The sequence below is a fragment of the Mustela putorius genome, unplaced genomic scaffold (genome assembly GCF_011764305.1).
Source record: "Mustela putorius furo isolate JIRA1106 unplaced genomic scaffold, ASM1176430v1.1 tig00003909_pilon_pilon_pilon, whole genome shotgun sequence".
NCBI classification, from domain to species: Eukaryota; Metazoa; Chordata; class Mammalia; order Carnivora; family Mustelidae; genus Mustela; species Mustela putorius.
The window spans coordinates 12,366,052-12,438,140 of NW_025422057.1; the positions used below are offsets into that span (position 1 = coordinate 12,366,052).

At 39.7% G+C, this 72,089-nt stretch overlaps 1 protein-coding gene across 2 annotated transcripts; it reads left to right on the top strand.

Moving 5' to 3' along the window:
- The first annotated feature begins 25,764 nt into the window (after nucleotides 1-25,764).
- On the top strand, nucleotides 25,765-57,525 carry FAM204A (family with sequence similarity 204 member A). 2 transcript variants are annotated; one of them, XM_004751845.2, is made up of 8 exons: nucleotides 25,765-25,877; nucleotides 30,974-31,215; nucleotides 31,743-31,830; nucleotides 31,964-31,994; nucleotides 32,180-32,279; nucleotides 42,880-42,969; nucleotides 56,907-57,013; nucleotides 57,293-57,525. In XM_004751845.2, exons 1-8 carry the CDS (start codon nucleotides 25,805-25,807, stop codon nucleotides 57,342-57,344), a joined length of 783 nt encoding a protein of 260 aa, XP_004751902.1. In that variant the 5' UTR covers nucleotides 25,765-25,804; the 3' UTR covers nucleotides 57,345-57,525. The 2 variants fall into 2 exon arrangements, with proteins under 2 accessions (XP_004751902.1, XP_004751904.1); XM_004751847.3 differs by lacking the exon at nucleotides 25,765-25,877 and adding an exon at nucleotides 25,943-26,401.
- The last annotated feature ends 14,564 nt before the right edge of the window (nucleotides 57,526-72,089 follow it).

Consider the following 72,089-nt stretch of genomic DNA (forward strand, 5'->3'; position numbering starts at 1 on the left):
CTAATTCCCTGTATGTTTCTTATATTCCCTATATTTTCTTCTTTAATCTATGAATTACGTACTGTGTTACTTAATTCTGAAATAGCAGATGGAAGTGATCTAGATGTATTTTTGCTATTGATTTCTAGTTTAATTTCATTGTGGTCAGAATACATGCTCTACCTTCAAATTTTTTTATATTGATTTGGACTTGCATAATCCACATATGGTCTGCTTACTGAATTTTGTATACACACTTGAAAAATTGTGCATTCTGCTAATATTGGGGATAATATTCTGTAATCATCAATTAGGTCAAGATGGTTGATAATGTTATTTTAGTTACCTATGTTTTTATTAATTTTTAAAAAGATTTTATTTATTTGAGAGGGAGAGAGAGAGAGAATGAGACGAGAGAGGTCAGTGGGAGAAGCAGACTCCCTGCTGATCAGGGAGCCTGATGTGGGACTCCATCCTGGGAATCCAGGATCATGTCCTGAGTCAAAGGCAGCCACTTAACCACCTGAGCCACCCAGGTGTCCTATTTTCATTAATGATTTTTTTAAATCAGTTTTTAAAAATGAATTATTGAGAAAAGAGGGTTAAAATTTCCAACTATGATTGTGGATTTGTCTATTTTTGCCTTTAACTTGTTAATTTTTTAAAAAATATATTTTGAAACTTTATTTTAAGACACACATATGTTGACAATGATTAGGTCTTCCTTACTTAATATACATATGTATAATCTATAATTTAATAAATACATTCATATGTAATATATATGATATCTAAAATTATATTTTAGAATATGCCCATATTCCCATGGCATTTGTCATATATATTACATCTATATATACCAAATTTCCTTTAAATTTTTCTTTTTTTTTTAAGATTTATTTTTTTTTTTTAGGAGAAGGGGGTGAGGGGCAGAGGGAGAGGGAGAGAATCTCAAGCAAGTACCGCACTGAGTGCAGAACCTGATGCAGGGCTTGATTTCACAATCCTGAGATCATGACCTGAGCTGAAATGTTTTGGATGATATCCAAGAAACTAAGAATGATACATTGCAGAGCCTCTGGATTCTGTTGTGTTCCTCTGACGAGCACTGATTTTTTTTTTTTTAAAGGAATCGACTATCTTAACTGACCTCACATGCCAAATTGTCTCCCTTGTATTTAGCAGCAACAGAAATCTCTGTTCCTTTAGCCTTAGCAGGGCTGGCTGCTTGCACTCATGGTTGGGGTGTCAGCACTGATTTGTGTAGAGTTTATACTCAGAACACATTGTCTCCCTTCTTTGGATCTCTTCTTTGCACTATTCCCCCTCACTTTCCAGTTACTAGAATTACCTTGAACTTTATCTCCTGGCTGTTAATGCCAGTGAGACAACGGGGTTTCTATCCAAATTTTAGTCACTTCTATTTGGCACAGTTTGAGTCCTGCTTTCTGGTAAAAACAAACAAAAAACAGACAAACAAAAAAAGTAACAATGGGAAACTTGCCCATTGTCTTGCCATCTTCGAAATGCAGACTATACTCCTGTATTTGCATGCTTGGTTGCTCTCTAGTGCCTTTAGACAGCTGCTTTTATATTTTCTCCATATTTATAGCTGTTATGTGCAGGAGGATTACCAGAAACCAGAAGCCCATTCCATTTCTTTGAGTTTGCTTGTATCTCATGGGTTATTTCTTTTTATTATTATTTATCACTTTTCCCTCTGGGACCCAGGGGAGCTCTTCTGGTGCCCAAAGTCTCACAGTCTTTCCTGAAACAGTTCCAAAAGGCCTCATCTTTTGAGTTCCAGAGGCTCAAATCCAATTCAAGGGCCAGGCAGGGGATGAGGATAAGCTATCAATGACCTTGTCTTAGACCATACTTCAGCATAGACTATAAACCTAGAGCTGTTTATTCAACTCAGCAAATATTTACTGAGTGTCTATAAGGTGCAGGGTTCTGTTTTTGACCTTTTGGATACATTGATAAACAAAACTGTCAAATAACCTTACCCTTGGGGGAGTAAGATTATGAACAGGGACACAGACAATAAGCAATATAGATGTAATAAATAAGCAGGATAGTATGTTAGCAGGTGGTAAGTGGCCACCCTACTTCTCATCCTTAAGCAGTTTTGGCTCTTGGGAATCACAATCATTTCAACATCTTCATTTCCCTTAACTTTATGGACTTGTTCGAGCTGTTTGCCCAGAACTCAGAATTAGGCGGTGAGCCCTGAAGGGAAAGCACTGGGAGCCGGCTCTTGCAATGATTCCCTTTCACCACTGGGTGGGAAAAAAGGAAAGGAGCCAGGGAGTGATTGCAAAGAGACAGATGGCAAAGGAAGAACAATTGTTCAATAATTGCTAAATTCCACCTAATCTCACTCTCCATGAGATGGCTCTTCTACCTTTAGGGCAAAGGTCATACAATCAGGTGAAACAGTTTTATCAGAGGGTGGTTGGTTGGTGTCTAAAAACTGAGAAAGAGTTGGGTTTTTTGGCACTGGATTTTATATGTGTGTGTATGTGTATGTATGTATATGTATTTTATTTTATTTTTACATATGTTATATGTAATATATACATGTGTATGTGCATATGTGTTCTACTTGCACTAGTACCTAAATGTATATATTTTATATATTCATCATATGTGTGTACATTTTATACATATATAATCTATATATTATATATAATGTATAATAGTATATATAGTATATAATATATATATTACATCATATTATATCATAGGCCTTCAATAAGCCACTTTTAAAGTCTTTTTGGGACATCATGTTCCATGAATGGTGATTTTACCCATATATTCACCATCACCATCATCGTTGCTCACATTTAATAAGCTTACCATGTTACAGGTCCTACATTATATTTGGATATGTAATACAATAACCCTATAAAGTAGATGCTTTCATTATTCCCATTTTATAGATAAGGAAGCTGAGTGTAAAGAGGTTAACTCACCCAAGTTGGGAATAGGATTTTTTTTTAAAGATTTATTTATTTATTTGAGAAAGTGCGTGCACATGTGTTCATGAAGCTGGGGGAGAGGGAGAGAGAGTGAGAAGCCCAAGCAGACTCCTTGCTGAGCACGGAGCCCAACGTGGGGATCGATCTCCCAAGCCTGAGATCATGACTTAAGTGGAAACCAAGAATCAGACACTTAACTGACTGAGCCACCCAGTTGTCCCAGGAATAAGGATTTTGTCAGTTTTGACTGACAAAGCCATTTTTTTCTAACCAGAATCATTAAACTTTCTCTGAAAAGGGCCACATAACAAATATTTTAGGCTTTGTGGGCCATACAGCCTGTGTTGCTACTGCTCAACTCTTCTATTGCAGTGTGAAAGCGGAGACAAGAAATAAATATATGGGTTTGACTCTCTTCTGATAAACTTAATAAAATTGGGATTTGGGCAGGATTTGGCCTACAAGCCATAGTTGACCTGTCCCTACTCTTAATCACCAGGCTTCGCTGCCTTTGTGATGGCAAAGATTTAGATGAAAACCGGAAGTTCTTCCTCTCTCCTTCTTCACTATGGTGTTCATCAAAGTCATATTGCTTGACGACTCTGGGCCTCAATCCCTTGGTTCTTTGCAGGAAAAGAAAAATTTGACTGAGGATGTGGCTCTGAAATCTATATTCTGGGTTTTCAAGAACTGAGCACAGCTACAAGGAGTGGCTAGAACCACCCAGAGCCAATGGGTGGAGAAGTCAGAAATTCTGACGTTTGGGGAATTCTAAATGTTAGTGTGTCTAGGTGCGATGTTAGGCACTTGGCAAGGCTTCTTTCACTAACAATACCCATTTGTGGGTAAGTGTGGTATTCTGGGATGGAGGAGGAGAACACTTGGTTGTTAAAACACAGATGGTTACAGGCAAGGGTCTCTCAGGACAATACCTTGCCTGGGAACCTGGAAGGTCTAGAAACACAATATCATTAGTACGACCTGGGACGACAAAGTCAGCCACTAAATGAATAGGCCATTTGCCTGATGCATAGGCTGAGCTGTCAGTTTATTCATTTATCTGGGAGTATCCGTACCCAATGGGGAGAAAAGTTGATTCAACAATCACTTCTTGAATACCCAACATGGTCAAAGCCTCAGAAGCAGAGGTAGCAAAGAGGACCTGGCCTTTACCTAAATGAATTTTCTGAGTGGTCACACATGCTTCTCAAGGATGTGAGGATTGTGGGGTGGAGATGGGTCAAGGGCCATCTGAAAGTGGGTTGGACCCAATATGGACCTACCCTTTGAAGAACACTCATCTAGAGTCTATGTATAGGATGGAAAGGACACTAAACTGATTATCTAGGAGACCATCAACCCCTGCTCAGCCATAGTTCCTTTGGAGACCTTGGATGATAATAATAGCAGCTCATATATACTGAGCACTCACAATGCACCTGGTACTGTGTGCTAAGTACCTTACACACATGACCTTACAACCAAATCTGAATTCCCAAGTGTCTGGTAGAGGCTTCTCATGATGCAGCCCCAACATAAGGTTCCATTTTTTTTTCTCCTCTCCATGTGCCCTTATCTGAAGCCATAACACATTACTTTATATCATTTTTATTTCCAGCTTTACCTTGCATAATATTTTCCATCTGGATTGCCTTTTCCAACTCAGTCTATCAGAATGCTGGCCATCCTTCCAGGCCTAGCTTTCATGTTAACCCTTCCTTGAAAATTTTCTTTGGGAAGGATCTCTCTTATAAACACCAATGAAACTTTGTCCTCATTCGATAGCATTTAAATGCCTTTAAAAACCCCATATTAATGTTCTCAGTTCTGATTACAAAAATAAGACATAGCTCATTGTAAATACTCAAAGAATAATGGCAAATTTTTTTATAAACATATTACAATCTTCTTATGGTTTTAAGTTCCCTAGGGACAAGGACTATGTTTTAGTCTTCTTTATATTTCCCCAGAATCTTTCAGAATGCCTACCCCAGGCTTGATTCATAGTAAGAACAAAGTACATGTTTATTTGAGCTATTACTCCTATGCTTAGGACTTTAATAGCTAAACTAAGAGCTGATTTTCAAAACTTAGGTGAGATTTATGGTCAATGATGTTATTAACATGTCTTTATTCCTAATATTACAATACTTCTTCAAAATTTGCTAATAAAATCATTTTGTTGCTAGATTCGTGATATATCTTTGCTTTCTTGGAGCTTGGGCTGAATCCATCTCTGATCATCTGTTATTGCTAGAAATTCTATTGCCTCTATCTTCAGACCACTTTTGAGATGAATTATTTAATTCATGCTGAGAACATTTCAGTACTTTGGGTTGTTCACCTTTCAAAGTTCCTCAGGTATCTGTGAGAATTTGTGAGTGAAAATATTCTTGGGTTATAGGTCTTAACTTCATTGAAAATTGACTGCACATTTTTATCATTAAATCATGAGCATCACAGATGACTTTCACATTTCTGCTGAAGGCATGTTTCTTATTAGGCTAAAGCTTTTCAGTCTGTACAATTAATGGTTCATAGCACACTAGGGAACATTTATTAATTTTCATTTTCCTCGTTTTTTGAAGGTTATGGGGGTTACAGGTTCTAAGTTAGAGTTACTGAAATTTTAAAAGGTATAAATAGGTAAATATTATGGTTGCTGGAAAAGTGAGACTTTTTTCTTTTAAGCATGTGATTAATATGACTAATAAAAATGTCATCAACTTTCCCTGCCAGGGTCACACAGTTAGAAAGATATTTTGTATAGATGAGTGTGGTTTGGTTTCCATATCTAACAGGATATTTTAAGAGAATGCTTAAGATAAGAAAATTACTTTTAAAAGTAGGTCCTTGATGCTTTGTTGGTCTTATACAATAATTCTAAATGTCATATAGCATCTCCCTATGCGTTTACTAAAGATTTTTCCTGACTCCATTCGGCGGCTTATGTCAGCATGTGAGATGCAGGGAATATTTCCCTCCGGTCAGATGACTTGACATAAATACCATTCTTGTTGAAGGCTACAGATCTGAAAGGCAGACCTCTCTCCCACACTTTTGTGGATAGATTACCGATTTTATGTTTCCATTTAGTTTCATGTGTGAGCAACTCTCCTAAGTAGATACTTCCTCTTACTTATAGTTCATGATGTTGTTTATATATGGTAAAATATTTATTTTGGGCATATGTCAAACAGTAGTTTTTAAATACTTTTAGTGAAATTTGATTTATATGCCACACAGTTTGCCCATCTAAAGTGCACAACCTAGTGGTTTTTAGTCAATTCACAGATCTGTGCAATTTTAAAACATTTTCCTCTCCCCAAAAACAAATCCTGTGTTCACTGCCAGTCACTCTTTCTTTCCCCCACCTCACCTGAACCCTAGGCAACCACTAATCTATTTTCTCTCTCCGTAGATTATGTAGCCCTTTTTAGAACAACTTGTAATTATCTAAAAATGTTGGTGATTTTGAGACATTATTAAAGCTTGTACAGTCAATGCTATCCTTAGCTAATGCCATTTTTCTTTGCCTTCTTATCATCTTTATCTTTAAAATGAAGCATCTGTCTGGTTTGAGGTGATTTCAGATCTACTGGTATTTTACCTGCACTGCCCTTCCTCTTGGCTGGTGCTGTAGAACTCCATGTCTCTGTCTACACCAACGTAGAAATGTCAAGTTAGAAAAAAATGGTAAATAGTTAAATGGTCAGCATGAAGCACAATCAGAGAAGAATATCTCAAACTACTGTATTTTTCTTCCTTTCCATTCTTCAGTCCCTCCCCAACACACACACACACACACACACACACAGCACACACACACGCGAGTAGCCATGGTCACATATGGTGGAAAACGCTAGTGACTTTATTCAGTGACAACCCAAAGTAGTAATACACATCCAGTATTGATATATTCTTACGCATGCTATAAAAATAACATGTGTATTTTGACTGCATATACATATGGTCTATTTCCAAATCATAGTGGGAGTCACATTCTCTAGAGGTTGGAAGTGTTAACAAAGAAAGCAGAAATGTATAAAATACAATTCTAGGTCGATGCTTGTTTCTACTGATATTATTCATGGCATTATCAGAAAACCTGGAGGGTATTCATCTACTCACTCATTCTTGCAACACATATTCATTGACTAAAGACAATGTAAAGTATGTAGGCAGGGCCCCAGGTAATAAGGGATGCCTAAAAATCAGCTTTCTTGGGAAGTGTTGCCCAACCTCAGCACATAAAAGGGGGAGCTGTCTTCTGAGAAGGAAATAGCTCAAAGAATCATGCGTCTCTTCCTTTTTTCTTGAAAAACCACGGCCTATATTTTTCAGGAAAATTCAACATAATTGGTGTATACCCATCTTTTTAGGTGAATTAGGCCTTAACTGACAGAAAACCCATTTTGTTCTAAAATTCAACAAACTCTTGGAAAATCTTATTCCATACAATCTTTTGAATATGTCATTTGCCTTTTATATTTGATGGCCTTAAGCAAAAAAAAAGTTATAAAAAGGTATTAATGCAAGGAGATAATAAAGCTGCATTCTATAAATCTGTAGCAGCTTACAGTAATCATTAAAGCATGCAAAAGTCTTTCATCTATTCAAAAATATGCAGTGCACAGAATGTCTGCTAAGGTGCATGACAAGTCAGAGTTAAATATATATTAATAAATGAATTAGCTTCATAAATAATAGCCATAATGACATTTTAGGAGACAATAAGTCTGAGGATTGTCAGAAAACGGTTGATGTATGAGCTTCACGTCTCAGTGATTCTTCAAAATGAATAGGCTTTGCGAGATAGTTCAGACCCGCGACCAGCCTATTTCCTTGAATAATTTACTTGTTGTCAATTTGTACAGCCACATTACACATGCAAATTGTGCTGCCTGTGCAAACAGCACTTGGAGATGATAAAAACAAATTTACGAAGGCTATAGAAGAAGGATTTATTTCACTTTCTCACCCAGGTCAAGCAATACATGTATCTGACGATTGTGTGTACCCAATTTTGTTGTAATTATATCAGCAAATTATTCCTTATAATCTTATTATTTTTAGCAGTCTCCTTGTGCTTGGGATAATTAGCTTTCTTCACTCAGTGTAAAAACAATTCAACTTGCCAGCCAGGCAGGGCATAGCTCCATTATCTGTTTTGGGTTTAAATTTATTCCCTATATTCTTGGACACTTTGTGTAAATTAAAAATTTCATAGTCCCTAATACTGTACACGCTGTTCATTCAGTGATGAATTAAGGCCCCTAAACCTCTCCGTTTGCTATTAGATATCTCACCCACTTTATATGTTAATCTGTGCTAATGAATTCCACAACCCCTAGCCACAGCGAGATGACTAAAATTATTACCACTTACAGAGATATGCCTTTTTCATTTAAAGTTCAATTCAAATTGCTCCCATAAACAGTCTGCCACACAAAGATACCTCCTATAAAGGAGAGTTACTTACCTATAAGTAGAGTTCTCTGAAGGTAGTATTATCTTGGGATGCACATTCCTAGGTCACGTGCCCTCAGGTCTCTGGCCTTGGTGGGAGGGGGAGAGAATTCATAGCTGATAGGTAAGACTTTCTTTCCTGGGGCACTTCATTAGCTCTGAGGCCTATATTCCTGAGGGCTCTTTGTGCCACACCCCTCCACACAACCAATCCCTTCTTAGCAGAAACGCCCCAAGTGAAGCAGTAGGGCCATCGAACTACCAAAATAGAGTCAAGGCGCTGGTTGCCTACGATCAACAGTTGCTGATGGTCACGAAGCACATTTCCTGGGTTCACAGATGACACTTACAAACTCCTGCATCCGGTAATCAGGGGAAAAAATCTCATTTTTCTGGACAAATAATATGAAGTTTAAAATCTATATTTCCTTTTTTATATCAACAACATTTTTGTTGCAGAAATAACACATTTTTATTATGGAAGAATTAGAAAGTGTAAACCACAAGAATAAAAATCGCCCATGCGCCTACCCATGGTCCCACCACTTGGTGCCAACCACAGCTAGCGTCCGTGTCTATTTTTATAGACGAATTTAATACTTATGTACCCTCAAGTTGGCAACAAAACCACTAGTCTCTTCGCATTTTCTCTTCAACCCATTCCAATCAGAGGTTCTAGGCCATTTGCCTCCGTCTCTGACTTAACCCATTTTAAGAATGTTATTTGCTGTCTTCCTGTGAAGTTGAGTGCTTCCTAGAGTTTCAGGTGCTGAGCCCTCTGCCTCCCCTACCCCTATTCCCTCAAAAAACCTTCAAGCAAGTTCTCATCCGCCTTTAGCTCTCAGGTGCGGTTGGGGATTACCACTTTCCAAAAGAGCCGTCCGTGAGCAGTACAACAAGGCACAGGGTGTCAGGCACCGTCTGAAGTTGGTTCTTGTGCCAGATGGCGCCATATTTTGTAGGCATGAGTGTCCTATTGGTATGGGTACGGTCCCTCATTCATGGCTGCCTTTGCGCTTGAGCCTCATGGCAGTTGAGGAAACTGGTACTGTTATTCCTGTTTCACAGATGAGAGTATCTAAGGTCCAAGAGGTGAAGCCACCTGTCTGTGAGAAAACAATTAGTGCCCAGGTCTATGTGACTTCAGAGCAAAGCATGCTGCCTTTCCATTCTTGCCCTTAATTGTCCCTGGGACTTAGGGTGCCTGGTGTGTTTGCAGTATCTCTCCCTAAAGACAGAGTATTTCCAAAGGTAAGTCTTTGGAAGTCTTTTTGGTTAGAAATTCAGAGCTTCATACATTACTTTATTTTGAGCTTCCTTAATTATTGATTACCTCGAGAGGACTATTTACATAAAGCAAATACAGTGTTTTGCTTCAGGGGAGTTTATGAGTCTCCCTTTTATGGTATCCTCTGCTTAAAAGTCAAAACAACTGCCTGAGGATGAGATTTTTTTAGTCCATGGTCAAGAAAATACTCACAGTTTAACTTAATTCAATATCACACCTGGATGTAGCATAGTTAGATCTGAACCTTCCTCATTCTGTTTTCTCTTCTCTTTTTGCCACTGGGTCACACACAGCATCATGTACCCAAGCAGTTAAGATGGCGAATCACACATGACGTTCGGTGTGGGAGGAGCATCCACCTAAAAGAACGATGTGACGTGTCACTTAAAATTGTGAAACCATCTCATGAATGCTAGATTGGGCAGCCTGCTGCTGACTGAGTTAGTGTTTGGCCGAACCAGGTGGACTGATCCTAACATCTCATCTCACACTAAGCGTCATATGTTCTTTAGTTAATAAAACACAAATGCACTAAAAAACAAAACAAAACAAAACAAAACCCCCAAAAACCAAAACCCCCCCCAAAAAAAAAACCCAAAACCCCAAATGCATTTTAACTTTGGAACAGTGTATTCTTTGGAACAGTGTATTCACCTGATTGTCTCATCCCATTTGTGAATCATAAAGGTGAGTCTGGCTTTCGCAAGACCAAGCCCGGGAAAACATGAAGTAGGCAAGGTTGGTGTCCTGTGCCTCCACCTTCCCCAGGAGCGTCTTCTCCCATCCCCGTCCCCCTGGCCCTACCCTTTCCTCCTGTGGCCTACTGGTCTCCTTTTCCCTACCGAAGCCACCTGTCCTGACACCAGCTCGTCCTTCAGTCACAAAGCAGTGCGGTTAATTAATAAAACTTCCTGTATTTTCACTTCCAAGATTATCTTCATCTTGAGGGGGACAAATCCTGGCAAAAATATTTAGAGACCAGGTAAACATTCCCAAGGACCATCAAATAATGTGACTTAGCTCAACGCTCTTGGTGACTAGGGATATTTTACTCATAGACTTGTTGAATGCCACATGGAAGATCTGCTTCCTTTCCGGGTCCAAGTGACAACTTACTCTCTTTTGGGGAATAGTGTACTCATACACAAAACCAGGGTAACAAATCTCTCTCATACGATCGCTGTGATGACTTAATTAGTTGGTATGAGTAAAAGTGGATGGCATGGCACCAGCATTTAGGAAGTACTCTATTCATTTTGTGTGGATACTCTTCACCCCTTTCTCTTCCTCCTCCTCATCTTCCTGGTGGAGGCAATGTGGCAGAAAAGAAAACACAGAGAAGAGGTTGGAAATGAGACGATCCTGGGCTCAGATCTGGATTCTGCTATGTGATAGTGGGCCCATTACGTTTCAGAAGCTAAATTTCCTTTTGTATAAAATAGGGATTATACAAGTATCTCATCTTGTTATATTAAGTGAGAGAATGCATATGTGGTGCTTAACAAGGTGTTCTGTTGACATGCATTAATGAATTATTGTTGTTGATGCTAATAAAGGCAAAAGACATCCCTATATATGAAGTCAACAGCACAGTTTTCTAAGTACTAAATTGCCTCTTATAGTCTCTTCAGTAAATATGGTGGCAGCTTGTTTGCACTTAAATAGTAAGAGTTTCCAGGTTTATGAACCATAAATACCATCTCCTTTATGTGAATATTTTCCCACTATCCAAAACAAATAAACAACAGCAAAAAAAACCCAAAAAACAAAAACCTCACTAGTATTATTTGGGGAAAGCATTCCAATGAAATACTAAGAAGGTGCTAAGTGAGTAGGTTGTTATTATGAAGAAAGCTTTAATATATTGGAAAGTATGAAGTCTATGTTAACAAGACTTCAACAAGCAAAAAAGTAGAAAAAAGAAAATATAGAAATTTTGTTTGAAGCAAAATTGTGGAGAAAGTTTCTTGAGTTACTTCTTAACTAAAACATTAGAAAACTTTGCATCCAATGTCACTTCTAAGCAGCTGATATCACTTGCCGAAAGTCCTGCCAAAGAAAGGCCCACTACTTACCCTGTGAGGGAATTCCTGCCTCCTATAACTTGTTATGCCAGTTTTTCTATGACTCTCAGGACACATTCTTCAAACAATCAAAGGGATACTGAAACAGCTATATTTAAAGGAAAATTAATTTAAATTTTATATGACAAATTTTCACAAAGCTACATATAATTGCAGTGCGAGGATAAAAATATAAAAGTAGTGACAGGATCAGAATAAAACAATTAGAAGGAACAGAGAGAGGGCTTCTCTCTTGAGCATCTAGTACAAGTGTAAGGAGGAAAAGGTCCCAGGTTGAAATTGACCAGTTTATAACTGCTTGCTTTCATATAAATTCTAAAAAGCCTCACTCAACCAATTCCCACATATATAAGAATAATAGTAGATCAATCAATCAATCAATCAATCAATAAATTTAAAAGATTATTTTATTTCCCCCGTTGGGGGAAAAATTAGAAGACTTAAAAAATTGTTTTTTGTCTGGGCATCTTTAAAGTTCCATTATCACTTATAATTATGTTAAAATATAATATGTCAGATAATTGCTTTTATATCAGCAACAAGGAACCCAAGGCATGTACCGTACTGACATAATAACCGTCATCTACAATCTGGTTCTGGCTGTTTCCATTAAACTCCCTGAGTTTCACTTCTTTCTTGCATAAAATCTGTTGCCAAATCCTGTATGCTTGTAATGTCTTTTTCATATTTTTCCTAAAACAGAAAACATGGTTTTTTGTTTCCAGGTTCAGCTGTTGTCAGTACTTGTCACCTAGATCATTGTGCAGCCTGGTCACTGGCTTCCCCATGACAGCCTGAACACCTCCACCAGCCCATCTCCACGGTTTGATCTTTACTCAGCTTTCCCATTTTTTTTCCAGTGATGATGAAACAGGCTGAGGTTTAAGAACTTTAAGACATTCAAACTAGTCACTTGTATCTTTGTGACTGCAAAATCCCAAGTCTTACTCTTTTTTTTTTTTAAAGATTTTATTTATTTATTTGACAGAGAGAAATCACAAGTAGATGGAGAGGCAGGCAGAGAGAGAGAGAGAGGGAAGCAGGCTCTCCGCTGAGCAGAGAGCCTGATGCGGGATTTGATCCTAGGACTCTGAGATCATGACCCGAGCCGAAGGCAGCGGCCTAACCCACTGAGCCACCCAGGCGCCCCCCAAGTCTTACTCTTAAATCATGTTACTCTTCCCTGAGCATAACCCACATTTCCCTAAAGTTAATTTCCCTATGAGATACACCTATTAAATTTTTTACTCCCTCCTAAGATGAGCTGGTGGTAGCTTCCTTTACCAAGAAACTCACCTGCCCTCCCTATCTGATTTCAATGTCTCCTACTTATTGCAATAGAACACTTTGTTCTAATCTCAAAATAGCACTTACCATTGTCTGCTTTATATTAAGGTTATTTAACATCTGTCTGTCTCCCCACTAGCTTTTGGATTCTTGGATGGCAGGGACCATGTCTTATCTGTCTTATGCAATTATCCTTCCCTTTTATCCTAAAACAGTCAGTATTTCCCACATTGCTTTGCATCTAATAGATATTAAATCAGTGTTGGATAAATTAAATTAAAACTCCATTTTAAAATAGAAGAAAGTGGTGTTCTGTGTTTTTGAAAGAAATTTCAATGTTTTCTTTCAGATCCAATGGCAATTTTTATGAAAAAATAGCTATTATTAACTAAGTGTTCCTCTAGAGAAGAATTTTTCTCAACAAGAATATATTTTGTATACATTTTGAATGTATTCTGTATAGGTAGGGAAAAACTTACACTATGTTTACTCATTATTCATCTTCTAAATATTTACCAAGGACCCAGGGTATAGAACTGTAAGGCATGCAATAGTTGAGTTGTGCCAGGTAAATAGTATTAGTCCTTGATCTTAAAGACTATAACCTGAAATGAATAAACTCTTACAACAACAGGAAGAGTCCATGAAAAAGGCAAGGATGTTTAAGAACACTTGCACTTATCTGAATCAGAAATGCTTCCACATCCAGTCATGGCCAAGTAAGCTCTGTCGGACCAATCTATCCACTGATAATAACTTGAGACTCTGGAAGAAGCAAGGTAACTTCTTGAAGACATAGAGAGTGAATGAAAGCAGTCATACTGCAGAGGTTGATTACTTGGAAGAAAAAGATTTCAGGAAAAGTTTAAGTTTGTTTTACAGCTCTTATCCTGAGGGCAAGCCATAGTCAACACTGTGTAGAAAGTTTAGATATTGAACAGAAGTCTGATCTTACTGAGGAAAGGATTTGGGCTGATGACAACTACTAGAAAGTAAAAGGGAATCTTGAAAAGAGATAGAGAAGGTGAGCCTAAATTCTACTTATAAGCTATACCAAAATCTCTGGATGACCTTGAACTATGCAAGTGAAAGTTCAGACTCTAAGCATCCCAGCTAACCTAAAATAAGTGAGCTTGTATTTGGGCTTCCACCTAGCACAGGGAGACAGAGCTTTTACTCTGAGCTCACCCAGGAAACTGCCTGTTTAAAAAAAAATGGTGTTCTTTGGAGACACATAATATAATCTAGAGTTACTACAAAGTTTCTATCATTCATAATTTCCACAATGAAATCTGAAATTCTGTATTATAAAAAGAAACAGGAAAACATGAGCCATTTCAAGAGAAAAGAAAATCAGTGGAAACTAATCCTGGGATGACCCATGTTTGAATAAAGATATAAGAATTTTAAAATAGTTATGCTGAAGGTTGAAAAGGAAAATATAGTGAATTAAAACATGGGAAGCATCAGTCAAGAGATAAATAAAAATTTTGGAACTGAAAAATAAAATACACAAAATAAAAAATGTGCTGTGTCTTAACAACAGCATGGATATAACTTACAAGAGAATCAAATGACCTGAAGATACACCATTACAAACAATATAATCTGAAGAACAAGGAAAAAAATTGTAATAAGTGATCAGAGATTCAGTGCCCTGTAAACCAGTAAAAAAAAAAGGAGGAGTGGAATGAGAGAATGGATGAGAAAAAGACTATTTGAAGAAATAATGGCTCAAGACTCTCCAAATTTGGTTAAAGATATAAATTTTCTGGTTCAAGAAGTTCAGACAGCTCCAAGCAAAATATGCAAACTATAAACTGCAGGTCTGGAAATATTATAGTCAAACTGTTGAAAACCAAAGATAAAGAGACAATCTTGCAAGCAGCTGAGAAGAGTGACACATTTCATATGGGGTAAGTTTATGGAAACAACAGAAACTAGGGCGCCTGGGTGGCTCAGTGGGCTAAGCCTCTGCCTTTGGCTCAGGTCATGATCTCAGGGTCCTGGGATTGAGCCCCACATTGGGCTGTCTGCTCAGTGGGGAGTCTGCTTCTTCCTCTCTCTCTGCCTACTTGAGATCTCTCTTTGTGTGTCAAATAAGATCTTTAAAAAAAAAAAGAAGCTAAAAGCAGTTAAATAACATTTTTTTTTAAATAATGAAAAAAAACCAGCAAAAAGTATCCTTTAAAACTGAAAATGAATTCTACCTCCACCTAGCATGTATGAAACTTTGGAAAGAGCATCATTCATACCATAAAAAAAAGAAAGTGCTCAGGAGACTAAGTTTTCAGGATAAATAAATAGCTGGAGATCCAAGGAATGACAGAACCCATTAAGGAGAGGTGAGCACAAGCTCACTTGAATAAGGAACAGAGAAAAGCACTGATGTAAGGGACAAAGGAAATGTGGAACAGATAGAACATAACGAAAAAGATAGTAGATTTTAATCTGACCATGTGGATAATTACATTAAATATAAATACTCCAGTTGCAGTGAAAAGAAAGATTGTAGGATAAATATAAAAGACCCAAGTATATATTGTCTACAAGAAGAAGACTTTAAATGTAAATGTCTCAATGTTTTAAGAATAAAATAATGGTAAAGATGCCATGAAAATACTACTAAAAAAAAGAGGGGTTGTATAAATAACAAAGTAGTCTTCATAATGAAGAATTTTGCCAAGAATAAGGATAGCTGTTACATAATGACAAAGAGATCAAGTGACAAAGAAGTCAGAAAAACTTAAATATATATACATCTAAAACTAGCTTCAAATACTATAAGCAAATTGATATAAATGAAAGGAGATATAGACATATGCAAATTAATAGCTGGAGAAGTCAGCATTCCTCTTTGATAATCAATTGAACAAGTAGACAGAAAATCAGTAAAGAAGCAGAAAACCTAAATATCACTATCTACTAACTTGATCTAATTAACATTTATGGAACAGTCCACACAATGGTAAAATCCACATTCTTTTCAAGTGTATGATCAAAATTTAAAATTGCATTTCTATTTAATAGAAATTAACAGTTGGAAATTGCAATTAGAAACAGCACCATGTACAATATAGCACAAACACTGTGACATATTTGGGCAAAATCAGAAATATGTACATGACTTACAGGCTGAAAATAACAAAATATGAGAGAAATTTAAGAAAATGTAAAGAAGTCGGAGATAAATTACTCATGAGTTTGAAGACTCAGTAATGTTAGGGTGTCAGTTCTCTAAAAATTGATCTAGAGATTCAATGCATTCCTGATCAAAACCTCAGCAGTATATATATATTTTTAATAGCAACTGAAAAACTAATTCTAAGATGTTTATGAAAAAGCAAGGGACTAGAATAGCCAAAACAATTTTGGGGAAAAAAAAAGAATATGGTTGGAAGACTCATATTACCCAATTTCAAAACTCGCGTAAAACTACTGTTATTAAGAGAGTATGTTATTAGAAAAAGTATATACACATAGACCAAAGGGACAGAATTGAGGGCCCAGAACATAGATGTACATAAAGGTGGTCAATCTGATTTTCAAAAAAAGTGAAAAGAGAATTCAGTGGATGAAGTAGTTTCAGCGAATTGCCCCGACATCAACTTTGATTTATAATTTGGACCATACACATAATTAACTTAAAATGGATCGCAGGTCTAAAATCTAAAACTACAAGTCCATAGAATAAAACAGAGGGAAAATATCTTTGTGACCTTGGGTAAGGCAAATATTTCTTAGACATAACACAAAAAGCACAAACCATGAAAGAAAATATCAACAAAATGAACTATATTAAAATTGAAAACTTTTGCTCTTTAAAAGACACTATTAGGAAAATAAAAAGTCACAGACATCACTATTATTAGGAAAATTAAAATTAATACCACAATGAGAATCCACTATACACCTATTAGAGTGGCTAAATTCTGTTCACTGTCCCTGATAAGAATGTGGAAGAGCTGGAACTTCCATATGTCACTGATGGGAATGAGCAATGGTACAACCACTATGGAAAACAACTGGCCATTTCTTGTATAGTTAAACTTAATCTTGCAGTACAACCCAGCAATCCCACTCCCAGATATTGACTCATGAAAAACAAAAAGCTTTGTTGGGGCACCTGGGTGGCTCAGTGGGTTAAAGCCTCTGCCTTAGGCTCAGGTCATGATCCCAGGGTCCCACATTGGACTCTCTGCTCAGCAGGGAGCCTGCTTCCCTCTCTCTCTCTCTCTCTGCCTACTTGTGATCACTCTCTCTCTCTCTATCAAGTAAATAAATAAAACCTTAAAAAACATATATTAAAAAAATATGGTGGGTGGGGTGCCTGGGTGGCTCAGTGGGTTAAAGCCTCTGCCTTCGGCTCAGGTCATGATCCCGGGGTCCTGGGATCGAGCCTGCTTCCTCCTCTCTCTCTGCCTGCCTCTCTGCCTACTTGTGATCTCTGTCAAATAAATAAATAAATAAATCTTTAAAAAGCTTTGTTCACACAAGAACCTATATGCAAATGTTTTAGCATCTTTGTTTATACCTCATAATTGCTAAGGATGAAAAATAATCCAAATATCCCTCATTTGGTGAATGGATTTTAAAAAGTACGTTATAGCTACACAATGGAACACCACTCAGCAGTACAAAGGAACAACGTGCTGATGCATTCAAAATGAATGATCCTCAAATTCATAATAGTACATGAAATAGAAGAGACAAAATTCTACATGCTATTTGATTTCACATACATGACTTCATTCTAGAAAAGGCAAAACTATGAGGACAGAAAACATCTCAGTGGTTCCAGGAGCGAGGGTGGAAGGGTGGTTTCCTGCTAAAGGGCGTAAGGGAACTTGGAGTGATGGCAATATTCTCTATATTGTTTGCGGCAGTGGTTACATGATTATATGTAGTCTCACAGATCGTGCACTATCAGGGGTGAATATTATTGTATGTAAATTCTACCTCCATGAATCTGACTTAAAAAAAAAAATGGAATGGACAGGGCACCTGGGCTCCGCAGTCAATTAAGCATCCAGCTCTTGGTTTTGGCTTGACTTTGGTCTCAGAGTCATGAGATAGAGCCCCGAGTATTGCTCCATGCTCAGTGGGGAGTCTGCTTGAGATTTTCGCTCTTCCTCACCCCTACCCCTCCCCACTGAGTGCAATCTTTCTCTAAAATAAATAAATCTTAAAATATAATGGAGGTGAAATAAAGATATTTTCAGAAAAAAGAAAACTAAGACAATCCAGGGCCAGCAAAACTACAGTATAAGATATACTGAAGAAAATTCTTTAGAATAAAGGTAAAGGAAAGCAGATTAAACTCAGGACCACAGGATGAGATGAAGAACGCTGGAAATAGTAAATATGTGGGAAAATGTAAATGACTTTTTTTGCTCTTTATTCTTTTATTTTTTGATTAAAAAAATTTTTTTTTAAGATTTTATTTATTTATTTAACAGAACGAGATCACAAGTAGGCAGAGAGGCAGGTGGGGTGGGGGGGAGGGGGAACAGACTCCCTGCCGAGCAGAGAGCCCGATTTGGGCCTCTATCTCAGGACCCTGGGATCATGACCTGAGCCGAAGGCAGAGGCTTAACTCACTGAGCCCCCCAGGAGCCCCTATTTTTTAAAAAAAGTATTTATTTGACAGAGAGCAAAAGCAGGGGGAGTAGCAGGTAGAGGGAGATGGAGAAGCAGGCTCCCTGCTGAGCAGAGAGCCCAACACAGAGCTCAATCCCAGGACCCTGAGATCATGACCTGAGCCAAAGGCAGAGGCTTAACCAACTGAGCCACCCAGGCACCCCCGCTTTTATTCTTTTAAAATACATATGTTGTTCAAAGCAAAACAAAACACTGTATTGCGGGATTTACAATACATGTAGATTTAATGAATGTGACAACATTAAAGATATGTTAAGAACAGTAAATGAGCTTGTCCAGTTTCAAGGTTCCTCCAATTTACAGGAACTGTTAAAATATTAACCTTAATTAATCTGTGAAATGTTAAAGGTAGATACTGTAACTCTTATAGTAACCACTAAAATATAAGACAAAGATGTAAACATAAAAAGCCAATATATAAATGAAGGATGTAGGAAGTGAGCTGGGGAGAAGGAAGACGGTCCTCTAGGGGTGCACAAGCCTAGAGGCAGTATGGCAAGGTCTGTGGGGCTGAGTACCAGATTTGGTTGGATCACTGAGAACATGCCTATTATTCAAGACTATGGAGTGGAATGTGCTTTTCCTAACTGGAAAAGATAGGTACACTCAAATTTTAAATCAAAGTTTAAAAATAGAAAACACTTCAAAACAATTTCCAAGATAGGACCTTGCAAGATTGTATGAGGCAGATCATTCAGGATGACCTCAGTTTAGCAAATACATAGTTGCAAGTAGTTATTTCTAAAGAATTATAGGAAACTCAGAATCGTTATTTCATTGGAGACAGTATCCTAAGTGCCGATTAGATTCCCAGGCCTTAGTAATGCCACATTGCAATAAAATCAGGCAAAATATTTAAATTATAATGCTAAATAAGAAATGACTCTCCCTTACTCTGGTGGAAACTTTGGAAGGCATTCTAAAGATTTCTTTTGAACACATTCAGGTGAGATGCTAGTTCTTTATTTAGCTATTTCACTTTAAACTTACAGCTTTCTTTTTCTTTGCAAGCACAGCATCATCTCGTGCTTGGCAGCTGGGATTGGTGTGGTGGGAAGTGGTGTTTAATAGGTCACAAAAAAGATGATGGGAGAGCAAGACACCAGCGCTACTGGGCTAAAACTGGAAAGAGATTTCTAGGTGGTGTACCTGTATCTGTGAAGAGGAGATTAGTTGACATGGGATTTCCAGACTCTGAACTGTAAGGATCAAAGGAGAAGCAGAAATCACATTCTCTCTGCGCCAAGCAGAAAATGTGTTGGGTTGCTCTGAAAGCAGAACACTAGGAGGCCACCTAAACGACCAGTATGTTCCTGGAACAGCTTTGTTATTCTTTCTTTTTTTTTTTAAGATTTTATTTTTTTATTTTTAGAGTTATTCTTAAGAATGAGTCGAGGATGTGGTGCTGTAGGTGGAAAAGAAGCAAAGTGGCATACAACAGGTTGTTTGTGAGGGTTATTTGAAAGACTGATTTAATTAAAATTGTTTTGTGGGAGTTCATAGTTCATAGTAAAGGAGGTGTCCCTGAAGGTTGGGTTAAATTTGTAAAACTGAATGCAGAATATAGATTTTGGAAAGCAGGGAGCCAAAATAAGGTCAAAAGCATGCAAGTAAGAATGAAAGGAAATGAACGAATGAATTAATGAGTGAATGAGGAAGATACTAGACTTGATGCTCGATATACCCCCAGCCTCTATGACCATTGCCTTTGTCCAGACTCTGACCACTTATTCCATCATTGTCTTCCAGCTGCGTGCCTTTCATGTTGGCTCAACTACCTCCAAAATCATCTTTCCTATTCATAAGACTGTCATATTAATTTCCCTGGGGAATCTGCATCATCATATCCTTGGCTCGAATTCTCTAATTCCCTCACTGTATTCAGGCAGAACCTGTCTGTTTGCATGACAGAACGCTCCCAGAACACCAACGTGGTGTTATGTTTTACCTAAACCACAGCTTTCTTGCCCCTCGGCATTGGTTCACGTGATTTTCCTATGTCACCTTCCCCATCGCTCTTCATTGCATGTATTGACATTTTTGTTTCTGTCATCCATCCGTCCTCTCCACAAACATTTACTGACCACTTACTACTTGACAAGGATTGTGCCTTCAACAGAACTCACAATCTATCTGTATAGACTGACCTATGACAACTAATTGTATCTTGATGGAATAAAGCCCTAGTTGTGCTATGTATCAAGTATTATGAAGACATAGAGAAGAAAAGCATGAACTTCACGAGTCAGGGAAGGTTTAACTTAAGAGGTAACATTTGATCTTGTTTTTGAAGGATCAGAAGATGTTCCACATGTATAAAAGAGAAACAGTGGCACGTGAGTGGCACAGTTGGTTAAGCGTCTAACTTGGTTTTGGCTCAGGTCTTGATCCCAGGGTCATGAGATCAAGCCCCACGTCAGGTTCCATGCTTAGCACAGAGTCTGATTAAGACTCTTTCCCTCTCCCCCTCCCCACTATGGTCTTGGTCTCTCTCTCTGTCTGTATGTCTGTCTCAAACAAACAAATAAATGAATAAATTTTTTAAAAGAAAGCTATCTCAGTCAGAGGAAATAGCCTGTGTTGAATCCCACCTAGCTTACGTTTCCATTCTATAGGATTTCTATAGTTTCTACTTATATCATGCACCTCACAATTTTAGTTCTTATGGTGTAAAATGTATAATTTATAATCACATTAGCTGTCTCAGACTACAAACTTCTTGACCAGCCAGTTTGTGTACTTCATTTGCATTCTCCTTGAACCCTAGCAGGATTCAAGGTTATCACTGGGCACGTAATATGGCCCATAAAGATGGTGTCAGATTAATCTGGTAATCTGTCAACACTTATGGACTCCTTACATTTTTTTGTGCATATGTTCTAACAGAACTTTATTAAGACACTAAAATTTGGATTTCATATGTTTTTCATCAGTAATGGACTATTTTTCTTTTGATTTTTAAAAGACTTATTTTTTTTGTAGAGCAGTTTTAGGTTCACAACAAAACTGAGGGAAGGTACAGAGATTCTTTCACATGTTCATTGTCCCCACACCTGCACAGCCTTCCCCATGATCCATATCAAGTGGTACATTTGTCACAGCTGATAAACCTACATTGACACTTCATCATCACCCGAAGTCGATACTTTACATTACAGTTCACTCTTGGTGTTGCATACTCCAAGAGTTTGCACAAATGCATAGTCATATGTACCTATTATTATGGCATCATATAGTAAATTTTCATTGCCCTAAAAATCCTCTGTGCTCTGCCTGTTCAGTCCTCCTCCCCCAAACACACACACACACACACACACACACACACACACACACCCTTAGTTCTTATGTGTAAGGGAAGGAAACTAGTATTTATTGCAGCAAACTGTTGACTACATGCTAGATTCTGTGCTAAAAGCTTTACACATATTTCTTCATTTACATTAATCATGCACTGGGCTGTTTTGGAAGATGAAGGTATTCTGGAAAGGTAGATGAACATAGGCCTCAGTGTAACAAACCAGAAGTAATTGAAGAGGATTCCTCTAATGGGATTTGATCACTTGCTATGTACTAAGGGGGATGCAAAGTGGAGATACATTTTGCTCCTGAAACCTCTCTTTTCATAAACTCTCACCAAGTATGCATCCTACTTGGTAGCAACAATGTCTGTACTTTTCTGACTGTGCTAAGCTGGGCTTCATTGGGAACTTCACCTTAAAAGGAGCAGTGTTGACCATGAAAAGAGCATGAGCTTCAGAATCCGGTGAAACTTCCCACCTGGTTTTCCATGTTGTGAGCTGTGTCACACTAGGTAAGTTTCTTAAATTCTTGAAGACTTAATTTCCTTGTCTGTAAAATGGATATAATAGTAACTACCTCATGAAATGATACGATATCTGTTGCAAAATACACAGCATACAGAAGTGCTCTAAAAGCCTCTCTTCCTATGTACAACCTATTGGAACTGAAGAAGTTGAAAGTGCCAGACGTGACAATAGGATGTAATAAAGGATGTTTGGCAACATCCTTTATTACAGAAATTTTGTTTCCTCAAATGTCAACTCTTGCTGATGTCATAGTGTTAGTTGTTCAACTTACCCTTGGAAGGCCAGCACTGTTTATAGATGGTTCAGTTTGTAAACTTAGAAAGCAAATCCAGGGGGAGAAATTGTCACACATTTCCAGAAATTCAGAACTCCCTTTTTTCTATCCTTTTGCATTAAGTTGCTAGACTACTTTTTCTACAATGCAGAACACGAAGCATTCTGTACAGGCGGAAATTAATTATTCTCTTTCTCAGTTTCAGTAAGAAGGACATTTATTATATGTTCCACGAAGTCATAGTCAGTTTTCCAAACTGAGAAATATTTCAGGGATTTCATTATATTTGGGGAAGTTTTCATCAATCAGAGACTTAACAGCTACCAAGAAAGAACTCCACAATTAATCTTTTATAACATGAGTGTGACTTGTAATCTCCACACTAAGAAAAAAATTACTGAATATAGGGGAAAACTCTTCATAAACTATAACATTTCTTGGCAAAGAAAAACTGCTTTATGATTTTTAAGATATGTTTGAGAATTTAAATGAAATTTACATGTTTGAAATTAGTGCCAGATGCAACAATTCAAGCCCAATTCACTAGCTGCATCACATTTACTGTGATTTAGTAAAAGGGATTCAATAATTCTATGTTTCATAGAAATCTCACAAATACAAGTATTTCATTCACAAAATGTATGGTTTGGCAGGTTTCCAGGGCAGGAATTTGCTGGGGGAGAGGTAAATTTATTGATTAAAATAAATCAAATGACTGACAGTTCCCCAGAAAACTGGCAAAACAATGGTATTCAGAGACTGGAGGTCTTACAACCAGAACCAGAAGAAAAGTTTGAGCTATTTACGTTTATTTACATTTATTATAGGAATCCAATAATATGACAGAGTAAACAATCAGACATTTGAGAATTCTCAAATTTTAAAATACATATTTTTGGATTAGGACTTTCCAAACTTTTTTTTAAAAAGATTTTTTTTTTATTTATTTGACAGACAGAGATCACAAGTAGTCAGAGAGGCAGGCAGAGAGTGATGGAGAAGCAGGCTCCCTGCCAAGCAGAGAGCCTGATGCGGGACTAGATCCCAGGACCCTGGGATCATGACCTCAGCTGAAGGCAAAGGCTTTAACCCACTGAGCCACCCAGGCGCCCTTTCCAAAACTTTTAATATGAAACCTGGTGTGTATGGGTCTTGGGATTAATTATATTTCTCCTCTGTCCTTTGTACATTTATATGTGTTGAAAAATGAGTACTCTGACAGACTATGTGCAGAAGCAGCTCTTAAACAGGTCAACATCCCTTCCCTTCTACCCTGTGTCTCAATTCTTCCCCCTCTGTGCTCTCTTCCTCCGCTGTGATCACACTTCCACCAATAGCATTTGTTATGAACCAAATGTTTATTGTACCCCCAAATTGTTTTGTTAAAACTCTAACTCCCCATTGTGGCTACATTTGGACACGGGCCCTACGAGGAATTAAAGTTCTATGAGGTCATAAGGGTGGAGCCCTGATCCTCTAGGATTAGTGTCCTTATAAGACGAGGCACCACATAGCTTTCTCCTGTGCACACGTTCTTTCTCTGCAAACACAACAGGAAGGGATCCTGTGAGTACACAGCAGGACTGCTGCCTACAAGCCAAGAGAACAGGGTCCTGAATGAAACTTGTCAGCACCTTGATCCTAGAGTTTCCAATCTTTAGAACTGTGTGAAATTAATTTCTATTGTTTAAGCCACCCAGTATTTTGTTATTGTAGCGTGAGCAGGTTAAGACAGTAATGAAGAGGCCCAAATGCATTAACCATAGCAGCACTTTTACTCACATCCTTTCTTTAACTGCCTGACTTGTTAAAGATTTGGATTGGGGAAAAATGCTATTTGAGACCTGGACACAGTTGGCCAGGAGACTTTCACACAGATCCTGAAGTCACTCGAGACTTTCACACAGATCCTGAAGTCACTCAATCTGCTTCTATTGTAGAATCAGAGAAGGTCAGCAGGAGAAGGACTTGTGTGACCTGATCTTGTCAGTTCGGGTTTTATTATGATTCTGAGATTACAGAAATCTATGCCATAAACCTGGCATATCCCTCTGGGAGACCCTGGGGGTGAGGTAATGTTTAAGCTAATAAGCTTAAACATCTGTTTACACTAAATCATGATATATTAGAGTGCAGTGCAAAAATTCTTACACATTTTCAGAATGCTTCAAATAAAGACATTATAATGTTAACAACAGTAACAAGTAGCTAAGACTAAAATTACTATAGGCAAGATGATGTGTTAAGGACTCTATGTGTATTTTCTTTTATCATCCTCACGAGGATAGGAAAGTGGTCTTATCATTATTATAGAGCACTATTTCGGAAAGTGGAAGCATTTCTAAAAATCGCCCGCACTCTCATCACTATTACATTATTCTGCTTTGTATTCTTCATAGCACCTTTTTCCTCTTATTTTCTATGCTCCCCCAAACCCCTCCTCGGGACCCGAACCAGTGGCTGTCACGGAAAGGGGGCTCAATAAGCTGCACATCTGATCAGTGCAGCAGATGGTAAGCACCAGGAGAGCAGGAGTCGGGACTGTTCTCCGCTAAGCAGAGGCTGGCAGGGTGCCTGCTCCATAAATATGTACAGAAGGAAAAGAGGAAGGAAGGGGGGGAGGGAAGAGGGAGTGAGGGGTATAAGGCTGAAGGAATGGAAATATTCCTTTAAGAGCCTATAGAGCATCTACAGCGAACCTCCCGCCTAGGTGGAATGAACTCAGTTCAAGGTCTAAGCCAGCAGTTTCCTCATTCCCAAAACCAGCGAGAAGCGGGGAATGGGGAAGAGAACAAAGCCTTTAAAAACGTCCAGAAGAAAGGGGGAAACAGTGAGAGAAAAGAAGCAGAAAGAACGAATCCGGCGCTACAAACAGATCTGAAAGCAGAGCTAAGCGCGGTCGGTTGCCATGACGACCCTGGGGCCAGAACGGCCCCCGTCCATTGGCTGAGATGCCGGAACCAATGGGAAGGCGCGGTGTTGGCGGGGTCTTAAGATGGCGGCCGAGCGGCCGGCTCCTGACGGGTGAGTACCGCCGATAGCTGGGCTGCTTCCCGGCCGCCCCGACCTCCGACTTGGCGGGTTCGGGAGGGCCGGGTGCGGGGAGCCAATGAGCAGGTGTGGGCGGCCTCACGGCCGAGCCGGCAGAGCCCCCGGCTAGGCCCACGGAAGCATTCGTAGGGCTGGTCGCTCTCTGCTTCGCTTGGAAGGGACGTAGCGCCTTCCCGAAGCCTGTTGGTGGGAGAGGGGTTCTCCGTCCCACCCCGGCCAAAGAGAGAGGGTGAAGAGGCTTTCGACTGGGGAAACAGCCTCCGGTTTACAAGTGCTGTAGCCCGGGGAAGAGCTGCAGTTACGGGGAGTGTCAGCGGGCTAGACGTCCTGCACCCGAATCTGCGGCGCTTAGTTCTGTGCCCGGGACGGGGTGCTTCCCGCTGGGGGACCGGAGGGAGTGTGGCCCTGCCGCCGGCGAGCCTGCCGAGTTCCGGGTCGTGCCGCAGGCGGGAAGCGGCGTACCCTTCTAGAGCCACCCTCTTGCAGTCTTGAACCTTGTAAGTATTCTCGCGGCGGCATCCGCCTTAAAGTGAGCCTCGAAATGTTATTGGTTAAGTGGAAATCTTTCCGTGCAGGGCCTTGGGACGTGTTTTCCAGGCCCTGACCGAACACGGTCTTTTATTGGAACGTAAGCCTACATACAAACTCCTGCCAAGTAAATAGTTTGGGTAATCAGACTGGGAGCTTAATTCGAAGTCAGGCCTCTGATTCAGTTTATCTTTTTGAGAAAAGACAACACATTTCATGAATGGGACTTTTACATGAAGGTTGATACATGCTTGAAAGTATTTTAGTTAGGTCATTCCGAGTCATGGAAACTGGTTGTTGTGTGAATTATTTAACATGATGGTGGGTGGATGGTGGTTTATGGTTATTATACAGGTTGGGATTAAATTCAGATCAGACAAAATTCAGGTTTCTGTGATTATTCTAATTGAATAAAAAATATGAGAAGACAGCTTCGTATGGTGAAAATGAGTTGAAATTCTGGAATAGTAGTGACAGGAGGCATTTACCCATTAAACTGCTCAGATTGGGTTTTGGTTGTAAGCAGTCGCCTGATCTTCCAGAAAATGAGACATTATTACCCAATGTCATTTTTATGTATACATTTAGTATAGGATCTTACGTAAGTTTCTGCTTTTAAAGAGTAAGACATTTTTTTTCTGAAGCAAAATTTTAACAAAATTAGAGGCTAGAGTCATTCTTTAGACCCACTCTCAAGTCTTTGTCTCCAAGAATATATTACTACTTAAATTGCATCCTCTAAAAGTTAGTAAGTTGATGCCCTAGAGTTCTGTTTTTGTAAAATAAGTGGATCACAATGCCTTAGGCAAGTCAGTTTCCTCACCTGTACAAGGGGTTTAGATAGTAATTTCTAGTGGAAGGGTCGTTGTAGGGATTAACGGTAAAAGAATTTCTGTCATCTTGTTTATATGTGACATTGTGTATATGCCAGATACATCATTGACTTGCTTTGTTTTTCTTCCTGGTTCTGCTTCTGTGTAACTGGGGTCTCCTTGGCTTTCTCCAGAGCATCTTTCAGGTGTTTTGTCTGACATGCAGTCTGACTGAAAACTAGAAATCTGTAGAAAGCTGTGGTAGCGGGGTTGAGGAGAGAACCCTTATCCTCTGGGGTATTGGGGTTTAACCAGTATTGCATCTGACTGGTACATCACATCTCTTGAGAATGGCTGAATAATTTTCACATTTAAAGGGTAATTTGGAATGATTTGCTTTAGAATAAAGGCATAGGGTAAGAGACATTTCAGAGAATTAGAGAATCATCTTTAAGAGCAGCCAAAACAAGTGAACACGAGGCCTAACCTAGTACCAGTTGGTACCATAGTACAGTTGGAAATGTATGAGTGACATGTATATACTGTGAATTCAGAGTGTTTTCAAATGTGAGCCCAAAGCAAGTCACAAAGCAGCCACTCCGTATTGGCTGATTTACAGTTGAGCTGCTGCTCACGTGGGCAGCTCCACTTTGCAGTCTTCTCGGTGAGTTATCTGTGTTTTTCGCTGACCATGGGGTTGCCCTCGTGTGTATATGTGTGTGTGTGTGTGTTTGCAGTCACAGGAGAATGGCATGCCACTTGAACGATATTCAGGGATTGAGTTCAGACGTGTTATTTGAATATTGCCTTACTTTATGGATTTGGATGTAGAATCTGCTTTCTAAAATTTATTTTAGTTCTTCATTTTTCCATGGGCACACACAAGAAATTATCATACTAGCCAGTGTCATACTGAAAACAGTACTTCATGCCACAGCAACAAGAGCTAAAAATAGATGATTTTGAGAAGGTCCAAAATGTGATTAAAAAATGCTTAAAAGCTGATGGTGACAGGTGACTCCAGGGCACACGAGAGTGTTCCTCAGGGTGAGGCTCATGTGGGTGCCCAGAGCACAGACACACCCTGTAGGCATGCTAGAGCAGTGTGGAGCAGCAGAACTGTGCGCATCAGAGAGGCACATGCCTTTCACTAGCAGCCACAACGGAAGTCTGGGCCAAGTGGTACTTGGCTGCTGATGGACAGACACTTGCCATGTGTGTAGAATGCCGGTTCCCTTAGATATTTTTGCCTGTCTTCATGCCTTAAAGAGAGCCTGGCACACAGTGGCCATGCACAGGCTGCTATGGACAGGGAAAAGAAACTGGTTTCAAACATAGAATCCCAATTTTGCTAAGAACACTGAATCTGAAATGTGTTACTATCCTTAAGTTCTGAAATGGATAATGAGCCTAAAGGTTTATTATTTGTCAGTGGCAAAGTCATGTTGAAGCTTATTATCATTCCCCCTCCATCTACTCCTCAGAACAGTAAAAATATTTTTATTGATGGCATAACATTCGTTTTTCAGTATTGGCATATTTCACATGATGTCTTTTGTGCTAACAAAGTATCTAAAGTTTACCCATTCCAACTATTAAAATCCTCAGTCTAGGTTTAGGCATCGGTCCAGGTTTTATGGTTGAAACTTATATTATGTTGGGTCTCCTCTTTAAAAAAAGGAATACAAATTCTAAATAGAAATTGGGTATAATGCTTTGGAAAGACCTGTGCAAAAGAGGAGCCTTGACACTTAGGCTCCATTGTCTTCCTGAATCTGGTTTTATTGCTCCATTCAGAAAACCAGACTCCAATATTTTTTTTTATAGAAACTTATGTTAGACTTTGGAAATCAGGGAGGTAAATGATTTGGATCAATTGCTAAGTGAATGCACCTCAAACTTAGAAACTTCAAAACTACCTTGTGAATGCTGCAACCCATAACAGAAATGATAAAAAATATAATACATGGCCACAGAAATACTAATAGCAAAAAGAGCTCGGCATTGATCAAGCCCCTAGAACCTCCTAAACATTGTGGTGAGTGTTTTCATAGCTTATCTCATTTAATTCTCAGAATAGCCCTGTACACAATATAATTATCCTTGTATTACAGCAGAAAAAACCTGAGGGTCAGAGGTGGTAAAAATGATTTCTGCATACTGCTAGTATATGATAGGTTCAGGATTACAACTGAAGCAGGTAGATGTCAGAGCCCTTCTTAAAAAGCCAAAAGAGTATTTTGGTGAGGTGGTTTTAGAGGGCTAACAGCTCAGGAGGCTGGGATCCATACTGCCAAAAATAAGATCTGATTCTTTGGATCTGGGAGGAGATCCTGAACCGGTATCTGGAATCCATTATTCAGATTAATGCAAAATCCCGTGATGCCTTTGTCTCAGAGACAATGGTGGTGGTTTTCTCATTAGGTTAACCACAATAGAGCGCAGAAAAGTCGGCAAAAATTTCCATCCTTGCATTTTATTCCTTCAGGTAAACCATGAGCGGGCAGTATAACTGACTTCTCTTATTTACGCATCTTTTGAATGAAGTGGTTTTGAGTTGATACATGTGCCATGTGATTAATATTGAAAATGTACTCCGTTATTATTTTAGCAAATGATTATAACTCCCAATTTTAAAGGTCATTTTTGATAAACTTAACAGTAGTTAATATTCCCTCTACCAATGGGCCAGATAGCTAATGATAAATATTATCCTGAACTTGAACTGCAGTTTCCTAAACACGATATTGTTACTCAAAAAAGCTGTATCTTTTTGTTAAATTGTTAGGATTAACATTTAATTTTCCATTTGGTATTTTAGCAGTCACTCATAAAATTTAAAACTAGGACATTCTTTTTACCACCATGCTTTCCTCAAACTACTTGCACAGACTAAAAATTTTCCTTTGCATAATTGTTTTTGTACTCCTTTGGCAGTAAGTCCCCTGAAAGTTCATTTCAATACCAGTGAAACATCTGACTTTGTTTTCTTTTTTGATTATGATAGCTTGAAATATAATATTATAAATCTTGAATTGTGTGATGTATATATTGTTAGGTTCCTAAAACAATGAATGCTTTTACCGAATTTACTTTTTTTAGACAAAATTATCTATATATATTAGAGAATCCAGGTCCTATTTTCTTTAAGTCATTCATCTGTAAGTTTGTCTTGTAACAAATTAACTACTTTGTACTCTTTAAAACATCTCATACAAGCAAATTTTCTTTATGTAATTATTTTTATTGACATATAATGTATTATTTGCCCCCAGGGGTACAAGTCTGTGAATCATCAGGCTTACACATTTCGCACTCACCATAGCACATACCCTCCCCAATGTCCATAACCCCAGCACCATCTCCCTACCCCCTCAGCCCCCAGCAACCCTCAGTTTGTTTGTGAGATTAAGAGTCTCTGATGGTTTGTCTCCCTCCCGATCCTATCTTTTTCATTTTTTCCTTCCCTGTCCCCCAGACCTCCCACCCTGCCTCTCAGATTCTTCATATCAGAGAGATCATATGATAATTGTCTTCTCTGATTGACTTATTTCGTACAAGCAAATATTTTAATTCTTTTAATATGGAAGATACATGTGATTTTAGATTAAAAGAAAAAAGTCTAGATGGACTGATCCCAAACCATTGGGATAATTACTACACTCTTGGGGTTTTAAATTCCTTTCCATGTCCACTTTGTATGTCTAAATTCATTTTTTTTCTCTTCAGAAGAAAAGATGTGGAGTGGGCTGCTACCTCCTGGCCTAAATGAAAGTGATGTTGAGTTGAATTCTGAAGATGAAGCCCCATTAGAGAACTCTGGACTTAACTTGCAGGAAGATAAAGAAGATGGGGCCATTACAAAAACAGAGATCTCAGATGGCCAAAATGATGGACCAAAACCTGGGGCAGAGGCAAATGTAAATGCATACAAAGAGTGCCCCTCTGGAATTCCCTTAAATATGTGGCATGTAGGTTTTCTCTGATGTGTTCTTATTAAAGCCTGTGCATGTGTGTTTGTGCACGCTCCTGTCTCTGCCAGGGTCAGAGTGCCTGCCTCTACTTGGGAGGTAGGGAAGATTGACTCAGAATACTCTGGGTTTGTGGTCAGCTCACTGGGCACTCAGATACTTACTCTCATCTTGGTTGTGTGTTTTATAAAAAGAGGAAGTAAAACATTTAGTAGGATTAGCTACTTTGCTCAACATAGTACATGAGCTTCTGTTTTAATTTGATCTCTTTGTCATCTGTATGAATCATCGAAATTTACTCTCAGCTAATCAGATTGACTTATGTCAAAATAAATGAAGATAAAAAATCAAGTTGTCAAAGAATCTTGGAAAATAGGGTATCTCAAGAAGAACTGAACTACTTTTGTTAAATTTGTATTTTTATAAATGCTAAAATATATTTTTATCACATGTTTGTAATTTTTGAATATATGCTTTGCTTCAAAATATATTTACTACTTTTTCTCTTTTTTTTAACTTTTATATAGAAATTTCAAGAATTGCATAAAAAACATGCTGAACAGAAAACCTCAACTTCAGGATTCAGAAGGAAGAAAAGGAAACGCTCCAGGAAAGGTGTTTTGTTTTCATTTAATTTTAAGTATTGCTAATGTTAAATTGTGAATGATTGAGCTCAACAGTTTTTAATAAACATTAATTTTGAAATAAATGAATATTTAGGTATTGACACTTTGTGAATTCTTTTCAGGTAAATTGAAGAATGAGGAAGAGACTCATAGGTAGGTTCTATGAATGAATAGGTAAAATATCTACTTACTCTATTATTATCTATTCTAGATAATATTGTAAAACTTGTACCAATAGTTGAACTTCTTACCTCTTAAACATAAGAACTAGTTTTTATGATTTATAATTGTATTAACCAATTAAAAGCACTAAAAATAAGTTATTGTCTGTCTTGCAGTGAACAGACCTCAAGTGAAACCCAGTGGAAGGAGCTTACTCAGTATTTTGGAATCAATGATAGGTTTGACCCCCCTGTTAAAAAGAAAAAAGTTGACAAGGTAAGATCTTTTTTTATCGCATCTTATATTAGCCAGTAGAAAATGGTTGTGGTTAGCCTTGCCTAAGGTGTTTTCCTCATTAATTCATTCAGTGAAAAAGTTAAAATGCCTACTGTACACAAAACAAGATATTAGGTAATAAAGTAAATATATAGTTAAAAATCATTAAAAAAAATGGTGTTAAGGATTTAAACAGGATGTTGCGAAGACATGAAAATGGAGATTCCACTTTAGTGTAGGTGGTCAGGGAGGACCTTTCTTGGAAGATGCCACTTCAGTGAGACCTGAAGGATGGGAAGGAAGCATCTATATACAGATGCCTCCTCCTGTACGCTCGTGTAGAGGTACTAACCTGGGTAATTAAAGGTCCTGGGGAAAAGGAGTCATCATGGAACATTGGAGTAACTGTAAGAATATCAACTTGGCTGGATGGGGTCAGTGAGGAGAGTGGCCCAGCATGGGTTCGGAGAGGCAGGCAGCCAGGGACCAAACTGTGAAGGCCCTGAAGGGGCAGACTAAGGAACTGGGTTTTAGTTACAATGGAGTTGAGAGTCTGAGGTTTTAAGTAGCTGAGGTTTTAAGTTAAGGGAGTGATATGATCGAAGTTATGTTTGTAAGATCGCTCTTGTGTAGAGAAAGGGCCAAAAAACAGAGGCAGCAAAAGTAGACAAGAAGAGACTCTTCTAGGCATAAGAGGATGGTGGCTTGAGCAGGAATGGTGCTCCTGAAGATGGAGAAAAGTGGGTGGATTTGGGGTCTCCTCTAGGAGGAGCATGGACAGTATTTACCTCTGATGCTTTGTGAAGTGGTGGAGAGGAAGCGGGGCGTAAGGAGAGGGAGAGACCCTTTCCAGTTTTTACCTTCAGCAGCGTTGTGAATAGTGACGCTAGGTACAAAATGGGAAGGCTGGGTGGGGAGAGGGGTGGATAGGGCCTGTCCAAAGTTCACTGGGGCATGAGCGATATCAGTGGGTAGGAGTAGAGAGATGGTTGGTAAAAATGAGGCAGGAACTCAGGAGAATCTGAGCTGGAGATCCACATTTGGATGTCATCAGTCTATCGATGATGTGAACACTTAGTAGAGTCTTGAATGCATGAGTGATTTATATATTCACATCAGGGAGTGTGGACTCCAGGAGCATGAAAATTGAGCACTGAATGATAGGGCTAGAGGTTCAGGGGCCTGCCTTATTGAAGCCCAAGTATATTGTATCCTGCCTGTGTAGACAGATTCCTTCTTCATGGATCATTTCTGTAGACTTGTAGACTACTGTGGGTACATAGAGACCATTCTGATCAATATTTCTTGTGAAACAAACCTCAGAGATTAAACCCATCATTGGGTGGTACTGCATCATTGAGGGTGTGTGCATGAAGGAACTGACAGTAGAATTTTGCATGTGAACCTTTTGATTCCAGTTTTGCTAAGAATTTTTGTCATTTAGTCCCCAGAACCCTGGGGAATTGGAACCAACACCACTTCCTTTTCTTTCTTTCTTTCTTTCTTTTTTTTTTTTTTTTCAGATTTCTTTATTCATTAGAGAGAAAGAGAGAGAGTGCATGCATGCGTGTGAGGGGAGGGGTAGAGGGAGAGAATCTCAGGCAGACTCCCCCTGAGTCGGGAGCCCGATGTGGGGTTCGATCCCAGGACCCTGAGATCATGACCTGAGTTGGAAATCAAGACAAACCCTTAACTGACTGAGCAATGTCTGTTTTACAAATGTTCAAGCAGGTGCAAAAACGCTTACATTCTTACAAAGAGAGATCACTGGTAGAGGTGACAGTAAAACCCGGGCTTTATGACCTCATGCTCCGTTCTCTAGCTTCACTGCAGAAGAACTGGTCAGTGCTTCAAAATGCAGTTACTCTGCTCTTGACCCCTGTGAGTCTGGTGGGTGGGGAGGAGGGATCTTGCGAGAAGGATACTCTGGACTGCGGAGGAGGGCCACGGCTGATGGGAGTGGGCTGGTCTCCAGCCGTCCTGCTGTACAGTCCCCACTGCTGACTCCGTTGTTGTTTTGAAGGAAGGAATGCTAAATATTGGTTCTAATAGGAAAGTATTTTTAAGTTTTACTCATGAATTAGGTGGTTTTTGATCTTCCCTTATTTATAGTATTTGTTATATTTTCTCAGAACTCTTGACTTCAGAATGTCTAAACTATTCCTTAGTGAAGCTGTAAACCATTCCAAAAAGTAAAAAATTAATGATTTTTTTACAATTTCTCCAAATTAGAATTTTATTGTTATCCTACATATAGGAAATTGTCCCTTCTTGATCCTGCTAGGTATGGCTAACTCTTACTCATTGTCTAGAATTTGAGATTTGCATAGAGTTATCTTAATAAAGGCTAGAATGACTTGGGTGAATTCTTTTAAGCAACTTGGTTTTATGAACTAATGTTCTGTTTCACATTATATGTTAGATGGACTCTAGGAAAAGAAATTTAAGTCAAACATCATTTTAAAAAACAAGATTTCTGTTTTAAGGAAGCCCCCCCTAAATCCTTTTGTGATCACTCATTAATCTATTTGAATGAGTTTGGATTTTCTTAATGACTGAGCCACCCCGAGTTGGATTTTCTGAACGGTAGACATTCCTCTGTATGAATGACAGCTAAGAAAGTCACGGCATTTTTCTAAACAAGGAAACTGGCTTTGGCCAGGCTTGCCTCTGCCCAAGATTTTGCCAGCACATACTATTCTATTAAAAAATGCAAGCATGAAAGGAAGAGAAGGATTTAATGGGCCAAATGATGTCCTCTTCTCTTGATAGTTCAGCATGAGTGTGCGCCCGCAGGTTTGTGCCCCTCCTTCGGATTGGGATCACTGTCTCCCTGTTTTACTTGCACCCCTTTTGCTGTCATGCTAAAATCACTGTGAATCCAACAGAGTAAATAGACATTAAGGAATGTCCACATTGGAGGCACCAAGATAAAAGCTAAGAATAAATGTAAGTCTAGCCGATAATAGCTGTTGCTGAAGAAGTACAGAGAGGATCATGAAAATCTGTGATGCAGTTTGGACAAAGCTCACATGGATTTCTAGCCCATTATTTTATTTCTCAGGAGCAGAGGCTCGTCTCTTACCATATCTGAAAGAGCCCTTTTATTCTGTATCTCACTCAGTCCCCAAGAATGGAAAAACAAAACTTCTTAATCTTGTGTCTGTAGTGCAGTCCTCCCCCCACCATGTTTTCTTTCTTGCTTGCTTTGCTTGCTTCCTTTCTTCCTTTCTTTGGAACCCTGCCAAGCTAAAACTTGCTCAACCAAGGATGTGTATTTACAACTGTGCTGTCACCTGCTTTCCTCACAATACAGAGAAGATTGTTTGTTTTTTAAAAATGTAATTTCTTAATATGCAAAGCTGTTCTAAAGTGTTCTTTGTATTAATTACAGCTTTAATACTGTTTCTATAGTACTGGGACTTAATAATAATTCTGTAATAATAATAATTATTATGAATCTATGTAGGAATATCTTTAGAACAAATTTAACTAATTAATTTCATCAAAAGTATCTCAAGTATTCTTTAGTTGAATCAGTTTGATTCGTCAGCAGTTACTATTGAAGTAGTTTTATATATACTTAATGTATACTTTTTGGCATGAAAAAAACCAGACTTAAATTTTAATAATTTTAAGAGTGGTTGCACAAGGTCTTTGATAATTTTTTTAGTTGTTTATGAGAAGAAACTCGAATTGTATAGTGTAGCTTTTTTCAAATTTTTTTTTTTAGTAGGATGCTTTTTCTAACCAAAATTTTACTTGAAACTCCAAAACACAGATGAGATAAAAGACTGACTGCCTGTGTAGGGGTTGGTGGGGGAGGGATGTAGGGTAGTGGTCTGGAGGAGGCAGAAGTGGTGGTGTGAAGGGGAGGGTTGGAGTGATTCCATGACCATTCCCCTGGGGTCAGTTACACAACTACAAAGCATTATCTTTTTTTTTTTTTAATATTTTATTTATTTATTTGACAGAGAGATCACAAGTAGGCAGAGAGGCAGGTAGAGAGAGAGAGGGAAGCAGGCTCCCCGCTGAGCAGAGAGCCCTATGTGGGGCTCAATCCCAGGACCCTGAGTTCATGACCTGAGCTGAAGGCAGAGGCTTAACCCACTGAGCCACCCAGGTGCCCCCAAAGCATTATCTTTTTTTTTTTTTTTTTTAAATCCCGCCGCCCCTGCCGCCCCTGCCGCCCCTGCCACCACCGCCGCCCCCGCCGCCCTCGCTCCCAAAGCATTATCTTTTGATCCCCAGGTGGTGATTCAGATAATTTAAGTAGGTATGATTTATACATAAAGGTAACACCACTAATTCTTCGTTATTTTCCTTCTTTATGGAGAGATTGCCTAATTTTTTTCTCCCTTAGATATTAGTTTTAATTAGACACAGCAAACTTCAGTGGATAGTTCATTTGTATTAAGCTTTAAACATTGAATATATTATCCAAATATTTAGTAGCAACATTTCTCTAGAAATATATCATACAGTTTGCCCGGAGGTGCTCTAATCGTATGTTCAAACAGATTCTGCATGTGCACATATGGGTGGTCGGCCCTTCATGTTAAACCTCGTACCCATACATTTCTTTGATATTTGTCTTCTTGAGATCTGCAACAAAACTGTTAATTAGAGGTTATTTATGGCCTCTTTTATTTAGGTTATTTATGGTTATTTATGGTTATTATGTGGGAACCTGTTAGATACTGGCGTAGGATGTTTTTCCACCTGTGGCCAAAATGCCGTCTCTAAATTTGTTTGCCTGTATTGAAGTGCATGTGTCTTAAGCTAAGTTCTGATTGTTGACAAGAGGCACCCGAGAAGCATACCGAGGACCCGCAGAGTATCATCAGTCCCACTTCTGTGCTATGAGAGACATCAGAGATAATTCCAGTAAAGGTACTCTTGGGTACCACTTAATTTACTTCATGAGACTACTTTCTGACTCAGAGTTGAATTCTTGGGTCTTAACGCTTGGGGTTGAGGCCTTGATGAGTTATGAGGAGATCTGTAGCTGTATGGAGCTAGACCGCCTGTTGGTTTTAATGGTATCCTGATATTTAGATAAAATAATATGAACAGCTTATTTATCGAATGATGCTATATTCTAAAGTTTCGCTCAGCATTTTACATCTATTTCCTTTGACCCTTACTGTAAACTTGCAGAGGATTCGGTATTACTCTCTTTTCACAAGTGAGGTAACTATAAGCTGTAGAGGTCTAGGAATCACTGAGTTTCTTAGCCATTAAGTAGAGGAGCTGGAATTTGAACCCCTGGGTCTGACCTTACCAGCCATATTCTTTGTAAACTGTTATTATGGTATTAAGATGATGGAAATGTTTTACCTTAAGATATTTTTTTTACTAATGCTGGTATTTTGAGTGTATTTACAATGTTAGTATCTTTTTAGATGGAACCAGAAATTTTTCAGAGCCAAAAGGAAGTATTATATTTACTTAAATATATTGTCCAAAAAAAGAAAGAAAGAAAAAGGGGAAAGGGGAGAGAAAAATGAAGTTTTACCTATTGAAATTTTGTTGAATTAAAAAAAAAACTTTTAAAAGAGCTGAAAACAAAATTGAACATGTAAGTGCAATTTTATTTCTAGGAGAGAATTTTGGTTATCATGCCTGTCATGTTATTTTTCTTGAAGGAAACCGAGGCTTTGCTCTTCCTTCGAGGAAATCTCATTTGCCGGGAGCCATGACCACTACTCCCGACCACCGCTCTGTTCCAGTGCTCTTTCTGCTATGTTGTGCCAGTGCTCTGAATGGCTGGGGGAATGGGAATTGGTTGATGGTGGAGAGATAGATGTGTAATTTTAGCTGACTTCTTTTTAAGTGAAAATTTATACTTATAAACTCAGCAGTTCATATAAGTTTCTAGAAGAGGGGAGTATTTTTGGTTTCTCCCTTTGTGACATTAACTATAAGCAGTGGCTCCTTGATAACCAAAGGGAACTTAGCAAGTTGATGCAGCAAAATGACTTGATAAGCAGACCCCTGGTTTATTCAGGGTATTGGTGGTAATAATAGAGTGGGTTCCTTTTTACTCACTCATCTGATTACTCTAGGTCCTAGACTAAAGGAGTATAGCACCCAGGTCTAACTAATCTTAGGAAAGCTACATAATTGGAGGGAAACATACAAAGCTATTATGTGGAATCAGCTGGACAGGCCCAAGAATGGATGACATTAGGGACCAGGTTGCTGAAATGAGAGGCTGGGATAGATGAAGTCTGGGTTGATTTAACTGGCTCGTCCAGAATTTGTGGTGCAGGGAAAATTGAAGTTTGCTGTTAGTATTTTATTTTCATATATATTTGAGGAGATAACTAATATTCTGTGCAGGAAGGAGAGCCATTTATTCTCATTTCTTAAATAAGATATTTTATTTCTATTGTAAAAACAAATAATAAAATTCTAGAGACAGGGACTGTGCTACGACTCTGGGAGTCCAAGACGAAGAAGATATTCTCCATGCCCTCAAAGAAATGCATTTGCCAGTAGTGGGAAAGATTTATACATCAAGAAGTATAAGAAAATGTGGCTCTTGTTTAGTCATAGGGGTACTATTACCCCAATATTACTGTTGTAGAATTCTCCTGGGAACTTGTCAAAGCAGTGGCTAGGTCACGAATGGTCCTCATTTGGGTGGGATCCTTTCAGTATTAATGCAACCATGGATTATTGCACTGTGACCGTTAACTCAGTAACAGAAGCTGACTGAGTGCCTCTCAGTCAGGTTAGGTGCTTAAACAGGTCTGTGCCTGGTGAGCCTAGAACCTGGGAGGGGAGAGAGACCCATGGGTGCTAACGAGAGTCATGGAGTACAGTGACAGCACAGCATGGGGAGAGCAGTGCTCATGGCACTTAGGTACTGGGCATGGGGCAGAATAAAGCAGGGTCTGTGGGTGTGTACTGGTGAGTGAACCTACAGAGGTAGGAAGGTAACATTTGACATGGGACGTACAAGGATGGTTAAGATTTTCCCAGTAGAAACAAATCAGATGCATAGGGGACAGTAAGAGAATGGTAGATGTGACCAGAGATTGGCAAGTAGAGCATTACCCAAGGTGGGACTGAGAAAGCATTATGGGAACCTATTGTGAAGGCATTTTGGTGCAATTCAAAAGGAATAAAGAAGTGATCTTGTTTTCAAACTGGCTAGTGACATGGTATCTCTACTTTAGAAAGACAGAAAACTAATTTGGAGAAGACTATCATCTTCCCAACAGGAGATGATGAGACCTTGAAGAAGCCCAGAAAGGAAACATGAGATACTCTACGAAAAAGAGTTAAAATAGGAGCAAAGGATTGGAGTCATTGAAGACCACTAAGGATTCTGTCTGGGGTGACTAAGTGGGTTGTCAGCTCTGAAGGGGAAGCAGGGCAGTAAGTGATGAGCTTGTTTTAGGCATAACAAGAAGTTAGAGACCCTGTCTTCATAAGGCTTCAATATGAAGATAACTAGCAAGTAGCTGGCGATATAGATCTTGGAATAGCTGAGATATTTTGAATTAGTCAGCGATCTGTAAAGCAGCTTATAAGAAGTAATTGAAGCCCTAGGACTGCATACATTACTGAGAAGAAGGAAGAGGAAGATGTTAAAGTAGTAGAAACAAGTGGTTGGGAGTAGCCAAAACAAGGTAACATGTGGAAGGAAGTTGAAGGTATTGCTTAGGTCAGTGGTTCTCAAACTTTGGCCTGGTTAGCGTCAGTGAGTTGCTGGGCCCCAACCCCAGTTTCTGATTCAGAGCATTTGTATTTCTGACAGGTTCCCAGTAGTGCTGATGCTGCTGGTCCAGACTTCAACTTGGAGAACTCCTGGCTTAGAGTTAGAAAAGATTAATCATGGGCGGCAAGCCAGAGAAGAAGGTTAGGAGAATCCACGGAGGGACTGAAGGACTCAGAATGAATACAGTGGTCCCGGGGCAGGGTTACAAATGAAGACAATGCAGGTTCTCTGGCTATGAAACTTGGGATAAGTCAAAGGACAGAATCTTGAGTTCAGAGAGAATTCCAGATTGTAAAGCTATGGAATTAGAGCTTTCAGGTGATGTCTCTTGCCTGGCCCAGAGCAAGCCTTTTCAAAGAATTGGTCCTCCAAGAGATACAGAGCTTGTATCTGAATATAGCTCAGTGTACTACTTCCTGATCTGAGAAAGTCTTGTTGTCCTTCTCCCTTTAAAAAAAAAAAAAAAAATCAAAGCTGAGTATAGTCATGTAGTTGATTTGCATTCTGGCACAAGCTCAGTTCATAGACTGGCACCATTCACAGACCTGAAGAGGTACACAGACCTGTCACTGGTCTGGAGTATGGACTGTGGGGTGGGGTATTAGTTAGAGGTCCCTGAGGATGAAGGATGTTGGAAAAGTGAGTCCAGGATGTTTTTTGGATGGTGATAAGAGTTCTTCAGAAATACAAAAAAGAATTTCTGTTTTGTTTTTTTTTTAAAGATTTTATTTATTTGAGAGAGAGTGAGCAGGAGAGAAAGCACAAACTGGGGATAGGGCCGTGGGAGAGGGAGAAGCAGACTCCCTGCTTAGTGGGGAGCCTAACCTGGGGCTCGATCCCAGGACCCTGGGATCATGACCTGACCAGAAGGCCGATGCTTAACTGGCTGAGCCACCCGGGTGCCCCTAAAAAAGAATTTCTGGACACTGGTGATCATAGGGCCAGAATGGGAAAAGGACAGGAGAGCCACCTGGCCTAGGATCAGAGACTAAGGCCTGCTGAGTGATGGTCTTAAGCTACAGCTGGGAGCAAGTTTGTCATCCTATCAAGACCTTAGGTAGGATGAGGGATTGTGAGAAGGGATGATCTTCATTCAACTAGTGATAACCTTACAGGTCTGTGTTCTATCATCTTTTTAAGCAGATTATGTGTGGGCATTTTTTTTTTTTTTTCAAATTTTCATTTAAATTCTAATTAGTTAACATAGAGTGTAATATTGATTTCCGGAGTAGAATTTAGTGATCCATCACTTACGTATAACACCCAGTGCTCATCAGAACAAGTGCCCTCCTTAAGACCCATCCCCCATATAGCCCCTCCCCCACCTACCTCCCCTCCATCAACCCTCAGTTGGTTCTCTACCATTAAGAGTCTTTTATGGTTTGTTTCCCTCTTTCTCCCCACCCCCTGCCCCATATGTTCATCTGGTTTGTTTTTTAAAGATTTATTTACTTGGGGAGGGGGAGGGTGTGAGTGAGCAGGGGGTGGTGGGAGAGAATCCTAAGCAAATTCCGTGCCCAGCGAGGAGCCTGATGTGGGGCTTGATCTTAAGACCCCCAAGATCATGACCTGAGTGGAAATCCAGAGTTGGATGCTCAACTGACTGTACCACCCAGGTGCTCCTCGTGTGTTTTGTTTCTTAAATTCCACATATGAATGAAATCTTATGGTATTTGTCTTTCTCTGATTTATTTCCCTCAGCATAATACACTGTGGCTCCATCCACATCATTGCAAATGGCAAAATTTCATTCTTTTTAATGGCTGACTAGTATTCCGTGTGTGTGTGTGTGTGTGTGTGTGTAAATTGGCATTTTTAAGTCTTGTTTCCACAGAGGCTGCACAGGAACAAAATGTCACTTAGTTGATGGGTGTAACCAAGCAGTACACTGACAGGCAGAGGCATTCCTGGCGTCCCATTTACTAGATGAGAGAGAAATTGGGAACTAAAAACATGGAGGACACACTGGCTAAGCCATTGTTCGGGCAGAATTTTCTTGTGGGAACCATACATTAGACTATTTTAAATATTTTTTTATTTTATATGGTAACTATTTCCACAGGCTAACCTCAGTTATTTAAGTCTAAGCTTCTTTCCATAAATGTATGATGAATCCTACCTGGTGTGTTTGGTAATCACATGAAAATATTAATTATGATTTCCCAAAGCATCTTCACCTAGTAAATAAAAACATTTCCATAAGAAAATAAAACTTGTTCTCTTATGTAGCATTATTCTCCTATTTAATATCTAACTTAATACCCATCGCCAAAGACTAGAGGGGCTGTTGAAGGAAGGCCTCAAACTACCCGAAGGGGCAGTAGAGAGAAGAGGCAGAGGAAAATGGTGGTCGAGAGCACAGGCTCTGGGCAGACCCATATTCATGCAGTGGCCTTACCGCTTCCAGATTCTGACCTTGGCCACGTTAGTGAGTCTGAGGCCTCTGTTTTCTCATGTTCAAAAACAGGGTAACAGTATTTTGTGAAGTTGTTTGAAAGATAAATGAGCTTTCTTACAGTTATAAGTCGGGGTCTACTACATAATAAGCGTGATATCATTTTAACTGTTGTTATCATTAACATTATATTGTTATCAAGGGAAAGCGTAGTCCTTGAAGTCACAAAAGTCTGTATTGGCATCTCCTTTTTCTCAGTTCAGGAAGTTATCTGGCCTTGAATAAGCCATTAGGTATCTCTGCGTGGCCTTCTCATCAGTAAATGGAAGTTGTACCAACTACCACAGGGGTCATCATGAACATTAAATGATCTAAGTATGTAACGTGTTCAGTGTAGCCCTGTGACATAGTCTTTGCCAGCAAATACTTGCCCTTTTTCCTGCTTTTAAGCTTTATATTTCTTTACTTTCTAGTCGGGCCTTGAAAAGAGCATAGACCAGGCTGTGGAAGAGTGGAACATCGAGAAGGCTGAGGAACTCAGCAACCAGCTAGCTACTCGGGAGGTGAGTCAACTGTAGTATTTCCAAATTTTCTAAAATGAATGTACATTCTTTTTGTGACCATGAGTTTCATATTCAGGTATTTTCTTAGCTTTGTTTGCTTGTTTGTTTTTTAAGTAGACTCCACGCCCAGTGTGGAGCCCAGTGTGGGCCTTGAACCTCATGACTCTGAGATAAGACCCGAGTTGAGATCAAGAGTTGGATGCTTAACCAACTGAGTCACTTAGGTGCCCCTCAAATATTTGATTTTAGATTTTCCTTTCTGTCCATTTTCTTTCCTCTCATGCTGCCATTTATTTTGAAGTGCTGGGTTTTTATTTTTGTCTTTAATGTTTTAAAATTATTCTGGTCTAAAACTTATGGTGGAAATAATCCATGATTGATATTCAGTCCTAGATTTTGCCTAGTTCAGAGAGTTTTTGCCAGTTATGATTAAAAGACTAGCTTTTTTTTTTCTATTTGCATCTTTAATTTGCTTTAACTCTCCCCGAAGGCAGCTGTGTGTTCTAATGTCATATCTCAAAGTTTCCTCGCCCTCACTTCCCCAAGTGCCTTCTTGCTGCACATTCTAAACTTTTCCCCAATCCTAAATAATTTTCAGCTTTTTAAAACTTATAGTCTAGAATATAAAACTAATAAATATATTGAATATTCTTTTTCCAAGTACAAAGAACCTTCCAGAAGGTTCTCACTTGCACCTTTCATGGGAGATATTTCTACATTCGCTGCTGCATGTCACTAGGCAAAGTCACACATTGAGTAAAGAGCTCATCTCAGCATATGTTGTTTGTTGTTACTGTGTTTTGTGATTCTTTTTGTCCTTTTTAGGGAAAGAGTTCTACCATAGCTTTCTTTTTTAGTGTATCCCTATGTTCTTCACCTTACTCTTTTTTTTTTACATTTTTTTTTTCAAAGATTTTATTTATTTATTTGACAGAGAGAGATCACAAGTAGGCAGGCAGGCAGAGAGAGAGAGAGGAGGAAGCAGGCTCCCTGCTGAGCAGAGAGCCCGATGCGGGACTCGATCCCAGGACCCTGAGATCATGACCTGAGCCAAAGGCAGAGGCTTAACCCACTGAGCCACCCAGGCGCCCTTCACCTTACTCTTAAACTACACTCCCTGGGGTTTAATTACCTGGAGAGCACCAGCAGTCACCTGTGCAAATGGCTGGCCACATGCCCTGTTCTTTCTTACTCACCTCCAGGTGAGCATTTGTTTTGAACCGAGACTAATGACAAACTTAACTATTTTAGTAAATTCTTCTGTGGAAGAACCGTTTTGCTGTTCCATCTGCTAGTGTCAAAACCACTGTTGATTGCTGTTTGTTGGTTTGTTTCCTATTTTTGGGTGCTGGCCATAAGTATCTTGTAAGCTATATGTTTTTATATAGGGAAATAAAGAAGTTCAGAAGTGGGGCTTCAGGATTCAGAAGTCATCTTTTTTCCCACAAACCTTTAAGATCAGTTGACACAGTAAATACTTCTGTTTGTAACATGTCTATGTATTTGTGCTTATTTATTAAATGGCTAATCTTCAGGAAATTATGAAGCTTGGAGCTTGAGTTTAGGACTTAGGCAAGAAGCAGCCTAAATGGCATTAGGGGACCTTTCAAAAAGTGACATTTTAAAAAATTAATGTTTACTTTTTCCTTGGAAGAGTCATTCTTCCCTTTCCAGCTTATGATATTTCTTGTGCTTCGATATTTGCTCTCTTTCTTTTTTAAAGGAGCCATATTTTGATTTTATTGATTATAACATTCATTGGATATAATAGCATTTTATCACTCTGTCTTCAAATAGAATGATTTAGGCATTACATGTTTTTAAAGATTTATTTATTTTTGCAAGAAAGAGTGCACATGTGTTCAGGTGTGCAAACACGGAGTGGGGGAGGGGGCAGAGGAAGAGGGAGAAAGAATCTTAAGCAGACCCTAAGATCATGACCTGAGCCTTAACTGAGTCGGACACTTAATGACTGTGCCATCCATGCACCCCTGTTACATTTTGATAAAATGAATTTGTTGAGTGGTACCACAACCCCCATAGGATTTAAGTGTCATTTGGCAGTTAGTATAGTGGCTTCTTTAGCTTGGTATATACCTGGCACTTACCTCTAAACATCAGCTTTTTGTTAAAGACCATCTTTAAAGTTCTGTTCAACAGTAGAGCACTTAATGTTTGTTGGTACTATTTTGGTACCTGGAAATTATTTTTCCATAGAACTGTTGTTAGAGGTAGTAGTTAAGTTTCTTGGGTAGCCTGCAAGTATATACAGTATAGCAAATTGTATCATTAGATCTCATCTTCAAATTTTGGGGAGTTGACCCTGAAATGTCAGAGAAGGAGGGGGAGGGACATGCTTTGGAGCTTGGAAGAGAGTCCAGTGGGAACGGTAGATATGGCTGCAGGGATGGGGAGGAGTGGGCACAGTAGGACGTATGAATGAGGGAGTGGCTGAAGGCATTGGTCGGCTTTCAGAATCTGAAAGGCACATAGGGCAGCAACACCAGTCATTAGTCTTGGTCATATCTAAATAGGCAGGTGTGGAAGCTGTTGGCAGCTTTCTCTGGATATCCACCTTATTTGGGTGAGAAGCAAAACTTTCTGGAGAACCGGTCCTTAAAGGCACCACTTAGGTCCATGTTGTGCCACATGTTTGAGCAGGTGTCTCTTGAATCTCTTTAAAAACTGTTGGTATTTGTGACTGCTCTCCAGCAAATGCTGTACCATTAGCATGTGGCTGCTCTTGGGATGACTGTGTAGTTCCAGTAAAGCTAAGGATAGAAGCATAGTAAAACCAGCAAGGCCTTAGGGTTTGGCCTCCTGATTGTTTTCAGAGACACTGTAGACTTCTTCGTCTTTACCTCTCCCTCCTGGATCATAGGACTCAACAAACTGATGTCCCCGTGTCATTGTCCATTCTTCCTTTTGGAAGACCTGAGAGTTGTGTATTTTGTAATCTCTACCAAATAACAGGCTGACTGTGACTCAGCCAGAGGCTCAAGGTCTGTAAGTTTTCTCAGATCTTGGCTTAGTAACAAGAAGGAATAAAGCAAGGCCTAGTCTGCAGCATTATAATGTGGGCTCCACATGACCCATGCATGGCTGGCTGTTCTTTTTGTCTTTTTCTGTTGGTTCTCACCCCCATCTGAGGCAAGGGGAATTCAGAGAGAATTTACTTTACTGCGGGCCCTGTGTGTTTTCTAGGTAAAGTTAGTAATGCTGAAATTTTAAGAGTTACATTTGACTTTTAAAAAAAAAAGTTTTATATTGAAATAATTTTGGACTTTCAGAAAGTTGCAAAGATTTTCTTTTTACCTTCCCCTAGGTACCCAAGATGTTAACATTTAATATTTTCTTTGTCATTCATTCCAACTTATATACCTCATTTAGATTTGCCAAATGTCTCACTCATTTCCTTTATAGAGGCAAGGATAGTTTCTTTTTCCAGGTCTAGGACATTTCATTTTGTTGTCACGTCTCTTTATTTTTCTTTAATCTGGGAAGTTCTTCAGTCTGTCTTTACTTCTCAGCACGGTAGCATTTTTGAGCAATAGAGCTAACTATTTTGTAGAATGCCTTTCAGTTTTGGTTTGTCTGCTATTTCCTCATGCATTTTTGGCAGGAATATCACAGAAATGATGCTGTGTTCTTCTCAATGCAAGATATCAGGAGGCACATGATTTCTGTTTGCCCCATTTATTGATGATGTTACTTTGAGCTTTTGATTAAGGCCAGGTTTCTCCACATTATAATGTTACTGTTTTCCCATATGTAGTTAATAAGTATCTCCTGAAGAGATGGGAGATAATTTGAGACTAGGTAAATCTTCTGTCATTATACTTTACCTACTAGTTTTAGCATCAGCTGCTGATTCTTTTCCTGTTTGGGACAGTTACTGTGGTGGTGGTTGCCTAACTAGATTTTTAAAACATTATTGGATTGTACTTTTCACCTTTAGCTGGCAAAGCAGACCTAAAATTTGTCTTAAATGAGATATTGAATTATGTAATCTTTTACGTATTTATTAAATCTTGCAGTAAAACCTGGACAGTTGAGAACTGAATATAGTTTTTTAAAATGAGGCACTGGGAACCTGGCCTTGTGCTCAGTAGCAGCTGCTTCGTCAGGGATCACGCGAGAGCTTTCCTTCCTCTGCCGTTGGAAGCTGCGTGTCAGAATGTACACAAGTAGCTCCTTACCAGCATCAGAGATGCGTGTTTTCTTTCAGGATATTAGTTTCTTTTTGTGTGTTTGGTTTTGTTATACTGCTGTTGTAGAAATGAGAATTGCATAGCACTGACTAGGTATTTTTTATTTTAAGAGTGTTATTTCCTATTACCTTTGTGATAAATGAGGTTGCTTCAGAAATAAAGGATATTTTCATCACTTGCAAGGATAGTAAACCTTTTTCTCAAGTGTTTTGTTTTTTTAACTTCCATACAAATATAATGCCTGATTCTAGTAAAATAAATTAAACTTATTTAGTGTGGGCTTAAAGAATTCTGTTTAGGAGAAAAAATAAAATGTATTTTATTCTTTTCCTTACGTAAATGGCAAAACATTTGGAAAGTGTTTGCTGTTCAGACAGACTTTGGAAAGACACCGATGCTGTGTTCATTAAACACCCGTGAAGAATAACTAAAGTAATCAAGATGGAATTCTTGAATAAAGAGTTTAGTTTGAGATTTAATTTTTTCTATTTATCCCTTTGGTGCCAATCACCGTGGATATGAGAGATGGGATTTTGAGAAGTAAGTAATTGTGAGTTTGGGGCAGAAACCCTTTATGAATTAACTGTATACGTGCATGGTAGGTGTCCTTTTGGAAATCAGGTATATTGGTTTTTAATCAGTTCCGTTTTCTTTTTTCAAGAAGCAATGACTGGGACCTGCTGATAAAGCCCGTGCTCAGAGGCACAGATCCCAGAGTTCTTAAAGCCTTTTCCAACCGTAATAAGTGAAACTAATTTTTGATGTTTAACATTTTTAAGCCTGTGAAACCAATAGGGCAGCATCAGTATTGAAAAAAAGGAAGCCAAAAGTAGGACTGTGCCTGCGAATGGGCCTTGAAAATTGTTCCTCAAAAAACAAAAATAAAAACAACCGTGTGCCGTTTGTCCCTGCGCTAGCATTGTGGCAGAGCAAATACGTATTTTCCAGAATCACCTTCCCTTAAATTAACGATCACATCAAGGATGCATATTTTCTGGTTTGAGGGGACAGCTCAAATTCGTATGTTTGAAGCGTAGATTCTGCTGACATCTTTGGTTTTTGTCATGTAGTAACATAGTTGCCTTGGACTGGCCCTCCTGTTGATTAAAACTTCTTTGTCATTAACAGTCTTGGAGGGGAGATAGTGGAATAATATACTTGGGTTTGTGTCAAAATGATGAAACTGTTCTGGTTTTAAAAAAAAAGTTGTTTTAAAAAAAATGTATCAGTTTTACATGCGCACAGAATATCTGAGCGTATTTGTGGCTTGTTAACCCAAGGCCTGGATTGGAAGTACATTGCATTCATTGATAGTGATCCTTAAAAATTCCATCCTTTGGTACTGGTCTTTCATGACATATTTTCTTTTTTATAATTCAAATTATACCAGTTAATAGAAGTGAGTAGAGACATATATTTTAAAATTAAGTGCTAAAGCCTAGATTAAATTAAGTAGGCAACACTTAGGTTGAATGTCACATTTTGGAAAGAGAATTTTCTCTGGCATTAGCCTGCTGTAGGTAAATGAGACCCCCTTGGTTTGGCAGCAGTGAGTTTCTGCTATGGAGTGGATCACGTCTCCGCTATCTAGATAGATTGCTCAGGTTGATTTCATTTATAACTGTACAGTGTCAGAGTAGAAATGAATGAGAGAGGTTGTCTGTGAATTTTGTTTGAACTTTGTATAGCTAAAAGTCCTTAAAAATTACTTTTTCTGTAAATGACTCCAGTAGGATAGTGTTTGGCACCGAAACATAGGTAAAGTTCATAATGTTGAAATATGGGTAGTTTGTTAATATTTAAATAACAAAGATGGGAATGGCCTTTAAAAAAAGAAAAACACTAATGTTTGAATTGAGTCATGTTCTTTTCTAGTTAAATAAACAGAATGCTCTCTGATTTGGGGAGATCATTAATTTATAGCCTGAGCTCTGTTTCTAGAGCAATTTCCTAAAAAAATCTGAAGGCATTCTCATCGAAGAGGGGCAGATATACATTGGAGGAGATCGTTGCTGCATTTTAGGTTCCCGTCTAAGAAGGGGTCCTTTCTCAGAGATGCCGTGAATGCTCCTGCAATTGCTGTCGCGTTCAGAATTTTTCCAGTGCGCTGCATTGTTTGGCTTTAGTTTCTCTGAGAGGACTCTGGCTACAGTTTACTCTTTTCATCTTGGGTTTTAGTTTTATGTTGATGTACATGTGGTGCTGTCTTAATGGAATAAGAATTTGAATCACCCCACTCTCCCCAGATAATGCGGTTTTGGCAGATTTACCTGTCAGAGTACCTGGAACATTATCATGCGTAGCATTCAGAATTGATGTATTTGTTTAAATTGTTGAAATAAAGATTCTGTCAAACTTGGTAAGTTTAAAGTTACTTTTTGTCAGTGCTATTTTCAAAGCTCTAATTGTTTGCATTACATACAAAAAAAAAAAGCTGAATTGAAAAATATATTACAGTGAAGCAAATCTTGACATTCTGAGCTCTTTTAGGCTATAATCCAGAGAGCAAAATTATTTTCTTTTCATTTTCGTGAATACTTTTTTTGGGTAGAAATATCTTAACAACCGTGTTTCCAAAGGTAAAACAGTTCATTCAGATACAAAACTGAATGTACACTCCAGTTAGCTATTGTAAGAATTTATCATTGGAATGTGTGACTCTAAGAAAGATGGTACATACTCTGTTTTCTTAATTATTGTAATCTCTTACCACTAAAGATTGGGTATACAAAATATAATGCATTAAATATTATATATATAGAGAGAGGGACTCTAAAATATCCATTTCAAGGAAGGATATTATTTTTGTTGCTAATACCAGAAGGTGTAGGTGAAGAATACATTATTTCATACAAAATCATCTAAATGTCTGCCAAGTATTTTTTTGTGTCTGTCCTGCCTTCTGTCCTTTACTTTTTCTTTGGGTTTCTTTTTGTTTGTTTCCTATTTCCAGTTAGGAGAGTTTAGAACCATTTTCTTTGTGGTATGTTTCCCTGATACGCAGCGGAAAGGCATCTAGGACACTGGGGAGAGAAAAACCCTCTCGGAACGGCCTTCTGCTGGACGCGGTGTGCTCAGCCACCTGGGGAGGCTGGGCCTTCTCTGCTGTGGGGGGCTGTGTGTCTGGTAAGGATCATCTAGAACTGACTGACTTTCATTAACTTTGGTCATTTCTCAGTGGTTTCTTAATTTAAGTGTTCTTCTGTCTATCATTCCATACTCTGAGCATAGTCCGGGGGGCTTTTTAAATGGTGATTTTAATTCTTTGAAGCCTTGTTCTTCTTAGTTCTGAGGAGTAATTTCAGTAATTTCATATAGATGAACAGTTAGCGGACTGTATGGGAAATAAGCTGTGCCTATCCTGGTAAGGGAAGGTGTAGCTGTTTGAATTCCTTTACATTGAGTTTAAAGACATATTCATTCCCATAAAAAATTGTGTATAGCCTTGAAGTTGGAGCATATTAATATAGAAAAAATAAAAATGGGGCCGAGTGATAGGTTTTCCTCTCAGGTTTTTAGGTGTGCCTGCTTAGATCTCCTTGCATTGAGGATGTCTTCTTTTAACCTTTTCTGTATGATTGGGTGATCACCTAGAATGGTGTTCCTTATGCTCTCTTTTAATTATGTTTATCTGTGCTTTAACAAATCTTAAGAAAAGATTTCAGATGTTACAAGTCTAATTAAAGAGACAGACAAAGCACAGTTTATACTGTAGATTTTTTCTGCAGTTCAATTAATCAGCATGTTTTCTCTTTTAATTAAAACCATTTTAGTAAATTAAAGCCCACAGCAAAACACATATATAATTTGTTTGTAATTAGCTCTTAATTGGTGGTAGTTGAAGCTTAGCACCCTTGGTTTCTTTCTTCATGATTGCCATTTTATTAGCAGCCAGTCATTAATTAATCTTTTTCTAATTAGCTTATAAAACTGTTGATGGCACATTATTGTAAATGTGATTTTAAGTTCAAAGCTTGTTAATAAGCTTTCTTACTTAGAAGAATGGAGATAAAGAAATTGCTGAAAACAGTACTACAGTTCTTTAAAAAAAAAACTGTCTTTCTTATGGGGACTGTGTAAAGCATCTAACAGCTTATGGTTAATTTTTTAATGCTTTTTTTCCCTTATGAATGGGATAAGTTGCTTGAATATAAATGTCTATATCCAGGACTAATTTCAACAGTATAACATCTTTTCGCTCTCTTCTGGATTACTGTAATCTACATATAATTTGAAGCCTTAATAGTCATCATTAAAACAGGTGTTGTATAAACTATTTCACTGTGAAATCAAAGTTGAGTTGAGGAAGCAAAGTATATCTTCTTTACACCTCATGGACCAAACACATACTGTTTCTATAAATTGCAGATGAATCATATATGAGTGTGTATATGTGTACACACGCACTCACGGTATATATGATATGGCTAAAGATAAAGATCTTTGTGATGTGTTTGAAAAATAGAATTTGATGGCTAATCTTGGAAGTATAAAAACTACTTGGCTTAACTCCTAGACAGTTGAGGGTATAAAAATAAGTAATAGGTGTTTCTACAATTGAACACATACAGATAGGTGTAGCACACAAACGTGTAAACCTGTGCGTGCACATTTTAAGATGACAGTGAAATTAGTTTGTTTCTGTAACAGAAGACGACTTGATGTAGAAGGTGACTGGAGAGCGCGTGGCCTGTTTGCAGACATCACAGCTTTGGCATCTCAGGTGTGACCACGGAGAGGACCCAGTCTCAGTGCAGACACCCCGGATTTACTACAACACATCGCCACATTACATTGTAGTTTGAGTGAAACACATTAGCCACATCATATTGTTTGTTGAAATTTACTACTGATTTCCCAAAACTCCTTAGCTGCGTGGTGTTCTGAGCCATTTATCAATATTAGCGCAGAGTTTTGAAAGTTATAAAAAACAAGAAGCATCATCAGTCATTGAAAGAGCTTTTTCTTATTTGCTTTTTGAACTTTCCATGTTATTTCAACTTTGGCTATTTCTGTGCTTGTTTTTATGAAGGCATTTTATGATGCCATGCAAGAGACACTAGAAAGGGATAGCTGACAAGGAAAAAATTAAAAATTGGATAAAAAGTAAATGAATAATGTCATATTACCAAAAAGATGAGAGGCTAATTTGTGCCGACTTTTTGCTAATTTTGTTCAAGCCTCAAAATGAGGAGCTGTCACCCGTTCTGTGTAGCACTGATGACAGTGCCAATGATCCATGAAATAAGCTGCCGCTGGCTTTGTTCTGATAAGAATGAACAAATCTGCACAATGTTCGGCTCCCAGAATCTCATTTTCATACTTGCATGCAGGCTAAAAGAAATAAGCTGTTTGCAGGCTTGATTAATCAGACATTGGAGGGGTTTTTGTCTCTTTGATCTCTTTCGTCTCCTAGGTAACTTGCTTGACATTAATGTTGAGCTTGAGTAAAGACAATCAGGAATTGTCGACCAAACTGATATAAAAATTAAAGACCTTAACACTTTAAGTACTCCAGTAATGGTTCCGCTTTACTTCAGAAAACATCTGTTTTCATTTAATTAAAGAACAAAAGAGAATAGCATAAATATTTTTCATAGAGACCTATTACTCCATAAAAAGTTAAAGTATGATAATTGGTATTTTTAAATAAGTGCCTTGAAAGTGTTCAAAAGGGAAGAAAACTTCATAAATCTGTTACGAGCTAGTAATTTTGAGATGAGTAAAATATTTTATGAAATGGATAAGAAGTTTACAGTTACGCTAGATGAAGCTGTTTGAATCAGATGCCTCAAATGATTATCAGCAAACTTTGGAATGGCACAGGTTTAGCCGGAAAAACCAACTTGATTTTGAAAGTTTGTCTTTTAAAAATCTCTACTATGTTACAAGATGCTCCATTATGTCTGTTTTACAACCCAATATGATTTACACATGCTAAACCTGTAAAATTGAAAGGAATTAAAAAAATGTCGCCGTGCATTTGCTTGAGGTTATGCAGACGCTTTTACAAATCTTCCAAGTGGCTGTAAAGATGAATGCCCCAAGGGTCCAGCCAGGGCCCTGCTTTTCCAACCAGCTAAAGCCCTTATCTTAAATCCAAGCAAAGTACCATTAATCTTTTTGAAAGACCTTTTATGGCTTTTAATATATCCCAAATTAGAACATTTTACACCCTTGGTTCCTGAAATATGGTGATAAAAAGCCTTTAGAGCTTAATTTTCCTTACCGCTTGCTCTGACCAATTTGCAGTTCTTTGTGATAATGTTTAGACACCTTAATTAAAATGCAGCAAAATATTGGATGTTCTATATGGAAAATGCTGATACTTTGGCTACACATACAAGAGATTCTGTATATATTTTTATTCATTTAAAACATTTTCTTTCCACACTGGGTTGCTGTAGTTATCTGATGACCCAAAACATTTTTTTTTTTTAAATATGAAAACCATTGACCAGGCTTTTGTGATGTTTACTTTGGACATGAAGATGCATTTTTCTTTTTACAGAAGTGAAAGGGGGATTCTTGTTGGCCTATATTATTTGTAATACTGAAACATAGCACGATATTCTTTTATCTTCGGGAACTCGGGTTAGTCATCTTGCCTGGGAAAATGAGTTTCTTCTCAACTGTCTCTTCCATAGAAGATCTTATTATCCTTTCATATTTCCAAATATTTCTGTTCTTTTTTCTTTCTCCATAGGAATAAGTGAAACACATTTTAAGCATGTGAAGGACACAAAATTGATAGGACTTTCCATCATCATTACAAGTTAAGAGATTCTTTCTGTAAAATACATAAACGAGGCTTGTTGAATGTTTATCAGTTGAAGAACATTTCATTTAACCTAACCCAAGGCAAAATATAGTTGGAAAATATACCTTTTATACAGACAGGTCTGTTTGAAAGTATTACCTGTATTCCTGGACATTTATTATTATCTACTTAGTCCACAGAAATGATGGAGCCCTCTCGTGTAAATATGTGTCTTATACATTTTAATGAATTATTTTTAATAAATTTATATATGCCTTAAGAAATATATGCTCTAAATCCTTACTGTGATGCTGATTGTGCTGGTCTGGCCTAAACGTTGCCAGAAAACTAAAAGCTTTTACTTTCATAGGGTGTGTGACCATGTTGAGATGATGAGTCCCATTTAAATGAAACACATTGAGGTATCACTCTTCGGCTTATTGATTCCCAATCCAAAAAACCCGTGTTGGGAAATTTCAGTAAGTCAAAAATACAAGCTACATGTTAATTTACAACAGTTTTAGAAAATAATTTTTTCACATGCTTAATGGTACATGGCAGATATGGTTCAGACCATTTTTGCTTTATCCTCCAAGTATATTCTCAATTTAAATATAAGATAAACTTGCCAAATGGGACTTTTGTTGGGAGGTAGACTTGGCAAAACTGTATCATATATCAAATTTGCATTTGATACATAATACATAGGAATATAGCTAAATAGAAAAACACAGAGTTCTACATTTTACCTTTTGGAGGGTGGGGGCAGGGAAGTTGCTAAATATTTTGCAGGGATGTGGAGAGACATGGCGTGCATCTTCACACAGGTAGCAAGCTGGGTTTTAGGACAGTGGACAGTTTATTGGGTGCATCTGCTGCTCCCCTGGGAGCCCGCAGCCCCCACGTTCCCAGCCGCCTTACTTTAGGTGGAACTATGTGACTAGTTGTGAGCAGAGGACTGTGGGCAGAAAGGATGTGTGTTGCTTCTGGACGAAAGCATTTAAGAACCAACGTGAGACCCTCCACATCCTTCTCTTCTTCCGCACCAAACTGGAAAGTCATGCATTGAGATGCTGGCGTCACAAGGTGGAGGAGCGCCCAGCCATGCAGTGGCTGACTAGAAGGGACAAATGGAGAGTTTTTCTGGTGGAATCCATCTTCGTGATTAATAGCCACCGTGTCTTTCCGGCTGTATTTTCTCCTCAGGTGGTGCTGCTTTTAAGCCCTTTGATTTGTAGCCTTTTCTTAGTTGACTTATCTGAACTTTTCTATGATGAAGAATTGGAAACAAAAGGCAACCAGGGGAAGGAGACCAGTATTGAAAGAGTCAAACAGTTCACATCACTGGCAGCCCCTTCTGCCTAGGCCCCCAGTGTGAAGATCAGCTTTTTTTGTTCAGTGCTGTACCTTTAACGCCTAGAACAATGCCTGGCCAAACAGTGCCTTTGGGCCCTCATGATAGTTGTTGAATGAATGTTGTCTTGTGAAAAAAAGACGATGAAGGTGGCGGTGCTGGTCATATCGGTGTGAATTTGGGGACTCCGAAGTTAGTCTTTCTCAGGTGCTCTCCTAAGTCGCAGTGGATCCTTCTCTGGTCAGTGGTTTTCCTGTGGGTGTTGACCAGTTCAGCACTCTGGTTTGGTTGTCGGGTTGCTTCCATTCTTCATGTATATTCTTACCTGGACTAGAAAATGAAATCGATGTGTGCTGTCCTTCATCAACTCTAAGCAGTGCTCGATTCCTACTTGTTCGTTTCATCCTAAAGGAAACTGTTCTCCAGAATAAGCTAAAAGAAGTGTCAAGCGTGTCAAACCTCACTTTCCTAAATTGGCTTCTCATACACGTGCTCTTAACCCACCCACGATGCCTCACTATTGTCCCGCAGGTCCCTAAAGCTCGGGCTTTACCACCTGGGCCTGACAGTGGCTTCTTTCTTGTCTTCCCATCTGTTGTCCACTCATACGCATTTGAGTGAGTCCAGGGACAAAAAGGGAGATTTTCAGCCTTTGTTGTTCAACCTGGGTGCTTAACAGATATTTTTATTTTTGAGCTATCCATGTAGGCAGGCATTTTGGAAAATCAGAGCCACTACAACAAGATCACCCCGCTTGTCCCGGAGGTACTTGCTGAGCAAGTTCAGCAGCCAGAGAGCTGTGTAGAGTATGCAAACTGTATGTAGGCTAAAGGGCTGGAGAAGTACAGAAAGGAAGACTGTTTCAGGTTGATTTAGAGAAGAATGCAGAGGGGTGGGGTGGGGGGCGGGCTAGGGTGGGTCGGAGGCTTTGTTTTAATGGGACCTTACAGGACTGGTGCAGATGGGTGTCAGGCCAAGAAGGAACAGAGGGGCCCACAAAGGGAACACTTAGGTGCTCTGGTCCTCAGGCCTGGCCTTCTCGCCTCTTAGCACCCCCTATATTCTGTTTTCTATCAGTGAATTAAAAGCTGTCGCCCATCATACCAAGTGCGTTTATGAAGCAGTAATTAGCTTTCCCATGTTTTATTAATCACATCTATGACTGCCAATCAGAGCTTCTGATCAGCATGAGATAACTGATGTGACCATACTGAGTTGCTATAATTCTAGCCCAGAGCAAGGAAACTTGATGTCTCTGTCAGTCTGCGCAGCCTTATCAGGGGTAAATTCCTGTTTGGCCTACTGAAATGCTGGAATAGCTTGAAGATCTTCATCATATCCTTGTGGACCCTCGAGGGCCTCGGTTTGGGAAGGATTTCCATCCAGGAGACTGGTCTAACCAGGGTATAGGGTCTGCGGGAGGTAAGGGAATACGGGCCTCCTCCGTGCATTCGGTGACTTCGCTTCTTCAAGGGAACCTGAGCATAAGAATTTCTAATTTGTAGCTACGGCTTTCATACCCATAAGTTCTCAAGTATTTGTCTGACTGTCATTCTTGTATTAGCTGGAATTTTTTTTTCACTTTTTTTGTTTTCTCCTTTGTAATTCATAGCTGGGTGTAAAAATTGCTAAGGCGGTTGCCTGCCACAACTTTGTAAAAGCCAAAAAGGATGCTGAAAATTCACAGGTTGCCCGAAAAAAGAAGAAACTTGCATGGGGGTAAGTTTGTTTAAGACTTAGTAGTAATTCTAATAACTTCATGGGAATTACAGAAATCCTGGAATACATCATATGAGTCCAGTTTGTGTGTGATTGTTACTCATTTTATTCTTTGTGTCTTTGCTGCATATTTATCATACTGTAAATATGGAGGCATTTCTTTATCCTTTTTGATACTTACTTTGTCGTGGCAATGTTTCATTTTACTGTGGCACTTAGAAAGCATGTTTAAGAAAGCATTTCAAAAATAAATTGAGATTTCTATGTTCTTTATTTTAGGTTTGAAGCAAAGAAGAGATGGGAAACCAAGAGCAACATGGGATATATGTAGCTTGCCACAATTCCTCAAGACGTTGGAGTCTTGACTTGGGTTTTTGCTTGAGTCTCCAACTGCTCAATTTACTGAAAAGATTTTCCTGCTTATGTTAACTATGTCGGGAAACTGGTAGAAATTGGAAAAATAAGCATAAAATTTGGGAGTTGATTATTAAATCTTTTCAAGTCTTTCTAAAGAGTTGATTCGATTGAAGTGAATGAGATGGAGCATTCTGTTGTTTGTACAAGAAATGTCCGCATATGTAGCAGGAAAAAGGATAGGACTTTGTTTGTGTGTTGATTTATTTATTTACTGAACCCTCCAGTATAAAATCAGTTGTACTTTTCATTCATCTGGTGTAGCGTACCCAGTGAGCTCCTTCTTCTTTCTTATCTATATCCAGTGTAACTGCACTTATTCTGGAATCGTGTTTTTAAGATTGACGTTTGTTTATAATGGATTAGTCATAAGTGCAAGAAAGTCTCAGTTTATACTGTCTTTATAAATGACTTTAATTATATTAATGTTATAAAAGTAATTACTGGTTCTTTATTGGAAGCAGTAGAATTGATATTTCATAGTCAAATAATGAAAGCAACTGACTAATTTTTATATACCTTCAGATAAAATATTAATAATTTTTAAAAGGTCAGAATGTAGTATTTGGACAATGATTCAGCTTTGCCTGGAAATGTCTTCCTGAATATCTCTTTCAGCCTTACCATTTCTTAAATTATGAGATGGTTCTTAGAAGAGAAGAGGGTATAATTGTACTAGGCAGTTACAACTCCAGGCGATACAACTTGGAACCTTCTAAGAACAGTTTGATTGATTTTCCTCTTTCCCATTACTTTTTTTTTTTTTTTTAAGAGGCTTTATTTGAGAGAGAGTAAGAGCATGACCCGGGGGAAGAGCAGAGGGAGAGGGAGAGAGATTGCAAGCAGATCCATGCTGAGTGTGGAGCCTGACCTGGGGCTCCATCCCAGGACCCTGAGATCATGACTTCAGTCTAAATCAGGAGTCTGACGTTAAACTGACTGAGCCACCTAGGCGCCCATCCCATTACTTCTTAAAAGATTGAATGGATTAATGAGTATAAAGGGGATTGGTGCCACAGGAAGTAGTTTTCATTAGATGTGTGTTTCATAGACCTAACTAAAAGGGTCTTTGAGAAATCATATAAGAAGTAGGCAAATAAGACTGGATGTTTAGTGGTTTGACATCTTCGTGCCCAGCAAGTGCTCAGCAAAGGTAGAGAACTGCTTACTGCTGCTTTGCTCAGTTTACCTCCCTTCCTCAGCCTTCCTCAGAGGTTTGGTAGCTGCATTTTATTTTTTTATTTTTTTAAGCATTTTATTTATTTATTTGACAGGCAGAGATCTCAAGCAGGCAGAGAGGCAGACAGAGAGAGTGGGGGGGAAGGAGCCTGCTTCCTTCCAGAGAGCCTGATGCAGGGCTCGATCCCAAGACTCCGGGATCATGACCTGAGCAGAAGGCAGAGGCTTTAACCCACTGAGCCACCCAGGCGCCCCAGAGGTTTGGTTGCTGGTTGGTATGAACTTTCTCTGGGTTGATGGTATAAATTTGGGAACATTAGAAAATCAGTTGTGATTATTGTTTGATTATTGTTTTATTATTAGCAAAATTCTAATTTATGGTAGCATATTTAATGTTCTTCCTATGTTCTGGAATAAGGAAATAACTAGCTGCTATTTAAGAGAACTAATATCATATCTTGCTTCTATTTTGGTGAGAAGAACCATTATAGAAAAAGCAAGATTTTAGGAGATTAGGTATCTACTTATAGAATTCATCATAAAAAGGCATCCAGACCAAATATGAGAAAATCTTTTATTTTATGATTCAATATCCCCTGTTTTGTTTACCTACAGCGTTTCATTTCAGACTCCTTATAAGGGAATACAAACTTCCAGTATGGAAACCTTTTCCCTAAAAATCCCATTGTGGGGTATCTCTCTATTGTGCAGTCCGGTGGTTTTGCTGAAGCATTAATACATCACCGTGGCACAGGCGGGCAGGGTAGGTACCCGCACGCGCAGGGCCCGCACACCGCCGGTTCCCTGCAAGCTCTGTCTGTTTTTCCTTCCCCTTATCCACTTCCTTCACTTAGTGACCCCTGCAGGCATGTTTCGCCTCTCTGCTAGCTGATGCCTTGCCAGCGAGGCCTCTTGAGGGGCTGATTTGGGAGCCCGTGAGCAGAAGTCCAGCTGTAGAAGCCCTTCTTCAGCCTGTCTGGTGCTGGCGGTTGTCCTGCCCTCCTCCGGGCCCTAATGCAGACGGGAGCGTTTGAAGCCCGTGGAAGGCATCCCGGTGGGATTGAATGTAGCTGCGGACTCATTTGATGAGGGGGCCGCATCTCCTAGGTTTTCATTTTTGGGGGGCCTGGGTTGCGAAAAGCTCCAAAATGCGGTATAGCAGGAAAGCGGGGTCAAGGGAGGGAATTGAGGGAGAGGAAGGGACTGGTTGTCTGCGATGAACCCGGCTGGTATGTCGTCAGGACTGGATTTATTTTACCAGCTTTAATTTGAAGTAGACATTTTGCTCAGTAAAGCAATAAAATGGGAACATTATTCTTAGAGCACCCGTGTTGCCCAAAAAGTGTAGTCATTTGTCTTCTCCATCTGCTCACAGCAAAATGAGGATTCTTTTTGGATCAGTCATAACTTCAGTTCCTGAAGCTTCAGCGAGTGCATTTACTACTGCTTGAATGCCTGAAGTAGACGAGGGATGTAGACGTCAGTTACTGTGCACTGAGATTAGTACATTTCAGGCCATTGGTGTAGCATTAACGTAACTGTGATTTACGGTTTCAGTCCTTCAGGCTAAAACAACTTACTAAGGAACAGTAATTTTGAGCTTTATAGTGCTGGTTCTGAGAAGTAAGGTTGGTCGTGTGTTCTTGTTGGGAGCCCTCGGGTTGTTTCTGATTTTCAGCAGAACATTCTATTTCTTTCACCAAAAGGAGAGTTTGAATGTATAATCTCAGGTTTGCTATAATTAGTTCTGATGACAGAGTTAAATACCTTGGCCAAAACTATAAATCAGTAGTTAAACAGGTTTCTGCAACTGATCATAAATCTCAGACTCTGTATTTTAAGCCCATTTATTTTTTCAGAGAGACAGCTAAGGGAGGGGCAGGCCAAGGATGGGAATAAAATGTTATCTGAACTTTGAGTAACAGCCTAGAACTTCACCTTTAAAATCTACTGATTTCCCTGCTACCTTTGGTCGAAGATGTTCTCTTTTCAGTATTTTAGTAACCTCACTTATTTACTCTAAGCCAAGTTTGAATTTAATTCTTAAACTATGAAGGTTAACTTCCAAAATGTCCAGATTTTTATTTGCTAGGTAAAGATACTGCTGCGGTCCGGCTACCCTATTAAAAAAAATATTGTATGAGGTCGATATTTAAATAAGATGCAATTGCATGTGTTTTTTTATGAGATAAGGTTTTGGGGAAACAAGGTAATATTATGTCAGACCTCATTTTGGAAAATTAACTTAGTGTGAAACCCAGTAGTCAAATTCAGAACCAACTGAAACAATTCAAGTTTTTCCATGTTGGCAGAAGTTGCTTTTATTTTTAGTATCTGGCAGAGCAACAAATGCTTTGCATGTCAATTTAATATTTTTTCAAGCCAACTGTTTATTCATTGGCTTAAAATTTACACTCTACTAAAGTCTTAGTCCTGACTTTCATGAAACAAATAGTAATATTTGGACAAAATATGTACATGGAAATCTTTTTCCAAAACCAAATGTAGATTGGTATTTGTGGCATCAGTGCCTTTTAACATGGTAATGGATCTAAAAGTACTTTGCAAGTCTAAGGCATTTAGAAACCCAGGGCAATGAATTTCAAGGAATTAATTTTTATTACGAAGTAATCAGAGGATCTTTCTAGGTTTTCAGGTTTAAATTAGTGAGAGGCTTTCTGCTAGGAAGTGGAATATATGTAAGAGTAAATTTCAATGAATTATCAAAAGATTATTTTATCAGTGTGTATCTATTCATGACCTCCATAGCATACTGAGACAATAAGACCCATTTTCCGTTTTGAGGTTGGGATGTTCTCTGTAGCTTTGGATAAAATGAGCAGAACTGCCTTTTTCAGTCTCTATAATCATCCTCCTTCCACACTGCTCACCTTGAAAGAAACACACACACACTTATACACTCTCAGTGTTGGAGTTGTCAGCCCCAAGACTTCGTGGGAAAGCGATTTGTGACTCCAGTCAAGAACATGGTAGTATGTAGCCAGTCAAGATGGCCACAGAGAGACTGAGAAAGGAGCCTCCAAACCATTGTGCTCTAGGGTTAAAATGAAGTGTGTTGCTTCTTCAACAGTATCTCCTCCTTCTCCCTTTTGAGTATTCTAGAAATAAGCGTTCACTTTGCTAGACTTTCTTCAATAAAGTGGTGCCGTCAGAGTAGCTTCCTGCAGCATCGGCTTTTGTGATCTGGATCCCTGGAGCATAAGGACAGGCTTTGGGTTGGGGGGATACTCCATTAAATGCCACGCAGTGTTCTATATTTTTACATGGGCTTGTAAAATCAAGTAACTGAGGGATATTTCTCTTTTTTATTAGTATTAGTAACAAATTTTAGATTTAAGTAGAAAAGGCATAAAAAGATTCCTAGTGAGATGGCATTTTTTAAAAAAAAGATTTTATTTATTTATTTGACAGAGAACAAGCAGGGAGAGCAGCAGAGGGAGAGGGAGATGCAGCCGCCCTGCTGAGCAAGGAGTCTGATGCAGGGCTAGTTCCCAGGACCCTGGGACCATGACCCAGGCCAAGCCAACTGAGCCACCCAGGTGGTGCCCTGTGTGATGGCATTTTTAAGACATTGAATTTGGGTACCTGCCTTTTATGTCCAGAACAAGTTTCTTTAGAAGGCACAGAATTCAAGGGAATGGAAGGAGAGAAGAGGCTAGTGCCAAAGAGAGAAGCCTTAGCTCCTGGGAGCTCCTCTGCCAGGTTTCCATTTGTGCCTAGTCCCTGGCATTGTTCTAGAAGCCTCGGCCATTACCTCCTCTGGGGCCCATGGAATGTCTCTTGCTGAATTGCTGCAGGGGGCCTGCTGTGTGATAGGTATGGAATGAGGTCATCTTTTCCCACCTCTAATTTCTGAAGGGTGTGTCTGTCCAGTTATTACTTGTTCATTGAACTTAAAGGTTTAGAAACCAACAGCTCCAGTACAAGCTGTAATTATTGATGTCTGTTTCATATTCATCTCTACGTTCTGGCATTTGATCAAGAAGTTAATATATCACTTCATCTTCAGGCTGAATGTGCCTCAGTTATAAACATTTTATTGTTTGATGGATAGTGTATAATTATGACTGCCCAGAATAAAAAGTTCTCGTTTGTAATGTGGTGATACTAGAAGAAGTAATTAAGAATGTCACAAGGAGGAGTGAAACAATGCAGCCTTGGATTGCTGTGAATTCCTCCCTACATAACATCTGAGAAGCATTTACTGAGCACCTAACTCTTGTGGTTGCACAGTTGAGTCAGCACTGTCGGTTGGGAGATCGGGGTAACACATGTTTGGACAACTTGATTTTTTTAGGTGGGATATTAGAAAATCAGTGACTTTTTTCTTTGCCAAATACAAAGGAACCATGTACATGTAATAAATTAAGTAACTTTAAAAAATTGAGTCACGTGGATGGTTAGGACTTCTTCCAGGATGGAGTTTCCTAGCCGGCCAGCTAGCCACAGCCTCTCACTAGCTTAGTGACTGACACACACGTACACACCTCACCGTGAGTGGGCTTGATCCTGATTTTCTCTTTATTTCCCGGACTTGCTACAGGGGTGAGGGTCATTGACGGAGTTGGATTCAGGAATGGATGCAGCTCTTTTTGCACAATACTTGGTAATTTTAGGCTTTATGTTTTTCTTAGACTGACTTAGACTAACACAGACTGTCCTCTTTGTTAGAAACGCTGTGTCATAGTGTCGGTCCATGTGAGGGTGACGTTAACTACTGCAACAAATAGGCCGCCAAAATAGGATGGCTCAACACAGTAGAAGTGTACTTCTTGGTCACGGAACAAAAGAAGCTCTGTCAGTATGGCCTCTGCTCCATATAGTCACACAGAGACCCAGGCCGATGGCAACTCCCATCTTCTTTCCCTAGTAACGCTGGTGTCACCATCACCAGGAACCGGAAGGGACAAGAGTATGGGAGGGCACTCACGGGAAGTTTGGGGCCTGGCCTGGAAGTGAAACCCATTACTTGTGCCTCTGCACTGGCTCTGGCTGGAACTTCGTTAGGTCCCCACAGCTAACTGCAACGGAGGCTGTAAAGTGTAGGTTGGCTGTTCCCCAAGAAGAAAAGGAAATATATTTTAGCAAATCCCTAGCCGTGCTTGGCACCTTGCCTCAGTCGCATAGGACCTTGACTTGGAGGCGTAGCTAAGCTCTGCGGAGGCATGATGTTGAGTGGCGGCGACTGCTGTCTGTGACTTGCTGTGGGCATTCTCACTCGCACGTGCTGACAGAGCTGATCAAAATTGCCCCTCAGTTATCAGGCAATGTGCATGGTAGGGGTCGCGAGGATCTAGGATGGTGTGTTAAGTGCTGAAGTAGAGCTGTACGCTCAGCGAGGCCGCCAGTGAGAATGTAGTTGCGACCCATGGAAGGTCGATCAAGGCTTTGCGGCAGAGGCGATGCTTCACAGCATCCGAGGTCAGAGGTCAGAAAGGATAACTGGGACTTCAGCCCGAAGACACAGTTGAAGCACGAGGATCCCGGGCAGGAGCAGCGTGGCACAGCAGGAGCACAGCAGAGGGTCGGCAGCGGGGCGGATGGCCCTCTGGAGGTCAGTCAGCTGAGTGATGACACTGGAAAGGGTGCCCGGAACCCACTTGTACAGCTTGTGAGACACGCCAGGAAGGTGGGGGTGAGTGCAGGGAGTAAGGGGACCCTGACACCTAGTAAGTGAGAAACGCGCAAACTCGTGTATGAGGAATGGGGGGTTGGAAGGCAAAACCAGAGAGGCCGGTTAGGTTGTTCAGTAGCCCGGGGAAGAAGTGAAGAGAGCCTGAACCAGAGCGGTGGGCCTCGAGAGCAGGACTCCGGAGGTGCTCAGGCAGCAGACCCGGCAAGGCGCACGGACCGCACGGGGCGGGAGGGGCGCGGGCCGGACAGCCGCCTCTGGAGGCCCCTGCGGCATGAGGGAGGCGTTGGGAGAGCTGGTCATGCGGGTCATTTAGCAACTGAGTCCCATTTAGTCATGCCAAGCCCGACATTTTGTAGTAAGTCGTCTTTGGTGACGCAGACCCGGAATCCCAGTGTGTGGAGGTACCTGCGAACGTTGCTGAGCCGCCAGGCAAGATAACCGTGCGGGGACAGCCCTTAGACACAGCATCAGATAGCCCTGGGGATCCAGGCCAAATCCAGGATCAAGGCATGATCACAACAGACGGTGACTTTGTTCCAGTTTCTTAGAAGGGATGTCTCATATGCCTCGTGGAAGTTATTTTTAAAGGTGTGTGCTTCTGGAAAACCTGTAAGGGAGGGAGGGAAGCTGATGTGGAAAGGAAAAAGCTAGTAGAGTCTTAGATCTGTGAAACCCCTCCCCCGAAACCCTTGCAAGCAGAAGAGTCTGCCTCTCCTGCCCTCACCCGGGTCAGTCAGGGGCTGTGCGCTGCCCTTGGGGCGGAGGGTCATGGCTTCCCTGGGCAAGGTGGCCTCCCTCTGTGGTGAGCAATCCTCTGGAAAGGGGGACCTGCCAGCAGCCTAAATAGCAGCTGCGGGTGGGGGATGGGTACACCAACTCAGTAAAGGGGAGATACTGGGAGTGTGAATTCATACGGGTACGTGCACAGACAGTCCCGGTTGTGGCTTGAGCCCAGGTCTCCCCGAGCAGCGTGGGGTGGTGGACCAGAAGCCTGGAGCATGTAAACAATCCACAGCTCGCCTAATGTCCTGAGTAAATGTGAATTGATGTGACCGATGGTGCTACATGGACGCCTGCTGGATTTGAAATCCGAAGTGTTGGGAGTATTGATTCCAAGAATAAATTAAACCTTTTTTGAGATAGTATGAAAACTAGTGAGCTGTTTAAAGAATTAAACTCATGATTAACCTATAACTGTGCATACAGCAGGTGCTGTTCAGACAGTGGAAAAGGAGTAAAAAATAAACCTACTACAACAGGGTATGTGCTTATATATGTAGATAAATAGGTATCTACAGACACATACATAAATACAGATACAAACAGAGAGAGAGTAACTTCTGAAATAAGTTCCATGGAATCTTGTCCCACAAGAGGAAACAGATTTCTAGGGCCAGTTACAGGAAATATCACATGCTGTTGTCCCAGGGCATGTCATCAGCACATGAAGGGCTCTAGAGCTCAGGACACCTCTGCTGATATTCATCACGATGCTTATCAGTTTTTGTTTAAAAACATGTTTTTGTTTTGTCACATAACCATTTATTAACAGTCCACATATTTAGTTGCAGCACCCCGAGAAATCCAAATCTAACGTATAATACTGATGGAATGGTAACCTTCTAGACTAACAGCTCTCTTGCTCTGGGAGCTTCCGGAAGAGCCCGTGTGCGCTCTCCACTCTGTGTTTGTGCTGAACTCCTCCCATCCCCATCGAGTGGAACCCATCCTTTATTTGCGGCTCACCTCAAATTCTTATATTCCCAGGTTTTCCTTGACATCTTCCTCCAAGGCACGGAAATCACATCCTTGGTACTCCTCTATTATGTAGGTTTCCAAGTCCGACCCAGACCTACTGAATGACTATGTGGTTTGGAACTTTTGTTTTAAACCTCTCAGGTGATTCTCGTGCCCAGTAGCTAGCTGGGCACAGAATCTCAGGCCAACATTTTATGTGGATGAGAGGATGGATGGATGGATGGATGGATGGTTGGCTGGATGGGTAGATGGGTAGATGGGTAAATACATACATACTTGGTCCTTCCTGTTAAACCATTTAAAATCCTGTCTTGATGTTCTCACTAAATACTCATGACTGATTGAGAACAGAAACCTTGGGACTATTTTTCCAAGGAACTGTTCTACTGAATATTTTTTAAAACTCAGAATTCAGTGTTGTCTGTGTTTCTGCCTTAAAGAAACGCCTGAATTCCTCATAAATCACAGAAATGTCTATCAGGTTGAGAAGCTAATGTGTTCTCATTTACTCTTTCCATATGATGCTCTTGGAAGCCAAACACACATCGCTCCTGTTTTATAGATGAGGAAACTGAGCTGCTGGGACCTTTAAGAGAGAACTCGAAAGCCATACATGTAGCATAAAGCATCAGGATTGGACCCGGGCTGGGCCTTTCCTCTTTCTCCCCACCCATTCCAGTGATTCTCAAAGTGGGAGCCAGGCACTACCTATAAGCAGAAGAATCACTTGTTAAATGTGTAAATTACAGAGGGTGGACCCTGGAATTCTGCATTTTAATAAGCTCTCTGTGGTTAATGCATGCTAACATTGAAGAATCATTGTCCTGGAGTAACACCTCTTTGCTCCAGGGGGAAAGCTAGAATGGGAAAGAAAAACAAGCCATTGAAACTTGCACATGTCTTATCACAAACCGTAGGGAGGGAGGGAGGTGTACCATGTAGTATAAATTCTGAGTCTAATTCATTAATGTAAATGGTCAAATCCCCCAACTGGCCGGCTCTACTCAGCAAACCACTTTCATTAAAAAAAATAATAATAAAAACAAAAATAAGAACTGGAAAAAAAGGTTCCATGTCAAAGAACTCAATTGGAATCCTTGCTTGGTACTTGTGTCCTTGCCAAAAGTGCTCAAAAATGAAAAAGAAAAAATCCAAAGTCCCTGTACATAAAAGTTCCGTTCCCCATGGTGGAGGGCTTAATTAAAGTCCTCAGATGTTTCTCTGCACCTTGGAAGGCATTTTTATGAAATCCACAAATTACCAGAAGTGGCTCCAGCAATTCTTGAGGTCAGAAACTGTAAATTGGGGGGCTCCATCAGGAACAAGCCGCCTTCCGTCAGGATTCAGTGTCCTGGTTCCTTTACCTCTAGCCTCCTGGCAATAAGGACCACTCAGGGTTGGTGGCACTAGAACATTCTCCAAAGTTAAGGGCACATAACAATTTGGAAGGCATAAATATTTCTCCCATTGTCTTTCCTGATTCTTTCAATAAATGTGTATCGAGGGCCTGGGATGTGCCAGGCACTACTATAAGCTCTGAGGATGTGGCAGTATGGGGTGGGTGGGGGGGGGGATTCTGAACCTTATGGCTTTTCTGTTCTGGTGGGGAAGACAGATAATAAGTTAATTATATGGCATCATGGTGGTCCCCAGCATGGGGTGCTGGACCAGGAGCACTTTAGGAAATGTAGAAATTGCACATACTCAAGTCCCAGGCCAGACCCAAACAAATCCTCCAGGCGACTGATGCAGACTCACATTTGAGAACCGCTGGGCTCTGTAATGGTGAGAAGCTATGGAGAAAAAGAGAGGGTCCAGGGGGGTGTTGCTGCAAATGTTCAAATAGTGAAGTGGTTACACACAGACTCTGGAGAAACCCAGATTCAAATTCCAGCTCTGTCACTATGAATCATGTAACCTCAAGCAGGTTACTTAATCTCCTTCTGCAAACTGGGAGATCATAATAGTACCCACCTGATAGGGCTGTGGGGTGCTGAGATCCTGACACACAGCAAATAATATCCTTGTGGGGAGACAGTTCTACGGGGTCTCTTGTGTTTCTGCACATCTTTCAAGCAAGCAGTAACTGCCCTTTGTTTCCAAACTATCTTTTCAAGGATGTTTGTATATGAATCTTCGGAAGATTGAGATAGTGCCTCCCTCTGGAGCTCAGGCAGCCATGCCTAACTCCCATTATAAAAGATTCAGTTTTCTAAACTCAGACTTTCTGTCCTTTAATGAGAGCCATGTGGCTTGCAGGTAGCATCTGGCCCTCTTCATATCACACTGTAGGAATTGGCGTGAATAATGCCAGGACGGTGGCTTTCTACTCATGAGATAGAAACTGTCCCTTTGTCTCTGAATATAAAGTCTTTCCGCCAAGAAAATGGCAGGCTCACTTCCTAACTCAAAGAAGGGTGTCTCAGCTTGTTCTCAGCTCTTCGTGATACCATGTAAGTGTTTCTGTGTGTGTCGGTATCACTGTTATTACTCCCCATGGTGTGCCGATTTTCTGGAAGAAACAGAAATGTAACTGGTAGCTCCAGCCTTCAGAGAGTTTCCCAGTGACCCAAAGAGGTTAAATATTTATGTAAAGCCGACATGAAAGACAGTAAAGCTTGGGTTTGAATCTAGGCTCTGGTCTCTAGCTATAGGAACTGCCGAAGTCTCAGTATCTTATTTAGAAAGTGGTGTTAATGCTTACTTTGTAAAGTTGTGAACATTAAGATCATGCATGCAGAGAATTTACCAGAAGACCTGACATGCAGTAAACAGTTACCATTAGCTGGTTTTACTGCATTAATTTTGAGGCTAGAACAGAGCATTTTCTGTTTTCTCCCCTGGATCTTTAGGGAAATAAGACCCAGTCCTGTGCTAGAATGCAGGTCAAAGTTGTTTTGTCTGGAACTACCCAAACCTCAACTCAGTATATCCCCGGATTCTGTCCAGAGAATTCCCCAAAGCTGAGTTCCCATAGGTGAAGTGGATAAGGAACAGGACGTAGAGTCAAAGGCTCTCAGTTCATACATAATTTGAGGTTTAAGTACGATAATATAATAATTTGAAGTTTATATGGCTGTTGGTGAAAAATTATATTAGTGTTTGTAAAACTCTTAGGATACAGTATGTATTCAACTAATATTACTCAATCCCTTAGGCCTCAGCGTATGGTCATTTAAGGAACTGTCCCCTTTTCATGACCCTATCTGTAGGACCTTTCACACTGACAGGTACAGAGTAGATGCTCGGTAAATATTTGTTGAGAATTATATTCAGAAGTACCTACTAACTACTAACTAGTTAACAGATTCTTTCTTTCTTTTGTCTCTTTTTTAGAACATTTCTGCTTTAAAGCATTATCACTGTATTTGTCTGAACACACACACAAATCTTGACAAAGCCTCATTTCCTCATCTTCTCTGCCACTGGCTTTTAACCTCCTGGAGGCTGCAGACAGACCCTGCCTATGAAAGGAGACACGTGTAAACATACACACTGCATTTTGACGTGATTCCAGTTGTCCCCAGCCCTCTTGAGAACCCTGCTTAAACACTCCTGCCCTAGGAGACCCAGCCCACTGAGGTGGGTACAAAATCACATCCTGTCTCTCTATCAAAATCAGCAAGCTGTCACAGAAAATCTACAACACAGTACCTTTTCCTGTCTCTCTTCAAGGCTACACAAAACCCACTTCCAATCTATTTATGATTTAGGGGTAGCACAGCGTTAAAGCAATTCAGGTATTTTGGGTTCCTTACAATAGACTTGTGGTTTTTGAGATAAGCTAATGGAAATGTTATTTGTAAAAATAAGTAATTCAGTCTTACTGCTCATGCTTATAACCCTGAAAATTCTAAACATACTTTCTATAACCATATTTCTCTTCCCCCTCCATGCCCTAGTTGTGAGAAAACCCAATGGCCAGAGAATTACCAAGTTTCTCATGGCCCTAGGGAACTGAGCAGTCAAGACCCTTCTGGGAGTAGAAAAGAGGATAAGGCAAGGGAAGACTTTCTAAAACTAAATCATGTCAAATGCCTTGCTTGACCTCAGAAAAATACTTAACCAGGGTTGGTAATTGATTGACAGGAGAACTCAAGGGGGGAAATGGGGAATGTATGAAAACACTTATGTAGAACCGCCCAAAGGAAGAACCTATAAAGTTCAGCCATAGATTTTCTGAGAAGATGAAAGTGTAGGCATTAGTGTATTCAAGAATTAGGCAGTGAGTGTTCCCCATTTAGAAGCTAAAAAAGGAATGATCTGCTGCCCAAGACAAAGAAGAAAATGATTTGGGCCCAGAGGGAACTGTCACTCACATATACACTGTCCAGGGGGCTATAGAAGGATTATAGCCGCCATTTTGGCTTCTCTAGAGTGAAGCAGCAAAACAATGTCTAGTGGTTGCTAGGCAACCATTAGCCCATTGCTGCCCTTTTCCATTAAACATTATCTGCCTTCTTAGATTGTTTTAATTTATTTTTTTGAACAGGAAAGGTAACGCAACAGAGAATTACCGGTGCGACCTAACAATAAAAATGCATTTGAGGTGAAGGCTTTGCACATGTTAGATCACTCTTGGGGGGGATGTTAAAGATAGTGACAGTTCGGTGAAACCTCTTCCCCTCCAAAATTTCACCCTTTGACCTCATGCTTCCTCATGCCAAGAATAATAACACTGGAGATATCATGATAATCTCTGAACATTGTGAAACTTAAGGCCAAAAATATTTGTCCTGATCCAGTTTGAATGATCTTTGTGCTCTGCTATGACCTGCCCCAAGCTAGTTCTTGTCCTGAAGCAAGTCTATCAGCGAAGAATGATGGTCAGAGGTGCTGAAATGAAGTTCTAGCTCTGATCAGCTTTGCAGACAGCTAAAATCCTATTATTCACAGTCCTCCAGCATGGACACATGGGAATAACACCTGTTTATGAAAGGAACACTTACTGGGACATAAAAATGAAGAGCACCTGAAAGAGAAAACAAGAGTCTTTACTCAAAACCCGTTTGCATTCAAGTTTTAGAGCTACATTTAGGACTTTCCCAAGAGGATGAGGAAGTGCCCAGCAAAAGGATGTAAAATCAGGATTAGGAAAGAGTTACTGCTAGCCTGTCGTGCACCATGCACAAACGTGTTTTTAAATTCTGCTGGGTTCACTGTCTGCCTCAGAGGACCTGTCTGGGAAAGATTCAGGGAAGAAAGACACGTTGATTCCATGCACTGGGCTCAAACCCTTACAGCCACACATACCAAGTTAGCTCTCTCACTCCCACGGACCGCCAAGATAAAGAGATGGGACAGGGTGGATGGCCAGGGAGAAAGGAATATGTGAACACCTAGGTTCCAAGCCTGATTCTCCTGCTCAGCAGTTGTGAAGACCCTGGGAAACTTCTCTGTGTGTTTTTTTTTTTAACTGTGGGTGAAGGTAGTATAACCAGTTATCAGGGCTGTTATGAGAACTAAATGTGGAGGATGGTAAAAGGCAGCTACTATTGTGATTATTACTTTACTGTTGCTATTACCATCACCTCCACTACTAGTACTGTTACTCTAGAGCAGAGAAACACTGTTTCAGGTTGCCCATTTCAGACATCTTCTCTTCCTCCAGGCTGCCTATGGTGTTCCAAAGGCAGCTTCATCTGGATAGCAAGAATGTATAAATACATAAATATATCTACATGATATTGCTCAGATAACTGGCCTGTGGAGTAATTGACACCTTTGGGCAAAGGTGGCCCCAGAATGTGATGACTGCCAAGCTGTGGGGCCCTGGCTTGACAGGTGTTGGTCTGACTGTCAGTGTTTATGCTCACCCGTGCTGAGATATAGCCACCATAGTTTGACATGGTTCTAGGTATTTTATAGGCAATATCATTTAATTGTGCAACTCTGTGAAAGAGATACTATTATCCTTATTTTATACATATGGAAGCTTAAGTGCAGAGAAGTTCTAGAACTTGCCAAGACCAAGGCATGGTGAAGGTCAAAGCCAAAGTTCAAAGCCCTGCTAGTGCTGTATTGACATAATGGCCAGGTCTTGACAAGATCTTGATGAGGCGGGACATC

What these genes read in the sequence shown, in the direction of transcription:
- FAM204A (XM_004751845.2), top strand. Translation starts at nt 25,805, where the DNA reads ATGCCGGAACCAATGGGAAGGCGCGGTGTTGGCGGGGTCTTAAGATGG. An exon ending in TTCCCTTAAATATGTGGCAT is followed by an intron (nt 31,216 to 31,742) that starts GTAGGTTTTCTC and finishes ACTTTTATATAG; the next exon opens with AAATTTCAAGAATTGCATAA. An exon ending in ACCAGCTAGCTACTCGGGAG is followed by an intron (nt 42,970 to 56,906) that starts GTGAGTCAACTG and finishes TGTAATTCATAG; the next exon opens with CTGGGTGTAAAAATTGCTAA.